Below are 62,624 nucleotides of genomic sequence, written 5' to 3' on the forward strand. Positions count from 1 at the left end.
GGAAACTTCAATACACTGCTTTCATCACTAGACAGGACCAGCAGACAGAAACTTAACAAAGAAAGAAAGGATCTAACAGAAGTTATGACCCAACTGTGCTTAACAGATATCTATAGAATATTCCATCCAAACACAAAAGAATATACCTTCTTCTCAGCACCACATGACACCTTGTCTAAAATTGACCACATATTTGGAAACAAAGCAAACCTCCACAGATACAAAAGAATTGAAATAACCCCCTGTATCTTCTCATTCACCATGCTTTAAAGATAGAATTCAACAGCAATACAAATTGCAGAAAACCTACAAACTCATGGAAATTGAATAACACCCAATTACACCATTCCCAGGTTGAAGCAGAAATAAAAAAAAAGAAATTAAAGACTTCCTAGAATTTAATGAGAATGTAGACACAACATACCCAAACTTATGGGACACTCTGAAAGCAGTGCTAAGAGGAAAGTGCATAGCACTCCATAAAGAAACTGGAGAATAGTCACATGAGAGAATTGACAGAACAATTGAAAGATGTAGAGCAAAAAGAAGCAAACTCACCACAGAGGAGTAGACGCCAGGAAATAATCAAACTGAGGGCTGAGATCAATAAAGTAGAAACTAGGAAAATGTCAAAAAGAATCAATGAAACAAAGAGCTGGTTCTTTGAGAAGATCAACAAAATGGACAAACCTCTATCCAAACTAACCAGAAGGCAGAGAGAGAGAGTATGCTAATTAACAAAATCAGAAATGAAAAGGGGGATATAACAATGGACACTGAGGAAATCCAGTGAATCACCAGGTCATTTTTTGAAAACCTGTACTCCACAAAATTCGAAAATCTAAAGGAAATGGACAATTTTCTGGATAAATAACACTTACCAAAATTAAACCAAGAACACATAAGCAGTTTAAATCGTCCTATAACCCTGAATGAAATAGAAGCAGTCATCAAAAGCCTTCCAACCAAATAAATCCCAGGGCCAGATGGCTTCACTCCAGAATTCTACCAGAAATTCAAACAAGAGCAAATACCAGTACTTCACAAGTAGTTCCACACAATAGAAGCAGAAGGGATATTGCCACACTCTTTTTACGAAGCTACAATCACTTTGATACCAAAGCCACACAAAGATACAACTAAAAAACAGAACAAAAGACCAATATCCCTCCCCTAGGCCAACATCATTAGGGTCTCTTCAGGAATTTTATGAGATATATCCTGGTACATTACCTGTCATTTATCCTCCTGTAGAGGATTTATTTTTCAACACAAATCTTGATTAAATTTGATGGTATCCAACATCATTAGGGTCTCTTCAGGATGTCTGATTTCAGGGAATAATTTCTCATGGTTCCCCTTGTACTTTGCGGGAATCATGCTCTAGGGGTCAAGGAGGAAAGTATCCTCCAAACAACATGTCTACACATAGGTACTCTCCTTTTTGCACTATAGCTACAAGTTCTCTTGTCTAAATTAGTCAGGATACATACTTGGTGAAAATCAGCCTCCATTAAAGATCGTGTCCAAAAGACCCTGCAAATATTAGGAGAGAAAAGATTTCCATTAACAGACCTGGAGTAGACCTATGGGATCCATGTGACCCACACATACCAAATTGGTCATCTTGGCAGTGTCAACAGGCCAATAGGTATATTCAAGTATTGTCCCAATCAAACACATTATGTCCAAAAGAGTATTTCAAGGACTCACTGTCAGCTGTGAGGAGGATACCTGTGGATAGTTTTGGGATGCTGTTTATGAAAGTCCTGCTATAAGTAGCTGGGACATATTGCACGGCCTCCTGCTCCATCCAGGAGAAAGGGGCTGGCAATAGGGGGCCTCAGATGACATCTGTTCTCTCAAAAAAGAATAAATGCAGGAACATGACTTTCATAGCAGGGACACACAAAGTTCCCATCAGAATCAAGCCCAATGTTAGTAAACAGAAATAAACATCACATCCGTTCATACTGAGTATTGCCTTCTTAATCACAAGCACCTGTATCTAGAGGCAGGGATCTTTTGGATGAGCAATTGCAAATCATGCTATCCAGTGCCAAACATCTACTCTTGAGATAAGTAACACGAATAAATTCCGGGGCTGGGGGTAGTTGTTTGTTTCCCTCCTGCTGGCAGCACAAGCTGGCAGGCATGCTCAAGCTTCTCATCCTCTTCTCCCTGATCCCTTCTCATCTTGCACCTGGTGTTCCTCCAGCAAGATGGGAAGAGCAAGCTCACTCTGTCCCCTTTGAATAGGAACACAAGTGAGATCATTTGCTGGGGACATAGCAACACAGGCTGGCAAGAACTTGGCAGCATATTTACAGTGGTCACAGGGAGACTTGTGGTTTAAAATTAGGTATGTGGCCATGATGTTGTTGATTTTTTTCTCATGAACACAAGCACTAATGCCCTTCGGGTAGTAGCCCATTCTGACCATAGCCACCACAATGCTAGAATTGAGATTGTTCCAGAGTGTTTCTAAGGATGGTGTGATTTTCCAAAATTCTTCCTTTACCTTGACCCAATGATGCTGCCTAATGTCAAATATCTTGGGCCTCTGCTCAGGCTTCACAGTGAACAACTGCACAGTGATGTTTGCTATGTTTTGGGAAAGGGTTTAAGGGAGGTGGTACTTGGGATCCAGCATCTCCTCCTTCATGTCTGAATAAGTCTTGGCTTTGAAGGGAAAGGATGCAGTCACCATTGCATATAAAACCACTCCCATGCTCCAGATGTCAACTTCCTTTGCATCGTATTCCTTGCCAGAAAACAACTCTGGAGCACAATATTCCAGGGTTCCGCAGAACCCCTTGGTACCCTGGCCAGGGGTGACTCGGGTGGCCAGGCCAAAGTCGCACAGCTTGATGTTGCCTTTGGCATCAAGCAGGATATTATCTAGCTTGATGTCTCTGTGTGCAATGCCATTGTCATGGCAGTAGTGAACTGCACACACCAGCTGTGTAAAAATGTGCTGGGCCTGCTCCTCCTGCAGACGGCCCACCCTCCCAATATAGCTCACCAGATCTCCACCAGCAGCATGTTCCAACACCATATAGGTGTATTCTTTGGTGTTGATTATATGGAACAGCTTGATAACATATGGGTGGTCCAATGTTTTATACATGTCGATTTCAGTTTTTATGCTGAAGTCATCCTTGGCTCCATTTTGCAGGACCTTGACAGCAACTTGCACCTCTGTGTGAAGGTGGTAGGCAAGCTTCACCTCAGCAAAGTTCCCTTTGCCAAGGCTCCTGAGGATGACATAGTGATCTGAAAGTGTCTCCTCTTCAGAGGCACTGGCCTTCAGGTCCAGCTGTATTTTCACCTCACTGCTCTTGTTATTGAATTGACTGGTAATATCCCTGTCAACACCAACTGAGAAAAACAGACTAAAATCAAAGAGAAGTACTTGTTAGGGAAATTTTATACCTTCCAGTTTCTATGTGAAAAAGTATGTCAGATGTGAAGCAAATTGACTATGAACTAATGAGTCACAAAAAAATAAGATTAAATAAGCACCACCGAAAACATCTGGAAACTATACTGAATTTGAGAAATGAATCTAAGTAAATAGGCAATAAGGAACATTGCTGAGACATAGAAGCTTGATTATTGAAAAGGCAAACAACACAGACACAACCTTACCCAAGTGATTAAGTAGGAGAAAAACACAGTTTAAATCTATTGGCAAACTATGGTGCTGTTACACCAAAAACGGCTGGAATGTAAAGAATCATTTAGAAATATTTATTTTGCCAAGTAACAGGGGGTTTCATTTTGATATTGAGAATATATGCTGTCCCTTCTCCAAACATTTCTGAAGATAAAAAAGTGTTAACCAATCTATGCAAATCAAATTACTTCATAACCATTCTTGGGAATAAACTTTTCTTTCTTGTTTACTACTAAGTTCTCAATAACCTAAATAACCTATGGAAATCATACAACTGTAAATACTTGAAATACTTTCTTAATGAAAGTATAGAGTTACGAATACTACCCGAAAATCAATATTCCTGATGAAATAAATGAGAGGGATTGGACATGATCGTGGTAAACTATTTAACAGATGTTCCCCTATCCTTGGAGAAAGAAAGACAGTTTTTTGAGAAAGAAATTTCCATTGCCAATTCTATGGTAAGCCCTTAAACTCATCCTATTTACAAATTTATCCTGAAGCTAAATTGTATATTTTACTCTGAAACCAGCCTTGTGTGGTTGTGTGTGTGTGTGTGTGTGTGTGTGTGTGTGTGTGTGTGTGTGTGATTGTGTAAGTGTTTATTGATACTTTAGTTGTTAGCTAGGGTTAACCTCACACAACCTGTCACATGCAATGTGTATGTGGATAAGTGTTTCTGTTTCTATTGAAGAGGGGATTTGGAGCAGTCCCTGACTCCAGAAACTGCATGAGGAGTTTGTGGATGACACCTTAGGACATGACACCTAGCCCAGTGTAGAGGGCTTTGGTTGTAAGGAAATGGGAAATGTATCAGGACTTGGCATCATGAATTTGTGTGTGTACTGGGGCTGGAGGCTTTGACTATGGGTGAGGGGACCCATCACACACCTTTCTCTCTCTTGACCTCAGGCTCTTCTGTTTCTACCTCCTCGCCCTCTTGAACCCCGTCCCTCTCTTCCTTTCCCTCTCCCTCCCTCTCCTGTGATTGTGTATATATAACTTGGTTATTCAGGATTTGGAACTTTCCCATTCCTTGCATTTCGTCTAATCTCTCCTTCCAACTTACTTTCCTCTTGTGCCGCAGCTTATCCCTATTAAGCCCCAAACATGAACCCTTTCATGAGTTAAATGCATGTATAACTGTGCATTTCTATACAACTTAGTACATTAAGCTTGGTTCATTTGTATGGGTTTGAAGAGCAGACCACTGGGGACTGAACAACTAAGTGGAAGCTTATTCCTGGAGGAGACTGATTCTCCCTGTCTCCATGGTTATGGATAACCAGTAACACTTCACATGGTGTTCCATGTGCAATTGACCCTGTCTGCATTTGCATGTGAACTCCTGTTGTCCTATTTTTCTTGCTTGTATAGCCCCAGTACTGAGAGGCAGAGCTAACCTGTGCCCCAGATGACACAATTACACATCCATCAGCCTAGATTTAGCTTTCCATAGTCACTTCTCCGCATTTTGACCACTTGTGGTATTTCAAAAGGAAGGTGCTTTGATGAGGGTCAGATGCCATACTTAATTGTGGGTACAAGGATATACATTTAGAATACAGTTATAAAATACATTGGTTTAAGGAAATGGAAAGAATAGTTTTCTTCTACTCTACTCCATGAGGACTGCATCCAAGGTTATTTGTATAGGTTTACAATACGAAACATAAATTCCCTAAGACAGATATGTACTGAGAACAGGAACTTCTAATTAAATGTGGGGGTTTCATTTTTTCCAGACATCAGAAGATTTAACATTGAATGAATGGTTAATTCCTTACTTCTCATTGGGATAAAGAAAGAGAAGAACACCATCCTGGGAACATGGGATAATTAAGAACAACAAAAAACCAACAACTGGTGGTTAGTTGCTAAGCACATAAACAGGCATGAGTTCAATTCTGAGGACCACATGCATCGGTGTTATTGGCATATGCCTGTAATTCCACCTCCCATGGGATTTAGAAGGAACAGAAATTCAAGTTTCTCCTCAGATACATAGAGAGTTTGCGGTCAACCTGTGCCACAGGAAACACTGCCTATAAATGAATTTAAATATGCAAATATATAAAATCAAGGAGGGTGACTGATTCAGATGGCTATAAATACCTTTATCTGATACCTTTGTCTGAATACCTTTGTCTGAGCATGACAATGACATAGCTCCTACCTTCCATGAATGAGATACGAGCATAGACTTCACAACATCTAGGAGTGGGAATAGCTAGATAGTGATCGATTAAGTGAGGCTTTCATGTGGTGGTTGCTAGTTTCTCCATGCAGTGTCCTTATGAAGCCACTTAAAACATGTACAGTGCAGCCATGGAAACTCTGAGAGATGTCAGTGAGGAGAAATCACCAGTAAAAAATGGATCCAGGGGCTAAAGGGTAGCCTGAAGTAGAGCTATCCTGATGTAGGCAGAAAGAGAGAGGATGATAAAATCCCCACAGCCAGGAAAGGTTCTCTAAGCACAAGACACAGACCAAGGAGAGTGCTGACAGAGTGTGTCAGGCAGGTGGGAGAAGGCACAGACCCAAGAAAGAGTTGGATCAGAGTGTGTGCTGAGAAGACACTGTATTTCACCACAAATACTTCCATGCATGACTTTTTATGTTGGTTCTGATATCTGAATTCTGTCCCCCTAATTGTAACATAAACATTTTAGCAACTGAACCATCTCTCCATCCTGATATCTGCTGGTTTGCATACACCTTAGTACTTGTGTTTTTGCATATATGAAAAAAATCTCACAAGTATATCCTTGATTTGGCAGTGAATCTACAAAACTAACAGTACTTTTCTTTATTAGCAGTCTATTTACTCTGTCAGTTGGAATTTCCCATGTGAAACACCACCCCCCAACCTGCATAAGCAAAAGCCCAGCTTACTTTACCTGTTCCTGATCATGAGTGCCATTGCACAGGCAGACTTGCGAAATTATTTTTTATTCAATTTTAACTGTGAACTAGTAAGATGAGACAAAATAAATTCATAAAGAAAAAGAGAGAATTATTCATATTTTGAAGGCAAGATCCAAATGTCAAGGAAGTATTTAAGAGCCACCATTTTTTCAAGTACAAATACATACCTTATATAAAAACATGTCAAATATTACAAAGTGAATCTAGAGACTGAGTATATAGATTCTAGTGCTATAGAGTGGAAATGCTTTTTTAAAAAAACAGGCTCACAAAAATTGTGGGAGTGGGCGACAAATATCTGGTTTAATTTGAAGCACATTGCCTTGTCAGGGAGCCCAAGCTTGATACTGACTGGATGGCAAGGGACCTGTGACAGGATTTTCCAGAGAGGTAGGGTAGAACCAAACACAGGTGGCCAAGTAAGAAAGAAAGAAGGAAAGAAAGAAAGAAAGAAAGAAAGAAAGAAAGAAAGAAAGGAAGGAAGGAAGGAGAAAGGAAGGAAGGAAGAAAACAAAAGAAAAGGAAAGGAAAGAAAAAAGCAAAGTAAAGAAAAGAAAAAAAGAAATGATTCCTAATGATATTCTGCTATACTTGCAAATCATTGCCTTGTGTAGTGGTCATCAGAGAGGCTTCCTCTGGCAGCAAACAGGAGTGAATATAGAGACCCACAACCATACTTTATGTGAAGATGGAGAGAGACTAAATCAGAGGTCCCCATTAGTCACCCCCCATGGAGTTTGTGAATTCCCATGGAAGAGGGGGCAGAAAGATAATAGGAGTCAGAGGAGATGGAGGACACAGGAAGAACAAGGCACACTGAATTAGCTAAGCAGAGCTCATATGTACTGAGGTGGAAAGCATGGGACCTCTCCGGGTTTGCTCCAGGTCCTCTGTATGAATGTTGTGGCTGCCAGTTTAGTGTTTTTGTGGGATTCCTAACTGTGGGAGCAGGTGTATATCTTACTCTTTTGTCTACTCTTGGGACTCTTCTCCTTCTCTTGGATTATTTGATTGTCTTGTCCAGCGTTGATATAGAGATTTGGCTTGTCATATTTTATCTTGGTTGGCTGTTGTCTCTTTAACCCTGCTCCTTTCTGAAGGGAAATGGAGGGAGAATGAATCTGGGTGAGAGAGGAGGTGTGGGCTAATGTGGGAATTACCAATATGGAGTCAGGTAAAAATATAAGGATATTTATTAGGGAAAATCCTTACTAACCGAGTGACCTAGCCAGTTGGCAGTGCGGGAGTAAGTATAGCAAGCTGAGCATGAAAAGGAGTAAATGAAGACCACATGTGTGCCCCTCACTCTTAAACCTTCCCTACATCACCCTGACGACACCCTCGAAGGCATAGTTAAGGTGTCCCCCACAATTCCCCTTTTAGTCTAAAAGAGGATTAAAAATTAACAGTGTAAAATACCCAAAATTAACCATCGTAAAGGTGAAATATAAGAAGATACAATAATCTGCTTATGTCACATCCTAACTATGTCTATTTTAACTAAACCCTAAAGTCATCTGAAAGAGGTGTCCAAGCCTGAACACCTCCTTCCAATCCCAAGCATAAACAATAGAAAGCTATCCCTAACCAGGTATACACTATCCTTAGAGCCAACAATGGGTGAAGAGGCGTAGCATCCTCCAAGTTACTTCCTGCTGAAATGGGACTACGATAGCCTCATGGGGTCCTATCGGAAGAAAATGTTAGTGTAGTGAAAGTCTCAAATGGATTGTGTCTAGTCCAGGTTAGATGAGATTTGCTTGATTGAAGATCTAGATTGAAACCCTCAAGGTGATTGAAGTCAGTACCCTAAGCTCTGGCAAGAGTGCCAGTTGAAATAAAGCAGTTGGATACAGTGCAGTGGAGGAGGTGAGGCCCATTTTCTTTACAGGGCATCCAGGGAATGCTGTCAGGCAGGTGTTTATTGTTAAATGTTAGCAGAGAAATGTTTGCTTGTGTAAGTATGCATACTGAGAAAGGCAACCATGGGAGAACAACAATTATGAGAGAGTGTTGACCATGAGATAAAGAGCCAAGAAAACACAGAGACAGTCCCCCAATTCTTCTATTGTCCTGTATTACATCAATTGGCTTCCAGCTATAATACAGAAACTCTAAAGTTTAGTTAAAAAATGTGCTTGTGTTTTAGAGGAGGAAAGCCAAATCCACCTCTAGAGCCAGCATTGGTTTAATTGAAAGGGACTAGGAAATGAAAAGAAATAGAGTTCTCTGAGAAATAGCTGTAAAGTTAACCAGATGGCACGTTCCTTTTGGTTGAAGGTTATAGCTACCTTCTCTTCTCAAGTATCTACCCATGCAGTGTCCTTTGACTTCTGGAGATGAGTTTTCCTGTGAAGATGAAAGCAAAACACTTCCCTTTCCTTTGGGAGGTTTCCATTGAGTTTATGTGATATTCCTTAGTATAATACCTGTCATTTCTCCTCATTGAGAGGTTTTTCCTTTTCAACTCGAATCTTGATCAATTTTTTTTGATTGTATCTAAAGTTTTTCTTCTCCTGTGGAAACAAATTCAAAACCCACATCCCAGTGCAACACATGTCCTTGTTTCCATACAGAGGTCAGTACATCTTTGAAATATACCGGCTGATACAGTTCAGCAGTTTTTTCCATAGTCCAGTGTCTTCTTTAGCTGTTTGTCCTTTCTCATTGGCAATAAGAAAGTTTAGTGCTAATGAAGCATTATGCAACCTATGTTTGGGGGGGTTGTTTTTCCAGTCTGTTTATGGAGCATCTCCTTAAGTGTTCTATTAGCACTCTCAACTACTGCTTGTCCTGTAGGATTGTGTGGTATACCGGTGACATGCTTCATATTATAATATTTGAAAAACTGTTCCAATTCTGTGGAGACATATGCTGAAGCATTGTCAGTTTTTATTTATGCAGGTATTGCCATAACTGCCATCACCTCTAGCAAGTATGTAATAACAGAATCAGCTTTTTCAGAGTTACGAGCAGTAGCCCATTGAAACCCTGAGAATGTGTCTATAGTATGATGCACATATTTCAAATTTCCAAATTCCCATCTGCCAAATCTCATTTCTCTGAATGCCCTTAGGATTACAACCTGCTGGCATTGGAATTTGATTACAAAAGGGACAAGTAGGACAGTTTCTCACTATCTCTTTGGCTTGTTGCCAAGTGATGGAGAAGTCCTTTTCAAATCTTTATATGATGTTTCTTATGAAATTCAGAGGTTTCTAGTATACTTCTAATTAATAAACAATCAATCTCATCATTGCCTTGTGCTAGTGGGCCTGGCAGACCTGTATGGGATCTGATATGTGTAATGTATATAGGATTAATTTTGTTTCTGATTGTTTCCTGTAATTGTATAAACAGTGAAGTTAATTCTGTATAATCAGGAACTAATTCTGCAGTCTCAATTTGTAAAATGACTCTCTCCACATATTGAGAAGCAGTAACTATATTAAGAGTTTCTGTAAAAGCCATGAGTACCATGAGAATTGCATATAATTCTGCCTTCTGTACAGATTATATGGACTTTGATCTAATTTACTACCTTTCTTGATTTATAACCTGACTTACCTGAGTTGTTGGCATCAGAGTAGATGCCAGAAATGGGAGTTTGTCTTACAATGGATGAAGAATCCAGACTGTCTTTTTATTATTTTATATTCTATCAGTTTTGGGATAATTGTTGCTAATTGTTCCCAAAAAGTCAGTAAGACCTATTTGCCAATATTCATTATCCTTCTACAAGGAGGAAATTTCCTCATTAGTTATAGGTACTATAATTTCTTCTGGATCTTTTGCAGAAAGTTGACTGAGTCTTAATTTGCTCTTTAGAATCAAATCAGAAATCATTTCTTTTATGTCTTTAACTTTTTATAATGTTTATGTGGCAGAAATATCCACTCCAATATGGTATCCTCCCTCTGCATCAGAATCCCAGATGGGTATTCTCTGGATGGCAAGATACCCATAATACAGTCTAAATCAAGGTTTATCTGATCTATATGTGTATCCAATATTCTGTTTTCTACACGTTGTAATTCTTTTTCTACCTCAGCGGATAATATTCGAGGACTGTTAAGGTCATTATCACTTTTTTTTTTAGCTCCAAGTTCATGCCTTGTTCTTTTTTCTTTTCCCTTCTCCCTTCCCTTACCCTACCATTCCCCCTCCAATGTACCCCCCCAACCCCATCCACCCACCACTCCCCAATCAGGGCAGGGCCCTCAACGGGGGCTCTGCAAAGTCCACCAAATCTTCCTGTGCTGGGCCTGGGCCCTGCCCCATGTGTCCAGGGCCAGAGTGTATATCTACTTGTGGGATGGGCTCTCAAACTCCCTTCTTACACCAGGGAAAAATGCTAATCCAATTCCAGAGGCTCCCTGGAGTGCAGAGGCCTCCTTATTGGCATCCATGTTCAGGGAGCTGGATCAGTCTTGTACTGGCCTCCCAGATAGCATCATGGGTTGATGTGCTCTCCCTTGTTCAAACCAACAGTTTCTGTGGGTTTCTCCAACCTGGTACAGACCCCTTCGATCTTCATTCCTCCCTCTCTTCAACTAAATTCCAGATTTCAGCTCAGTGTATTTCTGTGGATGTCTGTCTCTGATTCCATGAGCCACTGGATGAGGGCTCTAGGATGGCATAAAGAGTAGTCATCAATCTCATTTTAGGGGAAGGGCTTTTAGATTATCCTCTCCTCCATTGCCTGGATTGTCAGATCGTGTCATCCTTGTAGGACTCTGGAGATCTCCCTAGTTCCAGATCTCTTCTAGGAGCTATAGTGGCTCCCTCTAATATGATATCTCTCATCCTGCTCTCTCTCCTCTATTCTTCCCCCTACTCAATATCTCTGCTCCTCCATTTCCTCTCCTCTACTCCTCTTCTCCTGCTCTTATTGTGGCAGCACCCTCTCCCCTACCCTCATGCTCCCAATTAGCTCAGGAGTTCATGCCACTTACCATTGCAGGAGTCTATTTTTGCCTTAGAGTCCTTCATGTATCATAGTTTCTTTGGTGAAAAGGATTATAGGATGGTAAACCATTGCTCTATAACTAAAATTCATATATGAGTGAGTACATACCATGTTTGTATTTTTGTGACTGGGTTACCTCACTTAGGATGTTTTTTTCTAGTTCCATCCATTTCCCTTCGAATTTCAAGATCCCATTGCTTTTTTCTGCTGAGTAGTACTCCATTGTACAAATGTACCACATTTTCTCTATCCATTCTTCAGTTGAGGGGCATCTAGGTTGCTTACAGGTTCTGGCTATTACAAACAGTGCTGATATGAACATTTTTGAACATATGGCCTTGTTGTATGAACATGCACTATTTGGGTATATACCCAAGAGAGGAATGGCTGGATCCTGAGGTAGATTGATTCCCGTTTTTCTGAGAAACTGCCATACTGATTTCCAGAGTGTTCTTAGAAGTTCACACTCCCACCAGCAATGGAGAATTGTCCACATCCTCTCCAGCATAGATTGTTATTGGTATTTTTGATTTTAGCCTTTCTGACAGGTGTCAGGTGTTATCTGAGAGTTGTTTTGAATTGCATTTCTCTGATGGTGAAGGATCTTGAGCACTTTCTTAAATGTCTTTCAGCCATTCCAGATTCCTCTGTTGAAAAGTCTCTGTTTATTTCTGCACCCCACTTTTTAATTTCATTGTTTGGTGTTTTGGTGGCTAGCTTCCTGAGCTCCTTGTATATTTTGGAAATCAGCCCTCTGTCAGATGTGGGGTTGGTGAAGATCTTTTCCCATTCTGTGGGCGGTCGTTTTGTCTTACTGACTGTGTCCTTTGTCTTACAGAAGCTTCTCAGGTTCAGGAGGTCCCATTTATTAATTGCAGACCTCAGTGTCTGTGCTACTGGCATGATGTTCAACAATCGGTCTCCTTTGCCAATTTGTTCAAGGGTAATTCACACTTTCTCTTCTAGAAGATTCAATGTGGCTGGATTTATGGAGAGATCTTTGATCCATTTGCACTTAAGCTTCATGCATGGTGACAGGTATGGATCTATCTGCAATCTTCTGCATGTCCGAATCCAATTGTGCCAGCACCATTTGTTGAAGATGCTATCTGTTTTCCATTTAGCACCTTTGTCAAAAATAAGGTGTACGTAGTTGTGTGGGTTAATATCTGGGTCTTCAATTCGATTCCATTGGTCTATCTGTCTATTCTTGTGCCAATACCAAGCTGTTTTCAGAACCATGGCTCTATAGTGGAGCTTGAAGTCAGGGATGGTGATGCCTCCAGAAGATCCTTTATTGTAAAAAGTTGTTTTGGCTATCCTGGTTTTTTGATTTTTCCATATAAAGTTTCATATTGTTCTTTCGATGTCTGTGAAAAACTGTGTTGGGATTTTGAGGGGATTGCGTTGAATCTGTAGATTGCTTTTGGCAGGATTTCCATTTTTACTATGTTAATTCTACATATCCAAGAGCATAGGAGATCTTTCAATTTTCTGGTATCTTCTTTAATTTCTTTTTTAAAGTCTCAAAGTTCTTATTGTACAGGTCTTTCACTTTTTTGGTTAGTGTTACCCCCTGATATTTTATTTTGCTTGTGGATATTGTGAAAGGTGATGTTTCCATGATTTCTTTCTCATTGGGTTTATCATCTGTATACAGTAGGGCTACAGATTTTTTTGAGTTAATTTTATATCCTTCTACCTTGCTGAAGGTGTTTATTAGGTGTAGAAGTTTCCTGGTAGAGTTTTTTGGGTCACTAATGTAGACTGTCATGTCATCTGCAAATAGTGAAAATTTGACTTCTTCCTTTCCAATGTGTATCCCTTTGATCTCCTTTTCCTGTCTTATTGCTCTAGCTAGAACTTCAAGTACAATATTGAAGAGGTATGGAGAGACTGGACAGCCTTGTCTTGCTCCTGATTTTAGGGGAAACTCTTTGAGTTTCTCCCCATTTAGTTTGATGTTGGCTATTGGTTTGGTGTATATTGCGTTTATCATGTTTAGATATGTTCCTGTTATTCCGGTTCTCTCCAAGATCTTTATCATGATAGGATGTTGGATTTTGTCAAAGGTTTTTTCAGAACCTAGTGAGATGATCATGTGGTTTTTCTTTTTCAGTTTGTTTATATGGTGGATTTCATTAATGGATTTTCATATGTTGAACCATCCTTGCATTCCTGGCATGAAGCCTATTTGACCATGGTGGATGATTTTTCTGATATGTTCTTGGATTCGATTCACCAATATTTTAATGAGTATTTTAACATCGATGTTCATGAGGGATATCAGTCTGTAGTTTTCTTTCTTAGTCATATCTTTGTGTGGCTTGGGTATCAAAGTGATTGTAGCCTCATAGAAAGAGTTTGGCAATATCCCATGTGCTTCTATTGTGTGGAACAGTGTGAGGAATACTGGTATCAGCTCTTGTTTGAATTTCTGGTAGTATTCTGAAGTGAAACCATCTGGCCCTGGTTTTTTTTTTTTTTTTTTTTTTTTTTTGCTTGGGAGGCTTTTGATGACTGCTTCTATTTCATTAGAGGTTACGGGTCGATTAAACTGTTTATCTGATCTTGGTTTAATTTTGGTAAGTGATATTTATCCAGAAAACTGTCAGTTTCCTTTAGATTTTTGAATTTTGTGAAGTACAGGTTTTCAAAGTATGACCTGAAGATTCTCTGGATTTCCCCAGTGTCAGTTGTTATATCCCCCTTTTTGTTTCTGATTTTGTTAATTAGCATGCTTTCTCTCTGCCTTTTTGTTAATTTGACTAGAGGTTATTCTATGTTCTTGATCTTCTCAAAGAACCAACTCTCTGTTTCATTGATTCTATGTAATGTTTTCCTAGTTTCTACTTTATTGATTTCAGCTCTCAGGTTGAATATTTCCTGGCGTCTACTCCTCCTTGGTGAGTTTGTTTCTTTTTTCTCTAATGGTTTCAGTTGTTCTGTCAATTCTCTAATGTGACTTTTCTCCAGTTTCTTCATGTGAGCACCTAGTGCTATGAACTTTCCTATTAGCACTGCTTTCAGAGTGTCCCATAAGTTTGGGTATGTTGTGTCTGCATTCTCGTTAAATTCTTTATTATTTCTTCCTCAACACAGGAATAGTGCAATTGGGTGTTATTCATTTTCCACACGAATGTAGGTTTTCTGCCATTTGTATTGCTGTTGAATTCTAGCTTTAATGCATGGTGATCTGATAAGATACACGGGGTTGTTTCAATTCCTTTGTAACTATGGAGGTTTGCTTTGCCACCTACTATGCGGTCAATTTTAGAGAAGGGGCCATGTGGCGCTGAGAAGAAGGTATATTCTTCTGTGTTTGGATGTAATGCTCTCTATATATCTGTTAACTCCAGTTGGGTCATAACTTCTTTCAGATCCTTTTTTTTTCTTTGTTAAGTTTCTGTCTGGTGGTACTGTCTAGTGGTGTAAGGGGGCTGTTGAAGTCTCCTACTATAAGTGTGTGTGGTTTTATGTGTGGTTTGAGCTTTAGTAATGTTTCTTTTACAAATGTGGGTACCTTCATATTTGGGGCATAGATGTTCAGGATTGAGACTTCATCTTGATGGACTTTTCCTGTGATGAGTATGAAATGCCCTTCTTCATCTCTTTTGATTGATTTTAGTTTAAAGTCTAATTTGTTAGATATTAGGATTGCTACACCAGCTTGTTTCTTGAGCCCATTTGAATGGAAAATCTTTTCCCATTCTTTTACTCTGAGGTTTTGCCTGTCTTTGAAGTTGAGGTGTGTTTCTTGTATACAGCAGAAGGATGGATTCTGTCTTCGTATCTATTCTGTTAGCCTAAATCTTTTTATAAGTTAAGACCATTGACATTTAGGGATATTAATGTCCTTTGTTCGTTGGTTCTTGTTTGTTTTGGATTTATTGTTTGATGGTGGCATCGTGTGTGGATTTTGTCCTCCTGCTTCTTTTTGTGTTTGGTAAAATTAGATAATCTATTGCCTGTGTTTTTGTGAGAGTAGTTATGTTCGTTGGGTTGGAGTTTTCCTTCCAGAATCTTCTGTAGTGCTGGATTTGTGGATATGTATTGTTTAAATCTGTTTTTGTCATGGAATATCTTGTTTTCTCCATCTATAGCGATTGAAAGTTTTGCTGGGTACAGTAGTCTGGGTTGACATCCATTCTCCCTTAGTGCTTCTGGCTTTCAGAGTTTCCATTGAGAATTCTGGTGTGATTCTGATTGGTTTGCCTTTATATGTTATTTGGCCTTTTCCTTTGCTGCTCTTAATATTTTCTCTTAATTCTGTAGATTTGGTGTTTTAATTTATGTGTCAGGGAGACTTCTTTTTGTGGTCCTGTCTGTTTGGTGTCCTGTAAGCTTCTTGTACTTTCATAGGCATATCCTTCTGTAGGTTGGGGAAGTTTTCTTCTCTGATTTTGTTGAATATATTTTCTGTACCTTTGAGCAGTTTTTCTTTACCTTCTTCTATAACTATGATTTTTAGGTTTGGTCTTTTTACGGTGTCCTTATTTCCTGGATATTTTGTCTTAGGGATTTGTTGGACTTGAGGTTTTCTTTGGTTGATGAATGTATATCCTCTAGCGAGTATTCAATAGCTGAGATTCTCTCTTTCTTCTCTTGGATTTTATTAGTTATACTCACGTCTTTAGTTCCTGATCGTTTATCCAGTCTTTCCATTTCCAGCATTGCCTCATTCTGTGTTTTCTTTATTGTGTCTATTTCAGTTTTCATGCTTTGAACTGTTTCAAGAGCTTCCTTCACTTGTTTGGTTGTTTTTTCTTGGGTTTCTTTAGATTCTTTAAGAGATTTGTTTATTTCTTGAATTTTTTGGTTTGTCTTTTCCTCCATTTTGTGTAATTTTTTGCTTGCTTTTTCTTCTATTTCTTTAAGGGATTTTCTTGTTTCCTGTTTAAAGGTCTCTATCATCTTGCTGTGATAATTTTTGAGGTCCATCTTTTCTTCATGCACTTTGTTGGGCTTTTCAGATCTTGCTGGAGTGGAGTCCCTAGATTCTGGTGGTGTCATATTGGTGTTTCTATTGTTGAGTGAGTTCTTATTCTGTCTTCTTCCCATGTCTTTTTCCAGTGAGTGCAGGAGGGGCTCTCTGTCTCCTCTTGTTACCCAGTGGTTTGTGTGGGCCAGCAATTCAATATTCGAAACTCTGGATGGTCTTGCCTTTCCTGGTAGTCTCCTACTCTGAAGGAGTTAGGCTTCAATAGGGGTTAGGTGTGTGTGGGGTGGGACAGGAAGGAAGAGTGGGGTGTTTCCAGTCTCAGGGAGTTCCTCACTGCCTGGGCAGGTCTATTCCAAGCAGGAGCATGCCTGGGGAGATTGGGGTGGATGGGGCTTTGGACAGGAGTTGAGTAAGAGCAGGAGGTCACTCACCTAGTTGTGGATGGGTCGGCAGAAAGGGAAGGAAGAGTGGCCCGTTCCCGGATTCAGGGAGCTCTTCCCTGCCTGGGCATATCTACTCCAAGCAGGCACAAGCCCAGGGAGATCTGGGTGAATGTCACTTTGGATTGGAGTTGGGAAAGAGCAGGATCTCACTCACCTCATTGAGGATCAGTCAGAGGAAAGGGAAGGAAGAGTAGCCTGTTCTCAGATTCAGGGACTCCTCCAGTCATTATCACTTTTAAAGGCCATTTTTATATGCTTTAAGTCATGTCCTTCTACCCCAATAATTATCTTTATTTGAGAAATTTCTCCTAATACTTTCTGAAAAGAATTAAGAGTTTGATAATGATCTCTCCTAATTTGTACCTTCTGTGGCCTGAATCTTTGTAAGTCTATTGTGTAACCTAAATATTTAATAGAATTCCTCTTTTTATCTTTTCTGGGTCAATCAGTAACCCCCAATGAGGCAGAACTTCCTTCACCATTTCAAACATACATTCCAGAGTTTCCTTATTAGGATCTGATAAAAGAATATCATCAATGTCATGATAAACAAGAGACTGAAAATTTCTTACAAATTATTTACAAAGGTTACCGTACAAAGTCCTGGCACAAGGTAGGACAATTTAGCATTCCTTGTGGCAAAACCCTCCACTGATATCTCCTAACTAGCTGCAAATTATTAAGAGTTGCTACAGTAAATGCAAGTTTTTCTCTATCATTTTCTTGTAATGGTATTGTGAAAAAAGAGTCTTTCAGATTGATGACAATGATCAGCCATCCCTTAGGAATCAAGGAAGGCAATGGCATTCCAGGCTGCAGAGAACCCATTGGTTGAATTACCTTATTTATGGCTCTCAGTTCTGACAGCATTCTCCACTTACCTGACTTCTTTTGATGACAAATACAGGAGAATTCCAAGGGCTGGTGGATTCTTCTTATGTCCAGCATATAGCTGTTCCTGACTAGTCTTTCCAAAGCATGTAGCTTCTCAGAGGTCACAGGGCTTTGTCCTACCCAGACAGTTTCATCTTAAGCCACTTCAGTTTTAGTGCCTTTGGCTCTTCTGAAGGTCTATCATTTGTACTTAGTTTCTGTACAGACTGGATGGTTGGGAACCGTTTTCCATAGCATCTTACCAGATCTTTTCTATTATCTAAAGATCATACTTAATTCATATCTGTCACTGGAAGAATATTAATCTGAGTATTCCATTGCTGTAAAAGATCACAATCATAGAGATTTATATCTATATCTGCCCAAGTATGGTTGTAGTCTCCCTTTTTGTCCTTCCTGTCCAATGCAGACCACCAAATGAAAATTTTGTCGAACTATAGATTATGTTCCAATTCCTAAAAATTTTATATTCGCATCTCTAAGAGGTCAGCTCTGAGGCCAAGACTTTTGGGTAATAATAGTTACGTCAACTCCAGTGTCTACTAAGCCAGTAATAACTTTATTATTAGTTTTCACTTTCAACTGAGGCCTTTTATCATTAATAGAAGTTTGCCAAAATATGCGTTTCTCATCTTGTGCAGTCTTATTTAATTCTTCATCGATAGGCAAACTACCATCTAGAGCAGTATCATTTTTCACAATAGGCAAAGAACTATGTATTCTTCCTGGAAGAAAATGAGAGATTGTCTTCCACTGCTACTGGGAACGACTGGATCTTTTGGGATGTGGGGGCCTCCTTGAGACCCCCTCAGGGTTTCCCAGCCTTAACTGGTTTTCTTGCATGTCCCAGGTTGATTTACATTCATTGGTCCAGTGTCTGAACTTACCACGTCTTGTAAACAGTCCAGAAGGCATTGGCCTTCCAAATGAGGCATTGTTAGAATTCCCTTGTCTATAACTTCTCTTAATATTTCCCATTCTGCCACAACTGAAACATCTCTGTTCCTGGCACCTTCATGGTCTCCTGGGGAAGGCTCTTCCTACCCAAGGTTCTGGTTCATAGTAGTGATAACCTCTAGCCTCTTGGTACCTTTGTTGACCTTTGTAAGTTGCTTCTCCTTCCCAAGCACTTATGTCCTCACCTGTAGAACTTTCAATCACCTGTTGTCTTTTTAAACCTTTAGAGAAGGCTTCTCGTACCCAAGGTCCAGTATCTTGTACATTATAGTCAAAGTTGGCTGCATGCAAAACCCATTCTTGTAGTGGAGCTGATCTGATCTTTAAAGGCAAAAGCATTCTTTTGTATATTGGGTTTGCATTTTCATAAGCTATTATATATATAATTGATTGTCTTGTTTCCAGATCTGTTACCTGTAATTCTACTGCCCTAGTTAACCTTTGTAAAAAGTCCTAGAACTGACCTGTGGGTCCCTGTTCTATTCTGGTATAAGCTTCTAGGCATTCTCCTGGCTCACGAACCTTATCCCAGGTATTTAATGTTACTTTCCTGCATACGGACAGTATATGGTCGTCATATTCAGCCTGAGCCTGTGGGTTAGCATAAATACCCTCTATGGGGGTTTCATAACCGTTCTTTATGCTTTGACTCTCAAGGAGCTTTGCTGATTCTCTCCACTAGATTTTGCATGAATTCTCAAGGACAGCTGCCACCAATTTTTCCCAGTCCATGAGTGTCACCCTATTAAAGGTTGCCCACAAATGTAATAGCTGTTTTATGTATGGGCTATGAAGACTATATGAGACAACCAAATTGTTAGTATTCTTAAGATCCTTCAGCTACATAGGTTGCCATACATAAGCCATCTGTCCCTGAGTATGTTTCTTAGAAGGTGGCTTTTCTACCATGTTTGCTGGGAACACTAATGGTGTGTGCATAACAACCTAGAAGAGTAGTCTTGATACCTGGGTGGAGTTGGTGCCTTGGATTTGTGTGATTCTGCCTCTGCAGCATCCCAATGATCTTTAAGCCTAGTAATAATATCCTCATGAAAAGTTTCAATTTCCTGCATCATAAAGGATTCCAAGCACGTTAGCGAATTCATATATTGCTCTAACTGTTCCTCTACACTTTTTCTAGGTCTTTAATATGCTCGTCCTTAGACAGCATCTGGATGCATGGAAATTGTTTTCTAAATATTGGAGCCTAGACTGGAGGTCCTGATTTGTTGAGGTGGAGGCCTCAACAACAGACCGAATGGACCTATCTAATCTGTCAGCCCTGTTTTGTAAATTATCTTCCAATTGCAGCTGCCTGTGATCTGCTGCCTTAGATACTTCCACAATTATTTGAATGGCATTATCCAGTTCTTCAACCCTATCTTGGGTATTTTGTACCTTTGCATCTAATTTCTGGGACACAGAGCCTATCAGAGTTTCTAGTTGGCTACAGATATTCTTTAGTTCCTCACGGTCGTCTGACTGTCTAGCCTCCAACGCCTCAGACATGGAGCATCTCTCTGTGTTTATCTTATCATATATATGCTGCATCTCATCTTGGGTAACAGACAGTTCTGCCTTTAGCATATTAAACATAGAGTCAAGTTTATCATCCAACTTCTGTTCCACGTGCTGCACAAATGTGGCATGACCCAATCTGTTCTCCAAAACGTCATTGCATAAAGCTGTTATTTCCTACAAGCAGATGGTGAGGTTATCTTTGTCCCTGTTTCTCAGAGATCTGGCTAGTAATATTATTTGTGCCAGGACACTAACTGCTGCTGCTAAATACAGGCAGGTAATTGGCAGATCAGCAACCTCCTCAAACATTGAATTCACATAAGAAGCAAAGATATTACCAGTTGAAGCAAATAATAAATATTTTGCCATGATTTTACCTGTTGGTTCCTACTCCAGATGTAGTAACTATGTTTGACCAGCAGGTAATGCAGGCATTCAGCAGCTGCAGGTTGAGGTCACACAGGCAGCTGCAATTAGCTGGGAGAGTGTATGGCCTTGCAGCTGCAACCACTGAGACAGGCTCAGCTTTAGGGCCACCACCGCCAAGGGAAACCAAGAATCATGCTGAGAGCCAAGAACAACTTGGTTCAGTGCCTGTACAGGCCCCAGAGCACTAGAACGGCAGGAGGCCTCCGAGCACAGGGAAGCTGCATTCTGGGCCAGTGTTACAACCGTGAGGAGGTCTGTAGAACTCTCTCAGCTGGGCAGACTGTTTTGAGCTCAGTGGCAGCAGGAACGTGCTTTTGTGGCTAGGTGGGTAGGCTGTGAGCCAGGAGCACCCGTGGAGAGGGAATGCTTTCCCAGACATCTAGTCTCCCATCCTGGTGGGCCCCCCGAAGCACTCCCAAATGGGGCCTAGGTTTACAAGATCCTGCTTATGAAACCAGATAATGTGGAAATTACCAATACAGAGCCAGGTAAGAATTTAGGGAATTTAATAGGGAAAAGCCTTACTTACAGAGCAAACTAGTCAACCGACAGGGCAGCAGTAAGTACAGTAAGCTGAAGATGAAATGGAAGAAGGGTGCCTGCCACGTGTGCCCCTCACTCTTAAACCTTCCCTACATCACCCTGAATATGCCCTTGCAGGCATGGTTGTGGTGTCCCAAACAGTGGGCAGCTATTGGAGGGAGGAGAACAGTGCTTGGCATATAGTGTATGAAAGATAAATCTATTACCAATCAAAAAGAAAAGAAAAATGTTGGAAGCAAAGCTATAGACATTTTAGGAAATACAGTTTAGAGTCTTATGTCATTTTTTGACATAATAGACATAGTAGAATGTATCTAATAGACATAAATTAGAAAGGGGTGATCAACACAAAACACAAAAAGCAATTAAAGAAAATCCGTAATAGTAGCCAAGGACTGTTTTAGAAGTAGAGAACAACTGAGTAAGAGAAAGAATCAAATATGCCGGGCGTTGGTGTCAGGCAGATCTCTGTGAGTTCGAGGCCAGCCTGATATCCAGAGCGAGTGCCAGGATAGGCTCCAAAGCTACACAGAGAAACCCTGTGTCAAAAAAAAAAATCAAATACATGGAGAAAGCTTTTTTCCAACTAAAATATTACTCTGAGACAAAAATTTTCACTCAGACTAGTGAGTGAGGGAAGTCCACACCTAATTACAATAACAGAAATTGATACAAAAGAACATACACTGAACAGAATAGACATCTCCTGGCACTAGGAGATGATCAGAATGGAATGGCTCACAATAGTTATTTTGAATATCAGTAACACAACAGAGATTCTTTCCTACTTAAAAGGGAAATTATCTCAATCCAGAACTAGAAAGGAAAGGGAGACATCCAGTTATTCTGATACCATTTGTTAAAGATGCTTTCCTTTTTTCTAATGTAAAACTGAACAAAAATCAGGTGTTCATAGGTGTGTGGATTAATGTCTGGGTCTTCCATTCAATTCCATCGGTCCACGTGTCTGATTTTATGCCAATACCAGGCTGTTTTCATTACTATAGCTCTATAGTAAAGGTTGAAGTTAGGGATGCTTCCTTTCTTGTACAGGATTGTTTTAGCTATTCTGGGTTTTTTGTTTATCCATATGAAATTGAGAATTGTTCTTTAAAATCTGGGAAGAATTATGTTGCATTGAAGCTGTAGATTGATTTAAGGTAAGATTGCCATTTTTATTATGTTGATTCCAAATGGGGGGAAGTACTGGCCAAGATAATCTTGATGTTTGCTTCTTGTGAATTAAATTTCAACAGGCTTTTCTGTCTATCATTTCTTAGTGTATTTATTTTTGTTTTTTTTAATCATAAAGAAGATTGTTTTACATGTCAATTCCAGTTCCCTCTCCCCCCTCTCCTCCTCTGATCCCCCCAACTAACACCTTGCCTATACATACTCTTTCTGATCCCTCGGGAGAGTGAGACCTTACATGTGGAGGGTATTCAAAGAGTGTCACATCCTTTGGGATAGGATCTAGGCCCATTCCATGTGTGTATGCTCAGGGAGTATTCCTCTATGGACCATGGTCTCCCAATGTCCATTCCTATGCTAGGGATAAGTACTGAACTACTAAAAGGGGCCCTATAGATTTTTCGACTTCTTCTCACTGACACCAACATTCATGGTGTCTGGATCAATCCCATGCTGGTTTCCCAGCTATCAGTTGGGGGACAAAGAGTTCCCCATTGTTCAGGTCAGTTGTTTCTGTTGGTTTCACCAGCCTGGTCTGGACCCCATTGCTCATCACTCCTCCTTCTTTGCAACTGGATTCCTGTTCAGTTCAGTGTTTAGCTGGGGGTGTCTGCTTCTACTTCCATCAGCTGCTAGATGAAGGCTATAGGATGGCATATAAGTTAGTCATCAATCTCATTACCAGGGGAGGGCATTTAAGGTAGCTCCTCCTCTGTTGCTTAGATCATTAGATTGTGTCATCTTTGTAGATGCCCAGACATTTCCCTAGGGCGTGATTTCTCTTTAAACCTATAATGTCTCCCTCTATTATGGTATCTATTATCTTTCTGTCTTCTGTTCTTCACCCAATTCAACCTTCCTGCTCCCTCCCATCCTCCTCATCCCTTCTCTTCTCTTTTTCTCATTCTCCTAGCTCACTCTCTCCTCACCCCATGCTGCCAATTTCCTCAGGAGGTCTTGTCCCTTTCCCCTTCTCAGAGGGACCATGTATGTCTCTCTTAGACTTTTCTGTGTTTCTTATCTTCTCTGCCGGTGTGTGTTGTAGATTAGTAATCCTTTCCTCTATGTCTAGAATCCAAATATGAATGAGTACATACCACATTTGTCATTTTGTGATTGGGTTAGCTCGATCAGAATGGTTTCTTCTAGTTCCATCCATTTGCCTTTGATTTTCAAGATCATCGTTGCCCCTCCCCCTCACTGAGTAGTCTTCTATTGTGAGATGTACCACATTTTCTCTATCCATTCTTCAGTTGAGGGACATCCAGGTTGTCTCCAGTTTCTGGCTATTACAAACAATGCTGCTATGAACATTGTTGAACAGATGTCTTTTTGTATGAATATGCTTCTTTTGGGTATATGCCTAAGAGTGGAATTGCTGGATCTTATGGCAGAGTGATTCCCATTTTCTTGAGGAGTTGCCATACAGATTTCCAAAGTGGCTGTACCAGTTGGCACTCCTACCAGCAGTGGAGGAGTGTTCCTCTTTCTCCACAACCTCTCCAGTATAAACAGTCATTGGCGATTTGTCTTTTTTTTTCTTTCTTTCTTTTTTTTTTTTTTGGTTTATTGAGACAGGGTATCCCTGTGGCTTTAGAGGCTGTTCTGGAACTAGCTCTTGTAGACCAAGCTGGTCTTGAATTCACAGAGATCCACCTGCCTCTGCCTCCCGAGTGCTGGCATTAAAGGCGTGCACCACCACCACCCGGTGGTGATTTTTTATTTTAGCCATTCTTACAGGAGTAAAATGGTATCTTAGTGTTATTTTGATTTGCATTTCTCTGATGTCTAAAGATGTTGAACTCATTCTTATGTGTCTTTCAGCCACTTTAGATTTCTCTATTGAGAATTGTCTATTTAGTTATGTACTCCACTTTTTAATTGGATTATTTGGTGTTTTGGAGACTAACTTCTTGAGTTTTTTTGTAAATTTTGGAGATCAGCCCTCTGTCAGATGTGGGGTTGGTGAATATCTTTTTGCAATCTGTGGGCTGCCATTTTGTCTTGTTGATGGTGTCCTTTGCCTTACAGAAGCTTCTCAGTTTCAGGAGGTCCCATTTATTGTTGAACTCAGTGTTTGTGCTACTGGTGTAACGTAATCTGGTGTAACTGGAATCTGTCTGCTGTACCAATTTGTTCAAGGGTATTTTCTACTTTAACTTCTAGTAAGTTCAGTGTGGCTGGATTTATGTTGAGGTCTTTGATCCATTTGGACTTAAGTTTTGTGCATGGCAATAGGCATGGATCTAGCTGCAGTCTTCCTCATGCCAGCATCCAATTTTGCCAGCACCATTTGTTGAAGATGCTTTCTTTTTTCCATTGTATGCTTTAGCTTCTTTGTCAAAAGTCAGGTGTTCATAGGTATGTGGGCCAGTCTCCGGGTTTTCAACTCAATTCATTGATCTACATGTCTATTTTTGTACCAATACGAAGCTGTTTTCAGGACTATAGCTGGGTAATAGATCTTGAAGTCAGGGATGGTGATGCCTCCGGAAGTTCCTTTATTGTACAGGGTTGTTTTGGCTATCCTGGGTCTTTTTTTTCATATAATGTTGAGAATTGTTTTTTCAAGGTCTGTGAAAAATTGTGCTGGGATTTTGATGGGGATGTTTCTCTGATTTCTTTCTCCATGAATGTAATATCAGTATACTGTAGGACTACAGATTTTTTTTTGAGTTAATCTTGTATCCTACCATTTTCCTGAAGGTGTTTATCAGCTGTAGGAGTTCCCAGGTAGAGATTTTTGGGTCACTTATGTAGACTATCATATCATCTGCAAATAGTGAAAGTTTGACTTCTTCCTTTCTGATTTGTATTCCTTTGATCTCCTTTTTTTTTTCTTACTGCTCTAGCTAGAACGTCAAGGACAATATTGTAGAGGTATGGAGTTTCTCTCCATTTAGTTTGATGTTGGCTGTTGGTTTACTGTATATTGATCTGTATTTCTCTTTCAGACTAAGGTAATTGTAGCCTTGTAAAAAGAGTTTGGTAATGACCATTCTGCTTCTATTGTATGGAATACTTTGAGGAGAATTGGTATTAGCTGTTCCTTGAATTTCTTTTAGAATTCTGCACTGAAGCCATCTGACTCTGGGCTTTTTTTTGGTTGGGAGAATTTTGATGACTGCTTCTATTTCATTAGGTGTTATAGGTCTATTTAAATTGTTTATCTGCTCTTTATTTAGTTTTGGCAAGTGAAATCTATCCAGAAAATTGTTCATTTCCTTTCCATTTTCAAATTTTGAGGAATACAAGTTTCAAAGTATGACCTGATGATTCTCTGGATTTCCTCAGTGTCTGTTGTTATGTCCCCCTTTTCATTTCTGATTTATTTAATTTGCATGTTCACTCTCTGCCATTTGGTAAGTTTGGGTAAGTGTTTATCAATCTTGTTGATTTTTTGAAGAACCAACTTTTCGTTATATTGATTCTTTGTATTGTTTTCCTAGTTTCCACTTTATTGATTTCAACCCATAATTTGATTATTTTCTGGTGCCTAGTGCTCCTGGGTTCACTGGCTCCTTTGTGTTCTAGAGATTTCAATTGTGCTGTTAATTCACTAGGGTGACTATTCTCCTGTTTCTTCATGTGGGCACTTAGTGCTATAAACTTTCCTCTTAGCACTGCTTTCAAAGTGTCCCATAAGTTTGGGTATGTTGTGTCCACATTCTCAATGCATTCTAGGAGATCTTTAATTTCTTTTTTTGTTTCTTCCTTGACCCAGGGATGGTACAATTGGGCATTATTCAGTTTCTATGAGTTTGTAGGTTTTCTGCTTTTTGTATGTTGTTGAATTCAGACTTTAAAGCATGGTGGTATGACAAGATACAGGGGGTTATTGTAATTTTTTTTTATCTGTTGAGGTTTGCTATGTTGCCCAGTTGTGGTCGAATTTAGAGAAGGTTCCATGTGGTGCTGAGAAGAAGGTATATTCTTTTGTGTTTGAATGAAATGTTCTGTAGATGTCTTTTAAAATCAATTGGGTCATAACTTTTATTAGTTCCTTTGTTTCTTTGTTATGTTTCTGTCTGTTGGTCCTGTGTAGTGGTGAGAGTGGGGTGTTGAAGTCTCCCACCATAAGTGTGTGAGTTTTTATGCGTGAATTGAATTTTAGTAATGTATGTTTTATGAACATGGATGCCTTTGTATTTGGGGCATTAATGTTTAGAATTGAGAACCATCCTTATGGATTTCTCCTGTGATGAGTAGTAAATGACCTCCTTCATCTCTTTTCATTGATTTTAGTTTAAAGTCTCATTTGTTAGATATTCGGATTGCTACCCCTACTTGTTTCTTGGGAGCATTTGATTGGGAAATCTTTTCCTACCCCTTTACTCTTTTAAGTTGAGGTATGTTTCTTGTATGCAGCAGAAGGATGGATTCTGTCTTCTCATTCTTTCTGCTAGCCTGTGCCTTTTATTGGCAAGTTGAGACCATTAACACTGAGGGATATTAATGACCACTGATTGCTCATTTTTATTTGTTTTGAATTTGGTGGTTGTGGTAGAATTGTGTGTGGATTTCCACCCCATTTTTCTTTTGGCCCTTGGTAAAGTGGGATTATCTATTGTCTGTAGAGAGACACTGTAACCACACCTCCTAAGGGCTGTCTATGGGTGTGCCTGATCACACCTGTAAGGGCGTGGTCAAGGTGAGGTCAGGATGATTCGTGATAGGTTTTTAAGGGGTTGCAAGACACATGGGAGCCTTCTTTCTGGCAGGCCTGCCTTGCTGTCCCTGGCACGCTCTGGCTTGTATTTCCTTGTGTTTATCTGAATAAAGATGTGTTAACCTTACAGACTATGGGTTGTTTCACTATAATTGCCTATGTTTTTCTGGTTGTAGTAAACTTCCTTGGGTTGGAATTTTCCTTCCAGAACTTTCTGTAGTTCTGGATTGGTGGATATGTATTGTTTAAATCTGGTTTTGTCATGGAATATCTTGTTTTCTCCAACTATAGTGATTTAAAGCTTTGTTGGGCATAGTAGTGTGGGCTGGTATCCATGGTCTCCTAGTGTCAGTAAAATATCTATCCAGGACCTTCTGGCTTTCAGAGTTTCCATGGAGAAGTCAGGTGTAATTCTGATAGGTTTGCCTTCACATGTTACTTGGCCCTTTTCCTTTGTTGCTCTGAATATTCTTTATTCTGTATGTTTTATGTTTTGATTATTATATGGCAAGGAGACCATTCTTTGTGGTCCACTCTATTTGGTGTTCTGTAGTCTTCTTTTAGTTTCATTGGCATGTCTTTCTTTAGGTTGGGAAAGTTTTGTTCTAAGATTTTGTCGAGTATGTTTTCTGAATCTTTGAGTTGGGTTTCTTCACCTTGATTTATACCTATTATACTTAGGTTTAGTCTTTTCATGGTGTCCCATATTTCCTGGATACTTTGTCTTAGGGATGTGTTGGACTTAAGATTTTCTTTGTTTTATGAATCTATTTCTCCTAGTGTGTCTTCAACTCCTGAGATTCTGTGTTCCATCTCTTGTATTCTGTTGGTTATGCTTGCATCTGTAGTTCCTGATTGGTTACCCAACTTTTCTATTACCAAAATTCTCTCAGTTTGTGTTTTCTTTATTGTCTCTATTACAGTTTTCAGGTCTTGAACTGTTTCCTTAAGTGATTTGTTGATTTATTGTATTTTGGGTTTTTATTTTCTTACATTTCTTAAAGAAATTTTCTCATTTCCTCTTTGAGGGCCTCTATCATTTTCATGGAGTTGTTTTGAAGGTCATTCTCTTCTGCTTCATCTGTGTTGGGATTTTCAAGTCTTGCTGGTGTAGATTCCCTAGACCTCAGGTGGTGTCATATTAGTTTTTCTGTTGTTGAATGTATTTTTATATTGTCTTCTTCCCATTCCCTCTTCTGGTAGGTATAGAAGCTGTCTCTTCCTCTCCAAATCACACCTGTAAGGGCGTGGTCAAGGTGAGGTCAGGATGATTCGTGATAGGTTCTTAAGGGGTTGCAAGACACATGGGAGCCTTCTTTCTGGCTCTCCTGCTCTGTACCGGACCGAATTTCCCTTCCAGTTGGTGTAAACATGTCTAATACTCTGATGTCTCTCACAGGGTGGAAGCATGACTGCTACTGGGGCCTTGGCACTCTCTGGGTGGGCTGGATCCTGCTTGGATGGGATCTGCAGTGCACAGTTCCCAGGCCTCACATATCTCCCGAGCAGGGCAGAGGAAGGCAGGCCAGAAAGAGGCCCAAGTTTACCTCATCCCATGGTTGGAGATGGGAACTAGGACCCTGGCAGTCTCTGGGTGAGCTGGATACCACCAGAATGGGCTCCACAGTCACAGTCCCAGGCCTCAGATGGCCCTAACCTAGACTTTCAAACATTACACTTTGTATAGTTGACCACTTTCAGGTCTAATATTCTATATATAACCTATTAGCCATAATGAAAATGAAAATGATAACCTACTGATATATTAATATATATAATGTATTACATATAATATATACAATAATATATAAACTATTTTGATAATGATATCTACAATTTTATAATTATGTAAAATAAGATAGGGTTCTTAGGTTGAAAACACAGGCCATCTGTAGCTATTAATTAGTCTGTTAATCTTATACTTGTCACTTGCTGGTATTAATACTTATTATTTGCTTGCAACTCCCTGGTACTTTCTATCTTTTGGGCATGCCCATTGCACTGATTCAAATAATTTTTCCAAATTATTAGTGCTTTCATAAATCCATTGAAAGAAAAATGTAGCCACTCTCAAGTATCAGGAAACCCCAAGACTCACAATCAACCCACCCATGTCCAATCTCCATCCCATTTCCTATAATGGCACCTACCCCTGTGTTATCATGGTGATGATGGTGTCCAGAAGGCTGCAGGGATGATGGTGAACTTGCTTGCTGCAAACTGCTTTTGTTTGTAAAACATGACAGTAGCAAAACAGATGATAGCCACAGTGAGCAAAAAGAGCTTGAAGCCCAATCCTGTGGTGCAGTTCTTTGATGTGCACAGCAGGATATGCAGGCCTTGAGAATTCCAGGAAAACTTAAAGATCCTGAAGAGTCAAAAGACTGGGAGTGTGAAAAAGGCTCTACTGACATCCTCATTATCTGTCATGTCCAGCCCAATGTATTCAGGCAGGATCGCCACCACATCAATGATACTCATATCACTGAGCACAAAATGATAATGGCTAGGTGCTGTGGCTAGGTGTTATAAGTACTCAAAAGTTAAGATCAAGACACAGGCATTATCCAAGCAGAAGAAGGCCACTGTGTACCATTCCCTACAAGGCAGCTCTTTTATGTGGCCTGGGCTAGACCCACATGGAACTGTTTCTACCACATTTGTGATGACTGAGATTGCAATGAAGAACCCAGTCACATAGCAGAACTCCAGGGTCATGGTGCTAGAGTGAGAGTTCTCAAAGGCCCACCAGACCTTCTGCCTATCAGTCGTGTTGAGCAGTGCACTCTCTCCTGTTTTGTCAGTGTATGCATCACTCTGCAGGCACTCTTCATTCTGCCACCTGAGGTCTTTGTACACCTCATAAAAGCAATTGCCACTAATTTCTGGGATGAGGGCAAAGAAGGGCAATTCTTCATCATAAGCAGAGATGCACTCATGACAGGGATAGTGAAGCTTCCCTGTGTGGTAGAAATTGAGGATGTGGCAGAAGATGTCTGGGTCATGGTCAAAGAAATACGGTTGTGTCTCTGGGTGGTAGAAAAAGACTCTCAGAACTGCCCAGGACCCTTGTACCCACTCTGCCCTCTGCCCTCTGCCCCCAACCTCCCCCATCACCCCCTGCCTGTTAGTTCCAGGCCAGCCTGGTCTCCAGAGTGAGTGCCAGTATAGGCCTCAAAGCTACACAGAGAAACCCTGTCTCGAAAAACCAAAAATAATAAAATTATCTTATGAAGATGATAGACACCATTAAAGAGGAAGCAAGAAACTCCCTTAAAGAAATACAAGAAAAAAACAAGCAAAAAATTACATAAAATGGAGGAAAAGACAAACCAAAAAATTCAAAAAATAAACAAATCTCTTAAACAATCTAAAGAAAGCCAAGAAAAAAGAACCAAATAAGTGAAGGAAAAAATTCAAACAGTTCAAGGTTTGAAAGCAGAATTAGAAACAATAAAGAAAACATGGAATGAGGGGATGCTGGAAATACAAAAGCTGGGTAAATGATTAGGAATCAAATTAATATTGTTAGTGCATTTTCTTTTAGTGTTTTCTTTCTTTCTTTTTTTTAATTTTCCTTTTTTCAGATTTTTATATTTAAATTAGAAACAAGATTGTTTTACATGACAATCCCAGTTCCCTCTCCCTCCTGTCCTCCCCTACCAGCCCTTCCCCCAACTAAAACCCTACCTATCACATATCCCTTCTGCTCCCTCTGGATGGTGGGGTCTTCTATAGGTGTCATCAGAGTCTATTGTATTCTTTGGGATAGGGCCTAGGCCCACCCCCATGTGTCTTGGCACAAGGAGTATCCTTCTATATGGAATGGGCTCCCAAAGTCAATTCCTATGCTAGGGATAAGCTCTGATGTAGTACAGGGGGTCCCGTAGATTTCCGAGGTTTCCTCACTTAAACCCTTGTTCCTGTGACTGGAACCTGTGTCTGGATACCTAAATCTGGTATCCAGCTATTAGTCTGGGGAGCAAGAGTTCCCCAATGTTCAGGTCAGCTGTTTCTGTGGGGTTCACCAGCCTGGTCTGGACCCCTTTGCTCATCACTCATGCTTCTCTGCAACTGGATTCCAATTCAGTTCACTGTTTAGCTGTGGGTGTCTGCTTCTACTTCCACCACCTGCTGGATGAGGGCTATAAGGTGGTATTATCAGTCAGTCACCAATTTCATTATCAAGGGAGGGCATTTAAGATAGCCTCTCCTCTGTTGCTTAGACTGTTCACTGGTATCATTTTTGTACATCTCCAGACATTTTCCCTAGTGCCTGATTTTTCTGTTAACCTAAAATGTCTCCCTCTATTATGGTATCTCCATTCTTGTTATCTTCTATTCTTCCCCTGATTCAACCTTTCTGCTCCCTCCTGTCCTCTGCATCCCTCCTCTTCTTCCCTTCTCAATCTCCTAGCTCCCTCCCCCCTCTTCCTGTGCTCCTAATTTGCTCAGGGGATCTTGACCCTATCCCCTTCTCCAGGGGACAATGTATGCCTCTCTTGGGGTCATCTTTGTTTAATAGCTCTCTGGCAGTGTGGATTGTAGGCTGGTAATCCTTTACTCCATGTCTAAAATCCGCATATGAGTGAGTACATACTATAGTCCTCTTTTTGTGGCTGGGTTACCTAAGAATGGTTTCTTTTAGTTCCATCCATTTTCCTGCAAATTTCAAGATTCCATCTTCCACCCCCCACCCTGCTGAGTAGTCCTCCATTGTGTAAATGTAACACATTTTCTCTATCCATTCTTCAATTGAGGGGCATCTAGGCTTCTTCCACGTTCTGGTTATTACAAATACTGCTGCTATGAACATCCTTGAACAGATTTCCTTGTTGTATGAATGTACTTCTTTTCACTACCTGCCTAAGACTGGAATTGCTGGATCTTGTGTTAGATTGATTCCCATTTTCCTGAGGAATCACCATAATGATTTCCAAAGTAACTGTACAAGTTGGCACTCCCAGCAGCAATAAAGCAATGTTCCCCTTTCTCCACATCCTCTCCAGCATAAACTGTCATTGGTGTTTTTGATTTTGGCCATTCTGACAGGAGTAAGATGGTATCTCATTTTTGTTTTGATTTGCATTTCCCTGATTGCTAAGGATGTTGAACACTTTCTTATGTCATCAATCTCCTTATCAGGGGAGGACATTTAAGGCAGCCTCTCTAATGTTGCTTAAATGGTTAGTTGGTATCATCCTTGTAGATCTCTGGACACTTCCCTAGTGCCTGATTTCTCTTTAAACCTATACTGAAAGCACAGTTTTTTTTATCTAAACTAGAAAAGAACACATTCTTCAGAAGGTCATATGCAGCATGGTGCAAGATGAATTGAGTCAAATAGTTTGTGGAAAAGAATTTTTCATCTAAGTAGCTTTGTTCTCCTAGAAACTTTCCAATATGGTTCACTTGATATAGCAAGCCACTCTTGAATGAAGTGCACTAGCTTCATTTTTTTTTTTTGTAAAATCATGTGGTCACTTTTAATATATCATACAAAATTGAACTTTTAAAAAAAGCAGAAAAATGCAATACTCAAATTTGGTTAGTAAAAACAAACCCTGTATTACCTCATTTTGTAAAATGGTAGTATATAAATCTTGTTTTTTTGCTAAGCCTGTGTTAGATTGCAATTTAAATAAAGAAAATCAGTTACTTAATAGATGTTATTAAGCAGTTTTTCCATTACAGTTTTTCCAGTCTCTTAGGTAAATACTAATTGAGAGAGCTTATTAAGGTTTGTTCTGCTATATATATGAATTCTCCTTCTTGCCCATTTTGTGAAATGCTTGTAGTGATAGTTCTCCCACTGACCTTAGCAGGAGTTTAGTGATAAGGATTCAAGGAGCAACCAGCCTTGAATACTTATTGAGGAATTGTCTTTGATGGTCTTATTCAAATTTTCTGTATTTTTATCCATGCATTATTTTCTCCTTTGAAAGTATAACCACACCATGTCACCCTTCCTTTTCCTCCCTCCAACCTTTTATTACTATCTGTGTAAGTTGTTCCCCAATAAAACACCCATTTATCATTGATCTTGGGTCTAGTGAACTCATTATCCACCACCTTCATGAAGGTACTTGTGGTAGATTTTTATATGTCTAATTTGTCTGGAAAATCAAATATTGTCTAATTTCTCTGAAAATTTAGGCACTGATACATGACAATCTGTTTTCGTTTTTTAAATTATTTATTTGTATTTTATGTACACTGGTGTTTTGCTTGCATATATGTCTGTGTGAGGGTGTTGGATCCCCTGGAATAGGAGTTACACACAGTTGTGAGCTGCCATGTTAGTGCTGGGAATTGAACCCAGGTCCCCTGGAAGAGCAATCAATGCTCTTAACCACTGAGCCATCTCTCATATTTTCCAGGCTATCAATTAGATTTTCAAAGAGTGAATTTTATTGGTCCCTAAACAGTACAATTGACCCCCTTCCTGATATCTTGCCCTCACCCTAATTTCTCTCCTGAGTTTGTGTTAAAACTCAGCCATCATGAACCACTACCTTTTTATTCTCACACTAACCAGGATATTAAAATAATTCCCTCCTGTTGTGGAGGTGTGGTGGATATTTGTGTAGGGGGGAAACAGAAATGATCCTTGATCCTTTTTTTAAAGAAAAAAAAACCCTGAGGGTACTGGATTTACTTGATGCATAAAAGAAACATTAAGACTGAGACCTCTTTTAATGACCATGATGAGAAAGGCCAGGAACTCTCAGGTAAGTCTTACCTACATTTCCCTGCCTAGGGATCAGTTTCAAAGAGAATATTTTAAGACATAAAAGGAAAAACTGTCATTATTGTATATGCACAAAAATTGTTACATACTTACAGGTAGTAAGCATACAAGTCTAATTGTAATTATGCTACTCATTTTAATTTAACAGTTGAAGGTTTTTAAATATTAGAGGCTCCTTTCTTTGTTGGCATTAAATGTAATATGGTATTTTGTAAAAAATGTAGGCATAAATTCTGCAGAAAATATTAGGAAAAGGTTTTGAAATTCTACTCTGCCTTGAGCTGAGTTTGTATGTATACTTCTAGTTCAGTACTGGCCCACTTATAAATCACTTTAAGGTAATTTATGTGGTTTATCACCTGGACAGGATTAAAACATAAGCATAGTTCACATAGACACAGTTAGTGCCTTTTTTGGTATCATGTTGAAACATTCCCTAATGAAAGGTGTTCTTTCTCACTTTGTAGACTGTGTCAGGGTACACCATTCCTCCAGGATATCATGTATGTTTTTCTCCCACTATCATTCAAAGACTGAAAGACTCCTGGGTAGAGAGTTTGAAATTTAACCCTGACTGCTACTTACAGGATAACCCATTATGAGGACAGAAGTTTGCCTATGTGCCATTTGGAGGTAATGAGATGACTGATTGCATTTTCAGTTGAAGTGTGTGCTTCTGTAACGTACCTGTCTTTCTTCAATAAACCGTCCTGAAATTCTTTTAACAGAGAGAGAAGGGATAGAGGAAGAGGAAGAGGAAGAGGAAGAGGAAGAGGAGAGATCTTTCTCCTCCTGGAAAAAGGACTGCACATTTTGGGGAATGGAATTTTCGTAAAATGGAATATTTCATAAATCTAAGAATAAATCTTTGTGTAATGCTCCATTGCTCTCTGACCCATGTCCTTTTATTAGTTCCAAACATATGAAGACCTTGAACTTTACATCATTATCTAATACATTTAACATAAGATACAAAGGATTATAGATTAGCAACTGAATGGGCCATTAGCTCAGCAGTTCAGCTTCTGTAATGAGAGAGGAGGCATCACTAAACTGGTGTCTGTCTCCACTGTGTTTATGTACTAAACTGCTCCTGTACCTTATGTAGCAACATATTCCATTTCTGGACAGCTTCCATTATTAAATTCTTGTAATGTCCTGTCTATAAATGGTCCCAAGCCGTGTTGGCTATATCTCATTCCAGTCACTGCTCTGCCTTTGTTGTTATTTGTTTATAAATATATTTTATGTAACATATTCTTAGTAGTCAGCATTTTTCACTTCTTTTGTTGATTCAGTTACGATATATCTTTGTGACTATTAACAGTTCTTTAACCTTTTACTTTAAGCCAGACTTATCTTAAATATGGTCTAAGTGGCTCCCACTGATAAATGCTTAATGGGCTGTGTAAGCATGGTGATAAGCCATGTTCAATTGTGTTTTTTTCTTTAGCAAAAAAATGTTTGCTACAAAAACTCCCAATTGTTTTTCTTTTTTATGTTTTGAGAAAGTATCTTACTATTTACCTTTCCATGGCCTGGAACTGAATTGGCAGATCACATTGACATCTAATTTATGGAGACTGGCCTGCCTCTGCTTTATGAGTGCTGGGATTAAAAACATGTACCACAGTTGTGGGCCCAGTCAAAATGCTCAACCTAAAACAACATTCATGGCCATTGTCTTTCCCCAACTTCATGTCAGTAATGTGACTTCTTTACTAAACCTTAATGACTTTACTATTGATGATCTAGGATTGTCTTGAATTATTTTGATGCCAGAAAGGTATGAACTTGGTGCTTCTTAGTCTCCTCACAAACCCACGTTGCAGCATTTTTTAAATTCTTCAATGTAGTCTATGGTTTAGGTTGCTCTGGACTTGTTTCCCTGTGATTTTTATAATTCACAGCTTCTGCATTTGCAGATTTTGGTTTCAGTATAGATGTTATTTGGGGTGTATTAAATCCCCTTCTGTTATCATTGTAGTGGACATTTGGAGTTTTGACTGACAGGTTCCCTCTGATTTAACACTAGACCTCTCTTGGGACTGATATTCTACACATATATACACAAGGTAGATTACCAACTCAAGATTTGAACTTTCTTTATATCAACCTGAAAGGACTCTGCACCAGCAAGACCAGAACCTCCCAACACGGATGAAACAGAAGAGAGCAGCCTTAAATACAACTTCATGCAGATGATAGAGACACTAAGAGAGGAAACGAGAAAATCTTTCAGAGAATTGGAAGAAAAGACAAACCAAAAGATACAAGAACCCAAAAAATCTTTTAAGGAAAGCCTAGAAAATACAATCAAACAGCTGAAGGAAACAATTCAGACAGCTCAAGACCTAAAAATTGAAATAGAGACAATGAAAAAAACACAAACTGAGGGAATGCTGGAATTAGGAAAGCTGAGAAAACAATCAGGAACCACAGATGCAAGCATAACCAATAGAATACAAGAGATGGGGAAGACAGAATCTCAGACGATGAAGATAAACTAGAAGAAATAAATTCATCAACCAAAGAAAATCTTAAGTCCAACAAAAACTTAACATAAAAAATACAGGAAATATGGGACACTGTGAAAAGACCAAACCTAAGGATAATAAGTATAGAAGGTAAAGACACAAATCAAAGGTTCAGAAAACATATTCAACAAAATCATAGAAGAAAACTTTCCCAACCTAAAGAAAGACATGCCAATGAAAGTAAAAGAAACCTACAGAACGCCAAATAGAGTGGACCACAAAAAGTCCCTTTGTCACATAATAATTAAAACACAAAACATACAGAGTAAAGAAAGAATATTGAGAGCAGCAAAGGAAAAAGGCCTTGTAACACATAAATGCAAACCTGTCAGAATTACACTGGACTTCTCCATAGAAACTCTGAAAGCCAGAAAGTCCTGGACACATATTCTACCAACTCTAAGAGAACATGGATGCAAGCCTAGACTACTATGCCTAGCAAAGCTTTCTATCACTATAGATGGAGAAAATAAGGTATTCCATGACAAAACCAGATTGAAACAATACATAGCCACCATTCCAGCCCTACAGAAAGTACTGGAAGGAAAACTCCAACCCAAGAAGTTAACTACACTCACAAAAATATGGGAAATAGATAATCGCACTTTACCAAAAGCCAAAAGAAAAAGCAGGGTAAACCCATACACAATACCACTACCAACAACAAATCAAAGACAAACAAGAATAACCACTCCATGGTCCTTAATTTCCCTCATTATTAATGGTCTTAACTCACCTATAAAAAAGACACAGGCTAACAGATTGGATACAAAGTCAGAATCCATCCTTCTGCTACATAAAAGCAAAAAAACCTCAACTTGAAAGACAGACATTACCTCAGAGTAAAGGGTGGGAATAAGATATTCCAATTAAATGAACCCAAGAAACAAGCTGTGGTAGCTATCCTAGTATCAAACAAATTAGACTTCAAATTAAAAATCAATCAAAAGAGAAGAAGAATGTCATTTCATATTCATCAGAGGAAAAATCCATCATAAAGAAGTCTCAATTCTAAACATCTATGCCCCAAATACAAAGGTATCAATGTTTGTAAAAGAAACATTATTAAAACTCAAATAGCAAATATGACTTCACACAGTTATAGTGTGAGACTTCAACACCCTACTCTCATCACTGGGCAGGTCCACAAGATAGAAACTTAACAAAGAGGCAAAGGAACTTACAGAATTTATGACATCTATAGAACATTCCACCCAAACACAAAAGAATACACTTCATCTTCAGCATCAAATGGAACCTTCTCTAAAATCAACCACATACTTGGCAACATAGCAAAACTCAATAGGTACAAAATAATGAAATAAAACTCTGTGTCTTATCAGACCACTGTGCTTTAAATTTAGAACCCAAGAACATCACAAATTGCAGAAAACCTACCAACTAATGGAAATTGAACAACTTGCAATTGCACTATTCCTGGGTCAAGGAAGAAATAAAGAAAGAAATTAAAGACTTCCTAGAATTCAATGAAAATGAAGACACAACATACCCAAACTTATGGGACACTTTGAAAGCTGTGTTAAGAGGAAAGTTCTAAGCTCTAAGTGCTCACATGAAGAAACTAGAGAATAGTGACACCAGAGAGTTGACATCACAACTGAAAACTCTAGAACAAATGGAATCAAATTCACCCTGGTGTGGTAGACACCAGAAAAAAATCAAACTGAGGGCAGAAATCAGCAAAGGTGAAACAAAGAAAACAATTCAAAGAACCAATGTAGCAGAGTTGGTTCTTCTAGAAAATCAACAACATAGACAAACCTTTATCCAAAGTAACCAAAAGGCAGAGACAGAACAGGCAAATTAACAAAATCAAAAGTGAAAAGGGTGACATAACAACAAACAATGAGGAAATCCAGAGAATCTTCAGGTCATACTTTGAAAACCTGTATTCCACAAAATTTGAAAATTTAAAGTAAATGGACAATATTCTGGACAGATATCACTCACCAAAATTAAATCAAGAACAGATAAGCAATTAAACAGACCTATAACCTCTAAGGAAATAGAAGCTGTCATCAAAAGTCTACCAACCAAAAAAAGCCCAGGGCCAGATGTCTTCAGTACAAATTTCTAACAGAAATTCAAAGAAGAGCTAATACCAATACTCAAGCAGGAGGGACATTGCCAAACTTTTTTTATGAGGCTATAATTACCTTGGTACCCAAGCCACACAAAGACACTACTAAAAAAGAGAACTACAGGCCAATATCCTTCAAGAACATTGATACAGAAATACTCAATAAAATACTGGCAAACCGAATCCAAGAACATATCAGAAAAATCATCCACCATGATCAAGTAGGCTTCATCCTACTTGAAGGGTTGGTTCAACATACAAAATCCAACAATGTATTCCACCATATAAACAAACTGAAAAAGAACACCATATGATCATCTAAGTAGATGCTGAAAAGGCCTTTGAAAAATCCAACACCCTTTCAGGATAAAGGTCCTGGAGTGATCAGGGATAACAGGAACATACCTGAACATAATAAAAACAGTATACAGTAAACCAACAGCCAACATCAAACTAAATAAAGAGAAACTCAAAGCTTTTCCTCTAAAATCAAGAACAAGACAAGGCTGCCCACTGTCTCCATATCACTTCAATATTATACTTGAAGTGCTAGCTACAGGAGTAAGAAAACAAAAGGAGATCAAGGGGATACAAATTGGAAAGGAAGAAGTCAAACATTCACTGTTTGCAGATGATATGATAGTTTACATAAGTGACCCTAAAAACTCTACCAGGGAGCTCCTCCTGCTGAGAAACAAATTCACCAAAGTGGCAGGATACAAGTTTAACTAAAAAAAAATCAGTAGCCCTACTATATGCAGACGATAAGAGGGCTGCGAAAGAAATCAGAGAAACATCACCCTTTACAATAGCCAGAAACAACATAAAATATTTTGGGGTAACACTAACCAAATGAGTGAAAGACCTGTACAGCAAGAATTTTGGGTCTTTAAAGAAAGAAATTAAAGAAGATCCCAGAAAATGGAAAGATCTCCCATGATCTTGGATAGGTAGGGTCAACATAGTAAAAATGGCAATCTTGCCAAAAGCAATCTTCAGATTCAATGCCATCCTCATCAAAATCCCAACAGAATTCTTCAAAGATCTTAAAAAAACAATTCTAAATTTTATATGGAGAAACAAAAGGCCTAGTATAGCAAAAAAAAAAACTGTAAAACAAAGGAACTTCTGGAAGCATCACCATCCCTGATTTCAAGCTCTATTGTAGAGCTATAGTCCTGAAAACAGCTTAGTATTATGTTGGTACAAAAGTAGACAGGTAGACCAATGGAATCGAATTGAAAACCCTGATTTTAACCCACACACCTATGAACAACTGATTTTGGACAAAGATGCTGAAGATATGCAATGGAATAACGAAAGGCTTCCAGGGTCTTAGCCCAGGACCGCAGTAACCCCAATCACCAGGTAGATTCGAAAGCTTGATGCAAACAGCATGAGGCTTTATTGTCTTTCACCCACCCACCATGGCAGATGGCTAGCAAAGACAGCTCGAACCGGATGCATAGAGATCTTGTAGGGAAGCGTAATGGGAGTATCTAGGGGGTATGCACAGGCTCAGGATTGGTGTGCCTCCAGGCTTGGAGAGCTTGCCCTGTGTTGATTGGCCAACTGGTTGTTATGGCCCAAAGGCTCTCCCAGCCTGGTTGCTATGCTCTGTGCATCATTGCTGTGCACTTGTCCATAAAGCACACCCAGAGCCGTAAAGCATAGTACCACTAGTTGACTTCTGATTGGTTCCTTGCCACGAGGCAGGCATCTGTCCTGTTAGTGACCAAGGCAAGGTTATGGCAAGCATGTGTTACTGTCATGGCTGCCGAAATGGGGAGCTGGTCCCTTCAAAAGCATTTACAACAAATGGTGATGGCATAAATGGATGCTGGCATGTAGAAGACTGCTATGCACAAACTTAAGTCCAAATGTATCAAAGACCTCAACATAAATCAAGCCACACTGAAGTTCTTAGAAGAGAAATTGGTAAGTACCCTTGAACAAATTGGTAAAGGAGACAGCTTCCTGAACATTACACCTGTAGCACAGACACTGGGATTGACAATTATTAATAGGACCTCCTGAAACTGAGAAGCTTCTGTAAGGCAAAGGACACAGTCAACAAGACAAAATGGCAGATCACGGATTGGGAAAAGATATTCACCAACCCCACATCCCACAGAGGGCTGATCTCCAAAATTTACAAAGAAATCAAGAAGCTAGTATCCAAAATACCAAATAATCCAGTTGAAATGTAGGGTACAGAACTAAATAGATAATTCTCAATAGAGGAATCTAAAATGGCTGAAAGACACATAAGGAAGTACTGAACATCCTTAGTCATCAGGGAAATGCAAACCAAAACAACTCTGAGATATCATTTCACTCCTTTCAGACTGGCTAAAATCAAAATTACCAATGATAACTTATTCTGGAGTGGATGTGGAGAAAGGGGAACATTGCTTTATTGCTGCTGGGAGTGCCAACTTGTACAGTTACTTTGGAAATCATTATGGTGATTCCTCAGGAAAATGGGAATCAATCTAACACAGGATACAGTAATTCCAGTCTTAGACATATACCAAAAGAAGCACATTTATACAACAAGGACATCTGTTTAACAATCTTCATAGCAGCACTATTTGTAATAGCCAGAACCTGGAAGCAACCTAGATGCCCTTCAACTGAAGAATGGATAGAGAAAATGTGTTACATATACACAATGGAGTACTACTCAGTGGAAAAAATAAACAATGGAATCTTGAAATTCACAGCAAAATGGATGGAACTAGAAGAAACCATTCTGCGAGAGGTAACCCAATCACAGAAAGACAAACATGGTATGCACTCACTATTATATGGATTTTAGACATAGAGCAAAGGATTACCAGCCTACAGTCCACATCACCAGAGAAGCTAGGAAACAAGGAGGACTCTAAGAGTGGCATACATTTTCACCTGGAGAAGAGGAAAGGGACAAGATCTCCTGAGCAAACTGGGAGTATGGAGGGAGGGGAGAGGGAGCTAGGAGAATGAGAAGGGGAGGAGAGGAAGGATGAGGAGGACATAAGGGAGTAGGATGGTTGTGTAGGGGGGAGAATAGAGGAGTGCAAAATAAGAGATACCATAAGGTACGGAGCCATTATTGGTTTAAAGAGAAATCAGTCAGTAGGGAAATGTCCAGAGATCTACAAGGATGATGCCAACTAACCATCAAAGCAACAGTGGAGAGGCTACCTTAAATACCCTCCCCTGATAAGACTGATGACTAAAATAAATGCCAACCTAGAGCCTTCATCCAGCTGGTGATGGAAGTAGAAGCAGATACCCACCTCTAAACACTAAACTGAATTAGACTCCAGTTGCAGAGAAGGACCAGTGATGAGCAAACGGGTCAAGACCAGGCTGGTGAAACCCACAGAAACAGCTGACCTGAATAAGGTGGTGCTCTAGGTCCTCAGTCTGATTGATGGGAAACGAGCACTGAAGTGATCCAGACCCCATGAATGTGGGTGTCAGTGAGGAGGCCTGGGAAATCTCTGGGACCTCTTGTAGTGGATCAGTACTTATCGAAAGCATAGGAATGAACTTGGGGGTCCATTCCACATAGAGGGATACCCCCCTGAGCCTAGACACATGGGGAAGTGCCTAGGCCCTATCCCAAAGGATATGAGACTCTGAAGACCCCTATGGAAGGCATCACTCTTGGTGGGGAGCAGAAAGGGTGTGGGATAGGTAGGTTGGTAGTGTGGAGTAGGGGAGTAAAGGGAATTGGGATAAACATGTAAAACTATCTTGTGTCAAATTTAAATTTAAAAATGGAGAAAAACACACACAAAAAAGCCGCAATCACAATCACCATTTTCCTCTAACACTGGAAATAGCTGAGCTTCCAAGTGATTTACAGTCTCACTTTAGGTACCAGTTGACATCCTCCTATTACACTGTTGCCCATCTCCTATTGTTTAAAACAAATAGCACTCCAAGTGAAAGAGGTAAGAAATTATTTATTTAAAATAAAATACAGCTATTTAAAACTAATTTGACAACTATTATCACTTATACTAATAATATCAATTATCTCCTTTGTGAAATGAAATAATTTCACTGAACAAAACATTTTTCAGGAGCACCAAACTGAATGCTTGTAGCTGGCTGCAGATTCCCACCAGGGGGTGAGCACACACTTTGTCTTGAAGTGTCCATTTCTTTGTCTCCGGTCCCAATCTCCTCCCTGCCATTGTTAAGAGCATTTAATGGCAACACACTCCTTTTGTCTGCTTTTTGGAAACATTCCATAGAGTTGGAAATTCAGTGCCCTGTAACAAAGAAAAATTAAGTGAAGAGAGGTGTAGAGACAATGGAATTAACAACCAGGAAGTCAGATGAGAAAGAACGGAATGCACATGGTAATTTTTTTTTCAAGACAGGGTCTCCCTGTGTAGAACTAGTTGTCCTGGAACTAGCTCTTGGAGACCAGGCTGGCCTTGAAGTCACATAGATGCAAATGCCTCTGCCTCCCGAGTTCTGGGATTGAAGGCATGTGTTACCACCAACCAGTGGTAAATTTTTGTCATTAAAATTTTGACAGAAATTTTGTCAAAAAAAAAAAATTCCGTGTGGGTTTGGTGCAGACAGATGGGCCTTAATTTCCAAATATTGCTGTGCATTTCCTAGAAAGCAGAGATGTTCTTGTTTTTATTATTTACTTACTGACTCATTGGTGTGTGTGTACATGCCTCTGCTCCACATTGGGGATGTGGTAGTCAGAGGATAATCTGTGGGGATTGGTTTTCTCCTTCTACCATGTGGGTTTCAGGGGTCAGACTGAGGTTGTCAGGCATAGCAGCCAACACCCTTACCTGCTGAGATATCTCTGTGGTGCAGAAACATTCTACACAGCCACAATACTCTTGGCAAGAGTGATGAACATATTATGCTATCTAACATAGAGAACTAAACATAAATTTTCACCAAATGTCCTTTCCAGGAAAATGAAAAGTGGTACTAATAAGTCTTTGGCAACCTTGAAAATACTGGGGTGTACAGGATAATTTGTCCTGTGTTCTTTAATCAAAAAAAGTAAAACAAAGCCCCCCAAACAATCTTATTTTGTACTAATTTAAGCCAATGCTCTTGTATCCCCTCAGCTACCATGGTCACAAGGAAGTAACATTTAAACCAAAAGCAACAAGAAAGAGGAACAAGTAGGAAAGACTGGAGGAGGATGGGTAACACTAGGAAAAAGGAATATCATTCAACAAAGCCCGGGAGGGAGAGTTTCAGTTCATCTGGCTGAGATGCTGATGTATTGCAGTCCTGACCTGATACTCAAGGACCTGGCATGGCCTGCAGTCACAGCTGTGGTAGATTATTATTCTAAGGTGTTACTTTTGTTTGTGCTGCATTTGTTTAACACATGTGTTACTGTGTCTGTCTAAAACACCTGGTGGTCCTAATAAAGAGCTGAATGGTAAATGGCGATGCAGGAGCAAGGATAGGAGGGCATGGCAGACAGAGTGAATAAATAGAACAGAAGAAGTGGAGCAGCAAGAAGACAAGGAGAGGAGGACATCAGGAACCAGCCACCCAGCTGCCCAGCCACCCTGCCACACAGCCACCCAGCCACCCAGCCACCCAGCAGACCAACCACGGCGTAATAAGGAAGGTAAGATATGCAGAAGGAAGAAAGATAAAAGCCCGGAGGGAAAAGGCAGAAGGGCTTCTTCCTTACTGATGAGATGATTTCTAATTGCTGCATTTGCATTTCATGGGACTCTGACATCCTCTTTAGTGTCACATTCTTTTCTTTTTCTAGCATTTCAAGTTTTATTTGGTAACTTGCGATTTCTGCTGCATGTTTACACTCAAGCTCTTTCTGGAACTCAGACACAGCAACGATCTTGGCTTTCAAGTCTTCCACAATGTGGAGGGAATTATGTATATCATTTTTTTTGAGATAGGGTTTCTCTGTGGCTTTTGGAGGCTGTCCTGGAACTAGCTCTTGGAGACCAGGCTGATCTCCTTGAACTCACAGAGATCCACCTGCCTCTGCCTCCCGAGTGCTGGGATTAAAGGCGTGTGCCACCAACGCCCAGTGAATTGTGTGTAATATTTAGTTTACTTTCTGGCTCAACTATGTTTTCATGGTGTCCAGTGACCACCTCTCTCAAAACATTGCATTCTTCTAAAAGAGTATTGTACTGTGACTGAAGCACATGTTGCTCTCTCTTAACTACCCAGAGCTCCTTGCTGAGGTTCTCCTTTTGAAAAAGAGTATCTTGCAATTTTATATTCTGTCCACTTATTACCATATTAAATATGTCTAGCTGTTCTTTATACTGTTTATATAGATTGCACATATTGACTGCAGTACTTGCATATGATGCCAAGACAGATTCCATTTCATCTTTATGGTGGGATTGAAAATCCTCTAACTGAGATTCGTGTTGTTGTATTAATTCTTCCTTCATATGCATTATTTCTCTTCCATGCAATTCATCTAGCTCCAGTTGGAGGTGGTCTAATTTCCTCCTTGCTTCACTATCATTGGTCTTCTCTGTGCCAGTTTCTGTAAGGTTATTATAGTAATTTTTCTGCTATAGGTCTTCAACTATCCTCATGAACTGTTTAATTTCTGAAAGATACTGGTTCTCTTTTTCTTTAGAACTGGCTAGCTCTATTTTTAATCTTTGGTTCTCTTGGTCTTTTTCTGTAAGCTGTTCTCTTATGTCTGCTACTAATTTATCAGTGGATTCTAACTGGTTCTGCAATATAGCAGATTTCTTTTCTTCTTCTGTTTTTCATTCATGTAAATCATCAATGATGGCCTGCATTTCTTGCAAGATGTTATTGGCATGTTCTAATTTTTTATCTGTTTCTTCAGAAGAAAAAAAGAAAGTATAACAATTTCTGGTAACTTTGTTGTGCAACATTATTAACAAAAGACAGATGAAAGTCACATTTTTACATACTTCTATAAAGAGTAACTGTTGTGCCCACCCCCCTCAATTGTCCACAAATAAGACTTGGTTACCTAGAAACTTAGGAGCAAACAAGAGTTCTAGAAAAGCTCAGACATTCTTAGGAAGGAATACTGAATGACATTTGCTGTGGTAAAATTTTTTAATTGAGTTAGGTAGGACAATGTATTGTATGAGAAATTTTAATAATAATAAAAATGGTAAAAATTGATTTAAAACTATACACTCTGATTTGCTTAGCATGTATGAGATCCTGGGTTCTACTCCCAGGACTGTCAAGAAAGAATGAAGAAAAGAAAGAAGAAAAGAAAAGACTGCCAGGCTAACGAGATGGACCTGATGACCTGAGTTCACTATCCAGACAAATAAATTACTGTAATAATTTAAAAAACCCACTAAACGTTTGCTAACTCATTAAATCTTCTCTTTTACAATTAACTGATTGATATCCCAATTATTTAATCTTTTGATAGCTAATTATAATATTAATCACTCTCAGAATACTTCCAGAAAATGATTTAAAAATAAGTTCAGGTTATTTCTCGGAACTCTAGTGATCTAGATGTTACAGTTATAGGAGACATTTCCATGAGTCTGTCTTCATTTCACCGTCTGAAACATAAGGGACATCTAGGACAACTGTAGTACATACAGCATATGGAGCTGGAACTGCAATTTCAGCTCAAACAGAGACTTGAGAACAGAAAAGAAACTTTTGTGCAGTTCCCATTTGGGGTCAATCATGCCACTGTAGGTAACAGCTGGGCACAAACAAATACATCAAGCATAGGCAATTCACAAACCCATCAAAGCACCAAGAGCAGCAGAGGCCTAGGTAGAGTTTTGGATCTGTTATTTAGTTTTTTTCTGTGGGCTTCTGACCCAAACACTAAGCATGAAATAAAATACACAGAACTGGTCATGGGCAGGTGAATTATATTACAAAGGTCCTTTCAAACAGAGCTCAATGGGATTCTGAAGGAATGTATAACACATTGAAAGAAAAAAAATGTCAAAGTTCAGACAGAAGAAAGCCCACTGAAGGAAGCACTGAGAGTACCCATCTCTTTTTTAATTATTTTTATTAATTCAAGTTAGGGAACAAGCTTGTTTCACATGTATGTCCCTTCTCCCTCGCCCTCTCCTCACCCCCATCCCTCCTCCCTCAATGGGGGCTCTGCAAAGTCCACCAAATCTTCCTGTGCTGGGCCTGGGCCCTTCCCCATGTGTCCAGGGCCAGAGTGTATCCCTTCACTTTGGCTGGGCTCTCAAAGTCCCTTCTTACACCAGGGAAAAATGCTAATCCACTTCCAGAGTCTCCCTGGAGTGCAGAGGCCTCCTTATTGGCATCCATGTTCAGGGAGCTGGATCAGTCTTGTACTGGCCTCCCAGATAGCATCTGGGGTTGATGTGCTCTCCCTTCTTCAGGCCAACTGTTTCTGTGGGTTTCTACAACCTGGTACAGACCCCTTCAATCTTCATTCCTCCCTCTCTTCAACTAAATTCCAGATTTCAGCTCAGTGTATTTCTGTGGATGTCTGTCTCTGCTTCCATGAGCCACTGGATGAGGGCTCTAGGATGGCATAAAGAGTCATCAATCTCATTTTAGGGGAAGAGCTTTTAGGTTATCCTCTCCTCCATTGCCTGGATTGTCAGATTGTGTCATCCTTGTAGGTCTCTGGAGATCTCCCTAGTTCCAGATCTCTTCTAGGAGCTATAGTGGCTCCCTCTAATATGATATCTCTCATCCTGCTCTCTCTCCTCTATTCTTCCCCCTCTTCTACTCTTCTTCTCCTACTCTTATTGTGGCAGCACCCTCTCCCCTACCCTCATGATCACAATTAGCTCAAAAGTTCATGCCACTTCCCATTCCTGGGGTCTTTTTATCCCTTAGAGTCCTTCATGTTTCCTAGTTTCTTTGGTGAAGAGGATTATAGGATGGTACACCTTTGCTCTATGTCTAAAATTCATATATGAGTGAGTATGTACCATGTTTGTCTTTTTGTGACTGGGTTACCTCACTTAGGATGGTTTCTTCTAGTTCCATCCATTTGCCTGCAAATTTCAAGGTTCCATTGCTTTTTTCTGCTGAGTAGTACTCCATTGTATAAATGTACCACATTTTCTCTATCCATTCTTCTGTTGAGGATCATCTAGGTTGCTTCCAGGTTTTGGCTATTACAAGCAATGTTGCTATGAACATGTTTGAACATATGTCCTTGTTGTATGAACATGCACTATTTGGGTATATACCCAAGAGAAGAATGGCTGGATATTGAGGTAGATTGATTCCCATTTTTCTGAGCAACTGCCATACTGATTTCCAGAGTTGTCTTACAAGTTCACACTCCCACCTGCAATGGAGGAGTGTTCCTTCTTCTCCACATCCTTTCCAGCATAGATTGTCATTGGTATTTTTGATTTTAGCCATTCTGACAGGTGTGAGGTGGTATCTCAGAGTTGTTTTGAGTTGCATTTCTCTGATGGCCAAGGATTTTGAGCACTTTCTTAAGGAGAGTACCTCTCTCTAAGAACAGTTCATGGAAAAACACCATCGTGCCTTCAGCCTTTGACAATTATGGTACCTCTAGAAACATCATACGCTGAACCAGGCATACATATACAGAGTCAGAGCACTCAAGATGCAGCAGGATCTTCCAACCATAGACAATATAAATACTCAATTTAAGAAAAAAACTTGTGGTAATTGTGGAAATTGTGGTAAACAAGACTGAAGAACTGCAGCTAATAGGTATAAACTGCACTACAATAATATGCATAAATTAGTTCATTTCAGTCTAATGGCACAACGTCTGAAGGCTGACAACTGCCATCTGCTCACTAAGGAACATCCAAACTAGTATTTGTATTTTTAAGTTAACTTGTCCCTGGAAAATAAAATAAAATCCAAATGACCCAATATACACACTTCCCCATGATTATTGATGGTTGCCAACTAATAATATGATATTTCAACTTTTAAACACCCTCTTGAACTTGGAAAAACCTGATTCACCTCTGCTCTAGCTCAGGACTCACATAATACCTAACATGAATTTTGTGAGCCTACAACTCAAAATCAGATTATGCTTTTGAATTGCTATTGATTATAGGGCATTTTTTACATATGAAGAGGCAGTGTGGTGCAAGAGCTCTGCCCTGCCCCAACCCATTTGAATCCTAATTCTGGTATGGGAGTAAAGCAGCCAACAACAAATCACTTTTGAGTTTTCATTTCTCATTTGAAAATCAGTGAAATCAAACTTTTCAGGATGAGTTGTTCTTAGAATTTAAGATAATAGACTAAGTGATACATAATGTCATCACCTGCCTCAAAGAACCTTAATACATGAATGTTTCTAAGAAGTGGAACATAATTTGCATAAACAACCAAATGAATTTATTTTTTTGTAATAGATATACAGAATTTTAGCTTGTGGCAAAAGTATTTTCACAATTCAGTATCAGAGCCACAATATATGGGAATACTTCAGATGAGACAAGCTAGATATTTGAGTTATAAATTTAGGTTCTACTGAGACTTCAGGTAACATATGCATACCACTCTAAGGAACACAATAGTGGACAGTATTCTCTTATCAACTACATTGGTGTGACATATACAGTTAGTATGAGATTCTCAATTGCTTTTGAAATAAGTTAGTTGCTATATTCAAAGAGTTTGGCTTAATTATAAAAGTTTCTATTTCACATGCATAAGACACATGAATAAGAAAATTACAAAGCTGTGACAAACCAGCTGCCATCTAACTTTACCATTTCACATACTTTAAGTTTCTCTTGTAAAGAGGTGACTTCATTTTTCAATTCCTCCTTTTTCTGATAATCGTTTAGCAGATGGTATTGCTGTTCCAGCACCTGCTTTTGATCCGGGACCTGCTGCTTCAGGAGAGCCAGCTCTGCAGCAGCACTGCTGTGGGTGCTGCTCTGCAGTGTCTCACTTGTCTGAAAGTTGAAAAAGGAAAGAACCTTCAACATACTGAACACTGAAGTGAATGTTTCTGACCCGGCTTCTGGAGTCTTATTCTGCTGACACTGGCTCTCTCTGACATCTCTTCCCCTCAGGGGTTTGAGATCTTCTGATGTTATGACTGGACTGACTGAGCCATGAAATTATCTTTCAAATGATAGTCCAGAGAATGCAGGTCTAGTGAGGGAAATAGGACTGAGGCCACAGCAGCAAGAGAAGTGGGACAGGAACACATTCCTGCATCCTGGCAACTTTGCAGACTCTAGTTCCAATCTCTTTCAATCTCTTTGGGTTACTTGCTATCAAACTCTGAACAATGCAATCAGATACCATGTTAGTCAGTATTTCTACTGCTGAATGATAAAACACCATGGACAAAGCAAGCTGGGGAGGGGAGGGTTGATTTGCCTTATGCTTCCACTTCTTAGTTCATCATCAAAGGAAGTCAAGTCAGGAACTCAAACAGGGCAGGATCCTGGAGGCAGGAGCTGACATAGAGGTCATGGAGGCTTGCTGCATGGTGGTTTGCTCCTCATGGTTTGCTCAGTCTGCTTTCTTAGAGAAGATAAGACCACCTACCCAGGATGGCACCACTCATACTGGGCTGAGCCCTCCCTCTCCCATCAATCACTAATTAATAAAATGTCTTATAGGCTAATTTTATGGAGGCAATTTCTCAGTTGCAGTTCCCTTCTCTCAGATAATTCTAGCTTCACATAAAACGAGCAGGGTGGTTTTCCAAGGTAAACATAAAGTAAATGAAATGTGTAGGTCCAGTTACCATTTAGAACCTAATTAAATCCATGCCAGGATTAAAAAGGTCCAATGCAACTACAGAGTGATATCTGCAAAAATCCATTCAGTCCATCTTGGTAAGATTTTGTAGACTTTCAAAACTGAAATAGGAAGTTTCATATAAATAAGAGCAGAAAACCATTCATTAAATATGAATTACAATTATTGGTTATGCTCTGTAATGGTAGCAGCAAACACCTTTAATCCCAGGACTCCAGAGGCAGAGGCAGGGGGATCTCTGTGAGGATGCCAGCCTGGTCTACATAGTGAGTTTCCAGGAAAGGCTAAGAAGATACACAGAGAAACTCTGTCTCAAACAAACAAGCAAACAAACAAACAAACAATTTTTGCTTACCAGCATCAACACAGATTTGCTAGTGTTTTCAGTATGCTAAACTAGTATACTAAAGTATTTCTTTTACTACACAAAAAGCAGCAAATGGCTTCATAATAACTTCTGATTTTTCCTTGAATGCAAAAAAGTATGTAACTCATTGCTTAAAAATGAATAAACTGCCAGATGGTGGTGCCTGCCTTTATTACCAGCACTGGGGAGACAGAGGCAGACAGATCTGAGTTCCAGACCACCCTGGTCTACAAGAGCTAGTTCCAGTACAGCCTCCAAAACCCCAAAGAAAACCTATCTCGAAAAAACAAACAAACAAAAAAAGCAAATGTTGTAGTACTTATAATACTTACATGCTGGTCTTGAAATTGTACTTTCTCACTTCTTTCTGTCAATTGGAAAAATTCTTCCAAGATTTGATCCGTCTCTTTTCTTGATTGCTGCATATGAGCAGCTAGGCGAGTAATGATGTTGTCTCGTTTTTTAATGGCAGCTACAAATTCATATGACTAAGAGAAAACAGTGAAAACGTAAATATTAGCTTTTTTTTTCCACAGTTCAGTATCCTCTCATGGAAGCTACCGGCCTGTTTAAATCAGTTGTAGTTCAAATCGGACTTTGAAAACATGTATCAGCATTAAGGAAGGAAGAGAATATATTTGGGTTGACTTTTCCATGTTTTCTTATAGAAGAAGCATCTTTATAGTTTGGAGAGCCCCAAATTATTCTAGGCAACACCAGAAGACACATTTAACCCCAGCTTGTTTCTGAGAAGGATGGAATGGAAGTATGCCATCGTTTCTATCAGTGTCCCTCTTCATCTTGACTTCCCTGCATAGAAGGTGTCACTGTAACCAGGGAGATGACCTACAAGGTCTTGCTGACATTCTTTTTGGGCTTAAGTCATAATTTTTGTGGTTTACACCAATTTTCTCTCAGACTGATGACAAAAAAGACATCTGTCATACAGGAGGCATTTCGCTGTAGCTATTTACACAGTTAAATTTCAGATCTGAATATTGCAGCTGTGTTTCTGCAATTCTCATTTTAAGTGGGCTTGATGATGCTATCCATGTACAAGAACAAAAATTATGAAATGGCCTAGGAAGCCACTGCAAAGCTCCATGAGTAAAAAGCACACACACTTCCATTCACGAGTATAACAAACCAAAGCCCCAGGAGGTGAGGGCAACCTCTGCAGCACTTCAGTCCAACAGGTAGCTCTCATTCCTTCCAGCCATTGAGTTAGTTCTTCAATCTCATGCTGTTTTCCAGCCAAATCATTTTCTGTCATCTCGACATGGGTCAGACTGCAATGAGCTGCTTGTTCAGAATGAGAACTATCAAGGCTAATTCTTTTTCCTAAAGCAATCCATGGTTTTTCATAATCACTACTAGCAACATTCCTCAGGGACAGAGATGAAACTTATAATTCCACAGCAAAGTCTATTTTAGAATATTCTTACCTCCTGCATGTTTATTGGTACAGAAACCTGCTTTGTTAGTAATGAGACAGAACCTTAACAGCATAAACAGGATTTCTGTGCTACAAAGAGAAGATAACTTGTTTTGTTAAGTATTAAAAAATAAATAGAAGTATATGCAGTAAAGCTTTGTTAGTAAGCTGGGGACATTTACACAGTATAAAACATTAGTATCATATGTAGTTTAAATACTATATATCCTTAATAAATTTGTAGGCTTCCCTGCGTTTGTCACAAAACAGCAGCCATTTATCTGTAAAAAAATAAAACCAGTTTCTTGATTCATTTATTGTGATCTTAAACTGAAAGTAATTTACCTGACAACAGTATTTCACAGAGCCTGGGGCCACAAACTTAGGTACACTCACTGGCCAGCTAGCCCTAGGCATCCTATGTCTCTGGCTCCCCAGTTCAGGGACTACACACACACACACACACACACACACACACACACACACACACACACACACACACACTTTCATACTTTGTATGTGGATGCTAGGGATCCAAGCTCATGCTTGTGTGGCAAGCACTTTACTCATCAAAAAGACATACAATAAGTTCAAAGGTCAATCATTCCTCAAACACCAGAGTGCTTACAATGTCCCTTTGTCTCTTCCAATCACCACTAATTTCCCTACTGCTTCTCCATATAAAGGGTAATTGGACTGCTATGGTTTTAGTGTTTGTATGTGAGGTCAGAGTTCAATGTCAGGTGTCTTTCTCAATCACTCTCCATCATAGTATTTGGAGATTGGGAGCCGAAACATGAACCTGGAACTCACTGGTTCAGCTAGACTGGCTGAGCCAAAGCCCCAGAGATCCTCCTGTCTTGTCCTCCCCAGTGCTGTGATTACAGAAACTAACAATCACACCTGGATTTCACATGGGTGCTGAGGAACCAAATCCGTGACCTCATGTTTGAACAACAAGAACTTTAGAGCTTCACCACCTCCCCAGCCCCTTAAGACGCTTTTTAAAAGCATCACCTTTTTGGCTTTCCTCTCCTCTCCATCTGTCTGCTATTCTCTAAGATGAAAGAAAGATCACTTTGATAGCCCAGAGTACAGGCACAGTGAATGAGCCCCCAGCAAACGATCTTCAGTACACTGTTCATCATGGTGTTTCACAATCACAACTGCTTTCCTGCTGCCAGACAGGCATGTGAAAAAGCCGAAACCCAGTTGTCTAATCAAAGAAATGTTTGCCCCAACCTAAAGAGCTTCCATAAATGCTTTAGCACCACATTTGGCAGTGGTTCCTAAACTGTTTAGGATGTTAACTGTGGTCACAGCAATGCCCATCTCCATGAAATTCAGAGGACTGAAGGCTGGGATTGAGTCAGTACATTACCACAGTTCAACCTGGAAAAACCTGCCAGCATCTGATTGATAGCAATCCTGACTAAGGCATCAGAAGCATTAGAGATCCATGAGTAAAGAAAAGATCCCTGTTGGGATAAGTCAGTAATGATGATCAAACATGTAAAATGGACAATCACTCAAAGGTCTCCATCTCATGCTAAATAGAATTCACTTTCTCAGGCTTACTGAAAGGGCTGCAAAAACTAGAAAATATTATCCTTGCTTTATTAACAAGAAGCAACCTGCTTTATCCTTTTTGATTGAGTCTGGTAAAATGTGCACTTCATCAGATATGAGAAAACCTACTCCTGTGTTGTATTTTAAGCTTTCTCTTACTCTTACCTGGTATGTGGACTCTGATGCATTCACTCTCTGTCTAGTGTGTATTTGCCAGTGAGATGTATTTCTCACAGACAGCAAACAATTGTCTCATCTATATTGTTTTCAGGCAGCCAATTTTGTTTTTTTTTTTATTGGAAAGTAGAGACTATTTATAATTAGTCCTCTTATTGACAACACTTTGCTGTTTCCTCTAACTCTGTTGTTTTCTGGTTTCAAGTTTTCTTGGTTTGGTTTGGTTTGGTCTTTGCATCCCCACCCTCGCACCCACAATTCCATATTAGGGTTTTGTTGATTTGCAGAGTAATACAAAAAATGGTTTTTACATATTTTTCCTCCATTCTTTCTATGATTGCTTACTCTTCCCTGTGCTTTTGTGACTGAGTCTGTCTCTGTTGTCCTCTGTGGATGACACTTGTCAGAGTATTGCTAACACTTGCTTGACACAATTGTCTTTAGTTAGCACTCATCTTTAAAAGTCTGAAATTCTCCCATACTTTTTTGGCATAGTAGTCTTAAATAGCAGTTTTTAGAGATTGTGATTGTATATCCATAATGACCACAGAGGAACTTTTATATAGTATGAATGAGATATCAATTTATTTATTCTTTGTTGGTTATTTTCCTGGTCAGTCTACTAGTAAGTATATAATTAGCTCCAATGCACATTAAATTTATTACCTAACAAAGGTTCAACCCATATCACTAATATAGAATTGTGTTATGTTAGTATATGCATAAATGGTTCTCTTTTTATTTGAAACCTGCAACACACTGAAATTTATGAAATATACTAATAGCTGACACATTTAGAGTAAGAGAAAGGCTATCATGTTCTCTAACTCTAAAGCCAAGAAATGGTGATCATATTTTAAAAACACACAAATGATACAAAATTATCACCATCATATGAAGAGGGTACCTCATAAATAGGTCACCCCCACTTAACAGTTTCTCACCTAAAGTCACCACCAGAGCATTAGTGCCAATAAAAAAAGTCCATATGGTTAATGCAAATCCACACATTTGTGAAAAGCTTTACTCAATCAAATTATCAGAAAAAAATTGCTGTGCTAAATGAGACTAGTTCTCAGTGGTCTTCCATCTAGAAACCCAGTTCTAAAGCCTCTCATAGATGCTAAGTAGTTTGCCATGGCCATCTTCCTAGCAACCCAGTATTAAAACTGTTCCCAGAAACTAGCCAGAGTCTCTATGTATTTGAAGATAAATCTATGGAATGGTTAATGTGTCAGATAACATTGTGAAAAACAGCTGCAGTAAAACATATGTATGGTTTTTTTTTGCTGTTTTAATGCTGTTGCAATTTTGTTGTATTGATAGAAATGCAACAGAATTCTATAAAATGTACAAGAAACATAGTCACAACAATCAATAATTTTAGTGTTATAAAATGACTATTTTTACCTACATCATTTGAAATTATGATATGTTAATCTTACCTCTACTGAACTACAGTGGTTTGCTGTAATACGAATTCACTTTCAGGATAAAAGTAAAACAATTTACAGTTATGACTTTCCCCCCATATTTTACTTCCACAAAGCAACTACTGTTCATAGCATAATGAAAATGACTACATACAATGCTACTAAAACCAGGGAATACAGGACGAAAACCTAGTACCAATTATTCCGTTATCTAAAATTTAACCTATGAATTAGAGTCTAAGCAGTAAATTTTTCTCCACATAAAAAATCAAGTGGACATGTTCTTATACACAATACCTACCCATTGTAAGTCAAAAACACCAAAGTATGATTTCTCTAAACGTAATGACTCCTAAATAAAAGAATTCTAAATGCTGCTATCTGAAGAATCATTTCCTCAAATGTATTCTCAGATCTTGATGCTAAAGTAATTAAGCATTTTTGCTTTTTCCCAGATTTTAGGCTTGAGGTCAGTGGCATCAAAGCTCCTCTCAAATATGAATTAAGAAATAGAATAAAGAATTAAATCCTTATTTTTCTAATTTGTTTTCACTGTCCAGCACACACACACACACACACACACACACACACACACACACACACACACACACACAGCTCTAACATGAAACACAGTTTATAAATACTATCATCTACTTCTCATCTATTCATACAGAAGCATTATTTAACATTCAAGATCAAGTACTGCAATGGTCTTCCCAAGAGGAAGTGACTGCTGGGAGGAAAAGAAATGAGCTTCCCTGTAGTCTAAAGTCCTGTATCTGTGCTTCCTAATGCATGAGGCTCTGCTCCTATATTTAATTCTTTAGTTATTTATTATGTTAGTTAGTTATGCATGTGTGTGGGCATATGTGCACACACATTAAGGCCATAGGACTACTTCCCTTATCATCCACTGTATGGCTGCTGATCTGCCTTGAGACAAGGTCTCTTACTGACCTGAACTCACTAAGTAGAAGAGACTAGGTGACCACTGAGCCCCAGGAACCCTTCTATCTGTCTCCCTAGCAGTGGCATTATGAGTGTAAGCCACCATTCTCAGAATTTTAATGGGAATTCTAGGAACTGAACCAGGTCCCTAGCCCATGAGGTTCTTTTCTAAATCTAAAGATTTCTGGGACACAATCCTTCCATATGACAAAAATAAATTCACATTCTATATCAAAATCTGGCACTAAAATAAATAGAATATCTGGTTCGTGATGCATTGCTTTAATCCCAGCACTAGAGAGGTAGAGGCAAGTGGATCTCTGTGAGTTCAAGGCCAGCATGTTATACAGAGCAAGGTCCAGCAAAGTCAGGACCACACAGAAAAACCCTGTCTCAAAAAAAAAATCCCCCTGCTACAAACTGCAAGAGCACACAGGAATTATAAGGCCATCATATCATGAAACAACACAGGATAATTAAGAATTCTTCTGTTGGATTAAACCAATATTAAAGATGTATTTGGTGTTATAGTCTTATGAATAAAAGTGGCGGTTTCTTGCTACAGATTCTTCGTGTAGCTTATTCCTTTCTGTAACACACTTGGATTTACTTATCACAGTTTACACTATCTAGTCATTTACTGGGAACAATTTCTTCCAAAGCAGTTCAAGTTTACCAGTTATATTCCTTAGCTATGTGTGAGTCCATTTTCCCACAATCCGGTCCTTGTTTCCATCTCCATTGTAATTGCAGAGATCTGCCTTCCTGTGATTATCCTTATTGACAGTTACTTAGCATTTAGGGCCTAGGCTAAAGCATTCCATCTAAGACATTTCCAGATATCCAAGGACATAGAATTACTACCAATCAAAGATGTTGAGTCATAGATGCCTAGATGGATAGAAAAAAATAAGCATGTCCCGGTTTTACCTCACTGGCAGAGAAGTAATAACCTTAGGAACCCTGCAATAAGATTCTCAGACATCTTGTTTTATTAACTAAAGATTTTATCTCAGAGATTTACTGCTCCTTCCTATTTCCCCTGAGAAGATAGAGACTAAGGAAACCAGCCCCTTTGCTCATCCTTAGGGAAAAGTCAACATTCCTCAGTGCCTGTGCCACTACTGAGGCCAAAACACTGCAAGCTATCAGGTTTTATTTCTTGTGTGACGTAAAATTAGACACTCTCCTTGACTTATAGCCCTAAGCAACTGATTCTAAAAGGTTCTCCTAAAATTTCAGTTTTTTTTTGTTGTGTGTAAATATTAACTGACTTGCAGACCCTGAGAAATTCAAGTCTCATATTGTATTGCAAAAGAATTATGGTTGCAAATAGATATATATATATCTTCGGAGAGAAAGAGGTGGCTGAGGAGGAGGGAGGAGACCTGGTTACAAAAGCCATGTTGTAAGTAGATAATTTTCCCTCAGATTTTAGGTCCTCCAATTAATTGTGGCTCATTTTTTGAAGCCTGAGCGAACGTTTTAGAAGCTGAACTTATAAAGCTTTCAATAACCCCCTCAAAAAGAATAAAGAGAATGATTAACAGTCATGGTTGTATACACCTCTAATTCCTGTACTTGGGAGGCAGAGGCAGGTGGATCTCTGTGAGGATGTGTAGGACTACATAGAGAAATTCTTGTCTCAAAAAAACAAAAACAAAAACATTAAAAACAGTTATTGTATTTAAACTGATAAAAATATCAAAGAATTCATATATCAATATACTACAATGTTTAAAAAAACTCCATCTTGAAAGGAAATCCCATGACAGAGTTGCCACGGTATTAATAATGTTTTGAAAATTGCAAGGCATACAAAGAATGGGAGAGTATTGCCTGTTCACATGAAAAATAATGGTCAATAGAGAGAAACTGCTCTTGATTTTGGATATAACAGTCATAATCTTAAAATTGGCTATGTTAAATGCTATGAGTCAAATAAATAAAGGAATTTATGCTGAAGTAATATAACAGCAACAAAAACGCAGAGTAAAATGTCTGAGTGTATGCCACCACAGTACATGGAAGAACCAGCAAACTCAAGTTACATCAGTCACATCTATCTGGACAACTAAGTAGCTCTGACTATCCTGGAAGTCACTTTATAGGTCAGGTTAGCCTGGAACCTACTGAGAACTTCCTGCCTCTGCCTCTCTAGTGCTGGGATTAGAGGCCTGTGTCATTATGTCCAGTCAGCAACTGACTTTAAACACTGAACCAACTCAGGAGTCCCTCAGCATTTGCTTTTGAAATGTTAAAAATTTTGTACGTCATGAATACTATCAAGATATAAAAAAGATAATATTTATAGATTATATATCTAAGAATATAGTGGATTTTTGTTATTCAGACTCTTTCCTTCATGAACTCACCTCCTTAATAAAATTTATTTGCTAGCCCCCAAATCAATTTTCAGGACATTGACTGGGACATTTGAGGACATGAGCAGAAGTGGAAAATTTACAGTGACCAAAGGCAGATAATACTAGATGACACAGAACAGGGCAACATTTCCATTCTTTTCCTCAAATGTAAAGTCAGTATCCTTGCAGAGCACATGGTGGCACATTTTGGCACTTTGGAATTAGTAATTTCACTGCTTAAAAATGGCCCATATTAGAAAGTTGAAGTGCTGCCTTGTGTTTTTACGAACAGCAAGGCTGTGATGTGCCTTAAGAGGACAGGTGAGTTAGTGAAGTTTGGCTCAGGCATGGTCTCTAGGGTGGCTGGACATGTGTATGTTTCTGTTTCAAGTCCTCTTACTCAATACATACATGAGAGCCAAACCGCAATTCTAATTATTTAACAATTTATCCTAAATAAGGAGACTTGAAACATAAATACACTTAAAAGACTGTATAACAACTGCCATTTTAATTATATATTTTAATTTATTTATTAGCATGTATTGCATGACCGGCTTGGGGGGGCATGCACACCATGTCAAATGTGAGGTTAAATTGATAATTTGGGGGAATAAATTTTCTTTCCCATTTCCATGGGTTCTCGGAATTGAACTCAGGTCACCATGCCTGTGAAGAAAGTGCCTTTACCCACTAAGCCTTCTTGCCAGCCTTGTACCAACCATTTAATAAACTTGGACCAATACTCACAGAATCACCCTGATGTCATTAGGAAAAATGTTTCAGTGTACACTAATTCATCACTGGAATAACGTTACAGAACACAGCTGAGGCATGTAAGTAAAGCTGCCTGTATGTGAAGCACACATGCCTGTTCCACAGGACATAAATTTATATGTTCAATGTGTCTCCCTCTTCCCTTTCTCCTCCTTCCCCCTCTACACAGCCTCTCTCCACAGCCCAACCATGCCTCTACCTCCTCATTCCTCCCATATGACATTTAGCTTTAACTGTCAACTAGACACAAACTAGAATCACCTGTCGACAGTCTCAATGAGGACTCAATCTACATGAGGGTGGCCTGTTGGCTTACCTGATGTGGAAAGATGGAGCCCACTCTATGTAGCACTATTTCCTGGGCTTGGGTTCTATACCATTTAAGAGTGGAGAAAGGGAGTTGAATCTTAGGGATGCACACATTTATCACTCTGGGTTGTGGGATGCAATAGGATTAGCTACCTTGAGCTTGATTCACCTGCAATGCTGGACTAGAACCTGGAATCGTAAGTCAAATAAATTCTTCCCCTAAGTTGCTTTTATTGGGATATTAATAACAATAACAGAATTGAAACTACGACATTCCACTTCAGTCTCCCATGTGCTGAAGTTTCTGATATGTGGAAACAGGCTGAGCAAGCCATGGGAAGAAAACCAGTAATCTCCACCCCTCCAGGGCCTCTGCATCAGCTCCTGTCCTCTTTGAGTTCCTGTGCTAACCTTCTTCAGTGATGAACAGCAATGCAGAAGCTTAAGTCAAATAAACCCTATCCTCCTCTCCTTGCTTCTGGGGCATGGTATTTTGTCACCAGCAATAGAAAACCAACTGGTAAAATCCCTAACTATTCTAACCTTATTTCTACATACATATGCCATAGCACAAAATTACAATAATATCCTCCTTCCTAATGCACTCCCGAGCAACATATCCCTCTACTTCTTGTTCTGGTTAGTGAGCCAATCACCCACCAACAATTTCAATCCACTCTAACTCCACCATTTCAGAAAGTTGCGCCATTAAACAAGGGGGAGGGGCTTGGAAAATAAGGATTCATTGGGCACTTTCTTTTGGAGTTGGCCCCGAGTACAATTTCCAAACCCTCAAAATTACCCCCACCCTACCCTTTCACTTAGGAATCCATATGAAACTCAATCTCCTATTTCCAGATGATACAACATTCTGCTTTTTATCTTTGCTAATGCTCTTCTTTCTACACAGAGGTTGCTTCCCTTGCTTTTTTTTTAACCTCTAGCTGATTTCCACTCATCCTTCTGATATTACCCTTCCAAACCTACCCAAGGAACACACACAAGGCTGGCTTTGGTATCCTCTGTAGTCTTGAGAAGCAGGTGTACTGTTGCTGGCATGGGTCTGATAGGAGTACACTGGTTTCAATATATCTGCCTTCCTCATCTTTGCATTGTGAGTGCTCAATAAATAGCTGTTGAATGAAGCCCACAAAGCTCCCTCACAGGTTATTAAATATTTTAGGTCTAGCTGAAATTTCATGACGGGACAAAAGTCCTGCACAGTGTGCTGATGGCCACTCTTATTACACTGATCTTCCACTCAGAACTATGCTGAAAATCTGGAAGCACTTGCCTCAACCAAGACCTGATTTGAATACTCTGTTTGGCCACTGGCCAGAACTCTCATTTCAATGGAATCTGGAGTCACATCAGACTCTATCCTTCACAACTATTCTTGAACCTCTCATCTGTTCCTTCATTAATATTTGAGTTAGGAAACACAAAAAAATTTGAAATTTTTTTAGTCTTAGTAGTCTGCCCATCACATTGGACTTTTCTTTGTCCATACTGAGCAAGCTATGGGGTGGGGAGAGAAAGCAGAATCATCATCTAAGGGTTTTTCCCCTTTGTTTTATTAGAAAGAAAATTATTTTACATGTCAATCCCACGTCCCGCTCACTCCCCTTCCGCCATGCATCCCCCTCAACTAATGCCCTACTTATCCCATACCCTTTCTGCTCCCAGGGATGGCAAGGCCTTCCCTAAGGGTTCTTCAATGTATGTCTTATTCTTTGGGATAGGGCCTAGGCCAAACCCATTGTGATTAGGCTCAGGGAGTATCCCTCCATGTGGAATGGGCTCCTAAAATCGATTCCTATGGTAGTGATAAGTACTGATCCACTACAAGAGGATCCTTCCTTACTGACACCAACATTTATGGGGTCTGGATCAGTCCCATGCTGGTTTCCCAGCTATCAGTGTGGGGACCATGAGTTTTCCCTTGTTCAGGTGAGCTGTTTATGTGGGTTTCATCAGCCTGGTATGGACCCCTTTTCTCATCAGTCCTCCTTCTCTGCACTAAGGGGGTTTTTAGCATTATTAAAGCTCTGGGTCATTTTATTATACTAAAATATCACTAAAAATGAGTGACAAAACAAAGGATACTCATTCTGTCTTTAACAGAGAAATTATTATTGCGCTGCACAGAGACTGGTTGTTTCTGAATCAGGACTAAGAAATGAAAATGTCTGAAAGAAGACAATCAGCTCAGAGTCAGAAGTTGGAGAGTGCAGCAGGCACTCAGAGTATTATCTGTGGCTTTCAAATGTCTCAGAGCATGACACACACAAGGAGGTCATGTGAATCATCCTTCATGGGTTTTCAACTTTACACTAAAGATAATTAGCCTGCGCAAAAAGATTTAGCTCTAAGTGTGGTTTGTAGCCTTATGTGTAAAGAAAATAATGGAAATAATCTAAATTATAGGCTGATGCTTTCTAGCCCTCAGTCATTTGCATATCACCACCAGAATCCCATAGCCTAGTGCCACTTATTCATACAATTTACTCATGATCTACATCTGTGTATCTTTCTTATTTGTTTATAAAATAGATGTTTAATCCTAGGCAGCTTTTCCACCTGTGGTTTCTTTTTAAAAAGTTTAGCCAACAAAAATTAAAACAAGGACACAGCTATCACTAAAATGTTAAACACTAATGAAAATTATGAAAGAAATGGATGAGTATTAAAACATTTGGGGATAAAAGAGCAGCAAACACTTTCAGCTGCCATGGCAGAAAGAAAAATGTAAAAGGTCAGAGTCTTCTTTAAAATCATACAATGTGTCTACCGTTGGACCAGGACACATAAAATACCATTCATCTAGTCAGAATTATGATCCCATATAAGTCTCAATGATGAGTGAACTATAGGGAACCCTTATTAAAAATATTGATGCAAACCACTAATGACAATTCTTATGACAGAGTAGTGGCTATTAAACAGTATCATTGTATAATTATTC

General features: G+C 39.3%; 1 protein-coding gene and 1 pseudogene across 1 annotated transcript; both read right to left on the bottom strand.

Annotated features, from left to right (window-relative positions):
- Positions 1 to 29,314: 29,314 nt before the first annotated feature.
- On the bottom strand, positions 29,315 to 48,047 carry LOC100770319 (annotated as a pseudogene).
- Positions 48,048 to 49,230: 1,183 nt separating this feature from the next.
- On the bottom strand, positions 49,231 to 51,918 carry LOC118239526 (A-kinase anchor protein 9-like). The gene is made up of 3 exons (XM_035451385.1): positions 51,793 to 51,918; positions 50,978 to 51,133; positions 49,231 to 49,458 (listed from the first exon to the last, which is right to left on the bottom strand). Exons 1-3 carry the CDS (start codon positions 51,916 to 51,918, stop codon positions 49,231 to 49,233), a joined length of 510 nt encoding a protein of 169 aa, XP_035307276.1.
- Between the last annotated feature and the right edge of the window lie 10,706 nt (positions 51,919 to 62,624).

The sequence above is a fragment of the Cricetulus griseus genome (assembly GCF_003668045.3).
Source record: "Cricetulus griseus strain 17A/GY chromosome 1 unlocalized genomic scaffold, alternate assembly CriGri-PICRH-1.0 chr1_0, whole genome shotgun sequence".
NCBI classification, from domain to species: Eukaryota; Metazoa; Chordata; class Mammalia; order Rodentia; family Cricetidae; genus Cricetulus; species Cricetulus griseus.

Bases quoted from the DNA above. Each gene is read 5' to 3' on its own strand.
- LOC118239526 (XM_035451385.1), bottom strand. From the start codon at position 51,918: ATGACAGAAAATGATTTGGCTGGAAAACAGCATGAGATTGAAGAACTA. The intron at 51,134-51,792 runs GTTTGTTATACT...GTTTTCTCTTAG, and splicing joins CCTCACCTCCTGGGGCTTTG to TCATATGAATTTGTAGCTGC. The intron at 49,459-50,977 runs GTAAGTATTATA...TTCAACTTTCAG, and splicing joins TACAATTTCAAGACCAGCAT to ACAAGTGAGACACTGCAGAG.